The sequence below is a fragment of the Aegilops tauschii genome, chromosome 7, assembly GCF_002575655.3.
Source record: "Aegilops tauschii subsp. strangulata cultivar AL8/78 chromosome 7, Aet v6.0, whole genome shotgun sequence".
Classification (NCBI taxonomy): Eukaryota; Viridiplantae; Streptophyta; class Magnoliopsida; order Poales; family Poaceae; genus Aegilops; species Aegilops tauschii.
The window spans coordinates 449,293,172-449,365,260 of NC_053041.3; the positions used below are offsets into that span (position 1 = coordinate 449,293,172).

At 45.6% G+C, this 72,089-nt stretch overlaps 1 protein-coding gene and 1 long non-coding RNA gene across 2 annotated transcripts; both read right to left on the reverse strand.

Annotated features, from left to right (window-relative positions):
* Window positions 1-3,141: 3,141 nt before the first annotated feature.
* Window positions 3,142-6,143, reverse strand: LOC109745240 (uncharacterized). The gene is made up of 4 exons (XR_012189182.1): window positions 5,438-6,143; window positions 5,292-5,366; window positions 3,854-3,926; window positions 3,142-3,614 (listed from the first exon to the last, which is right to left on the reverse strand). It is a non-coding gene; the product is annotated as an uncharacterized lncRNA (long non-coding RNA).
* A 17,435-nt stretch (window positions 6,144-23,578) lies between these two features.
* Window positions 23,579-25,270, reverse strand: LOC109738417 (uncharacterized). Its single transcript, XM_020304392.4, has 2 exons — window positions 25,117-25,270; window positions 23,579-25,006 (listed from the first exon to the last, which is right to left on the reverse strand). The coding sequence occupies exon 2, from the start codon at window positions 25,000-25,002 to the stop codon at window positions 23,767-23,769; it is 1,236 nt and encodes a 411-aa protein (XP_020159981.1). The 5' UTR covers window positions 25,003-25,006; window positions 25,117-25,270; the 3' UTR covers window positions 23,579-23,766.
* Window positions 25,271-72,089: the final 46,819 nt, after the last annotated feature.

A 72,089-nucleotide genomic window follows, 5' to 3' on the forward strand; every position in this document is an offset into this window, starting at 1 on the left:
ATTCTATTCCACCCACAGTGCTATGTCCATGGCTCACGCTCATGTATTGCGTGAAAGTTGAAAAAGTTTGAGAATACTAAAGTGTGAAACAATTGCTTGGCTAGTCATCGGGGTTGTGCATGATGGGAGCATTTTGTGTAACATCCCAAATTTTCAATTTGGAATGTTATACATTAGGTCATCATTGCATATTATATTTTATTGCATCTTGTCTTGATCCTAGAAATTCTACGCAACTCAAGGACACACGGAGAGAGTTGGGAATTTCGTTATTTTCATATTTGAGTTTTCTCGAATGTTGAAAAGAGGATCGTTTGATTTTAATTATTTTCTCTTCGAATATTTCTTTTATAAAAATAAAAGAGAGGATAAAATGACTTCCTCAAAATAAAGAAATATTGGAGATTTAATATTAAAATCAAATAAGAATTTTATTCGAAGTTTTATCGCTATTTTATTTGACTTAGGAAAAATATGCGTTTTTCAAAATTGCATTAGAGTCCCAAATAAATGTTCACCTTGTCCGCTATATTTTTAGAGGACGGGGAAATTTTATTTCAGGATTTTTGGAGCCAGTTTAGTATTTCTTCTATTTGTTTTTTCTGCCCGGAATAATTTTAAAAAAAGTTACCGATCTAACCTGGCCGTGTCCGCCTGGGACACTGTACCCGGCCGGCCCTTTAAAGGCCGAAGGCCCGAGCCGCCAGCCCCGCACCCGGAACCCTAGCCCCGCCGCCCGAGCCGCTGCAGCCGCCGCAGCCGCCCGCCGCCGCCACAACGACCCGCCGCCGCCGCTGCCACGCGTCGCCGCCGCCGCCCCGCCCGACGCCCGCCGGAGTGCGCCACCTCCGCCGGTGTTGCCGTCGCCCTCGCCGGATCTCGTCGAGGTAGCCGACGCCTGTTTTCTCGAAAAACCGATCGGTTTAAAAAAAACCTAGATCTGTTTTTTTTTAGATCTGGTTCGGTTTTTTCGGTTTAGTTATTTAGCGGACGTTCGTCCGTACGTTCATTTTAATGAACGGTTTTCGCTCGTTAATCGCGGACAGCGAACGTTCGTTCGTTAGCCTGTTCGTCAGTTTTTCTTTTTCTCGGATTTTTTTTGTGATTATTTTCGATCGCGATTTTTGATCCGATTTTTGTTTTAGTTTATCTTTTCGCTCGTTTATCGGAATCAGACGATTCAAGCGCCTAGAGTTTCGTCTCGAAGCCCTCTTTCTGTTTAATCAACTTAAACAAGTTTTTGCCACTATAAATTTGACTTTAGTCCAGATTAGTAATCAAAGCTTGTTTCTTTCGCACTTTGAGTTTCGTTGCTTCGTTTGATTTGATTCTTTTTGTAAACCGGAGTTCTTAAGTTAAAATTTATGGTTAAATCTTCTTACTTGAGTTTTACCCGTGCATCTTTGCTTGATTGCTTATTGTATGCTTGTTTGTTTGCGATAGAGTACCCGGATTGCGAAGCGTGCTACTACGAGTCTCTAGGTTTCACGGATCATCAGCAAGGCAAGTAACACTTTGATCATACCTCTTTACTACCCAGTTTTATTGCATTAGATCAATCCTCAAACAATTGCATGGTTAGGATCTGATTAAATTGTGGGTTTGGGAAGTAGATGAGGTAGTACCTATTCACCTGTTTATTATCAAACCTATGGGAGTTACTTCTACGTTGCTTATATTGCTATGCTATGCTCGTAGACGTGGTTTGGGTTTGAGTGTATTCATGACAGATGTGAGTATTGTTAATTAATGGTTAACTTAAGGTGGCAACTTTAATACACATCTGGGTGGATTGAGGCACGTGGGGAACCCAGTGTTGCCTATATTTTTGGAAATCCTGGGGTACCGTGTGATTCACCTATGGACTGCCACCCAGGCTCAAAGGGATCATAAGATTATTCATGCTAGAAACTTCCGTGTGCAGCCACATGCCATTATGGGCTCTGGCATAGTTGAGTAAGTTGTGGGAAGCCTTTCCATGATGGGCTAGCAGATGTAGGGGATTGTAGGTGTACCGGCCTATCTATCGGTTAAGGGGACCTCTTCGGAAAGACTGTGTCTCGGTCATCCGTTTCTCAAACATTATGTAGTGCGAGAAATCCAACGGAGGAGATCGAGTCTTGTGGGGAAAAGTGCGCAAACATCTGCAGAGTGTACAAACTAATCATGGTTAGCCGTGTCCCCGGTTATGGACATCTTGAGTATCTAGTTCTTGGATTATCATGTGGATCTCATCACTCTTAATATAATTTGATTGGGTTTAATGATGATGCTTAATTAGGATTGAGTTGGGTGAACCTTCTCAATGTTTAACAACCACCATGATAGTTAAATAAAATTTATTCCTTTGTTGTAGGGAAAAATTGGCTTTCCGCAAAACATATTAACCATACAGCCTCCACCAGCCATATATGCATGTTGTGATAGCTTTATTCTGTTCATTACCCTTTTGTGTTGCCTTGCCAGCATATTCCATGTGCTGACCCGTTTCGGGCTGCAATGTATCATGTTGCAGACTTTTCAGACGACGAGTAAGGAGCCATAGGTCGTTGTCTTTCACTCAGTGATGCCGTTGGAGTTGATGGACTCACTTTATCTTCCAAGCCTTCCGCTGTTATCGTATTAGTTGGCCTTAAGCCATATTTATTGTAATAAGTTCTCTTTTGAGACATTCGATGTAATAAGTGTGTGATTGATACTCTGTTATAAATCCTCAAGTACTGTGCGTGTCAGCATTACCTATCCAGGGATGACACTGATGCACAGAGATCAAACTGTTTGAGGTCTGGTCGCTACAAAATGAAACCAACCTTTAATAGTTCATCTTGTAGCTCCCTATTTTTGGCCAATTCAGTGTCATATTGTGTGCATCTGTGATAACCTCAAGATCTCTGCACAAACCTTCCCACTCTATTGCTATCTTCTACCTATGAATGAAAACAGACCTTACTTGTCAGAGAAGCAAATGTGAAAATTGATTACAACATGTATGCTAAGTCGCTGACCCATAGAGACAACTAGACCAAATGTGAAAGTTTCCATGTTGCCGAGCAAGTATATGAGCACCCCTCAAAACATCAATTAGCATACATATACATCTCAAATCATATGTAGTATGTGTCTAGTCATCCTACGATTGCCTGAGCTCAAAACTGCATTTCTTATAAAAGCTTTAGACATGTTCAGGAAACAAATGTAGGAGATGACAAGTGTACAGATCACCCATTTTTATAGGTTCAAAGACAGATAACAAAAATTAACTAGAAAGAGTTAGCATTTTTATAGGTTCAAAGACAGATAACAAAAATTAACTAGAAAGAGTTAGATGACAGCGAAGCTTAAAGCTGCAGTAAGAAACATGTATTAGACCCCACAAGGCTGCAACCCCTGTCACTGCACTGTCCACACCAGACAAAAGCTAAAGTCTGCAGGTTAAACTCAGATCAGGGAGAATGAAGTAATGAATTGGCAGAGATCCATCTCTTAGCATTACCTGATCATCAAGCATCTTTGAGAAATCCTTGAGAACACGGTGATGGTCTTTCTCTCCCTGTTGGAGTTGCTGCCCATATTGTTTTACTTTCTTCTTCATCAGCTTGTAGTTTATATAGTAACTGTAAACATTGAATCAACAATGCAATGTTAAAAAATTGGTAGCCAAGTGTGCAAATTTTTTACACCAATTAGATGGGCACTCAATTGCAATGTTCAATTATTGCAATGTTTCTTCATCTTCTTGTTCAGTAAACATGGTAAGAAATCAAGATAAGTTTCATCAAAAGCAGTTGACAGAATATTTAGAGAACTCAATGATACAGGTCAGTACAAGGTGGAAAAAAACCCTGAATCGTACCCTCTCCACTTTGGAACTTGGCCGGCCGTCAACTTTTTCCCAAACCTAACCATCTTGACTTGAATATGTTAATCTGCCAAGAAATATAAAGACATGTCAGTAGCGCAACCAGAGAAACCAGATTTTAGTGTAATTATTGAGATGCAAGTGCAACAAAATGCAAGAAGCTGTTAAGGCACCACTCTGCTTAGTATATCCCAGGTGCTTTCTGCAATCATATGGCGCAGACACATCAACAAGGAGGTGGTCTTTGAAAGTTCAGAGAAGTTGTGGACATTTTAAGTGGAACAAACAATAAACTCGTAAGGCGACTAAGGAATGGACGCGCAAATAAGAAATCCCCAACATGTACGCCCCTGCAAAATTATATAGCCTCTCAGTTCTTGCTATGGATTCATCAGTCCTTTTCCACAGGCCTAACATATATAATCCATATATAACCAATCACAGAAGGATGACCAACATGTCACAGTCCCAGAAACTGCTATAAAATACAAGTAGGCGCAAACGTCTATTTTCACTTACTAATTGACGTTTCTGGAAGCGATCAACAACTGTTTATCTTTCTACATCAATTTGGACAGTTAACAGTAAGCAAAGATAGCATTATAATCCCAGCCAACTACGTATATAACTAGAAAAAAAATGATGAAAACAAGAAGATTGTCCAACCAATTGACTACAATTATTGAGGAGCTGCATGGAGAGTGCTAGATTAAAATCGGCCTTGCAATCTAGGCTCGATCGAAACTGAAACTGAAATCGGCCTTGCAATCTAGGCTCCTCCACCTTTCACAGCGGTGGAGCAAACTGAAACTGAAATCGGCCTTGTAATATACTACAAACCCTCTACAAAATTCGTATTGAAACTTTTTTTTAAAACAACCTCTACAAGGCCATAAACTGGCATATGAAAACAATGCGCTCAGGATACTAACTTTCGGGACAACAAACTAAAACGATGGCTGCTCTCAAACCATACATCCAAACGACGCAAATAAATACTCTACGGAAAGCTTGGAACTTGCTTTACAGATTTCATATAGGGGCAACTCGAAATTCTGAGAATAACTAACTCGTTTTTCACCTAGAAGCTGGCTGTCCAGATTTGTCAGTGCAGTTTTTAACTAAACCAGATTCAGTTTACAGCCAGAGATACCCAACGCTCCAGATTTTTGCTAGAAGGCAATCAACACCTCGCAACATCATGGATGTGCTATATCCCTAACTGATTTGGCTAAGCAAAGGAACTAACATAGAGAAGGTTTGACCAGGCACCAAAACCAAATAAGTATAAGCACTGAAATCACCAATGAATTTGCAAATTGGTTCAGGAATCCATCTCCAATTATCAAATCTAATTCTAATCTATGAGCTGCTGCCACAGATCCCTAGTTCTTACCTAGCCAGCACCATAGAGAAGAGGGCTGATACGTACCGCTGGTGCTCGCCTCAGACGAGAAGAAGCAGGAAAAGGTGCGGCGCGGCCAGCGCCATGGATTCTCACAATGAACTGCAAAAATATATTCAGTGAGCTGCAAAAGAATTGAAAGGAGCTGCAAACAGGGGGAGGCGGAGCCAAACATTGAACTACACCAGGGAACCGTAGTGCAGGCATGCGAAGGGGATGCGGACTGCACGCACCACCAATGATGCACGCACTGCTACTTGCTGAACGACCGTGGCAGCTCCTGGAAGCCGGATCTGAGGGCAACGCGGCACGCTGGTCCAGCGGCGGTGCAGAGGAGGTGGGGAGGGGGAGGCTGGTGAAGCTGCAGTGTGCTAGGAGGCAGCTAGGGTCGGAGCTGTGGGAGGTCACCGGCGATGGGTGGACGTGGTGCGCCATACCAGGTGTTGCGGTGGTACTCCGTGGCTGGGCGGCGACAGCGTCGGAGACTGGAGGGAGGATGGAGGAACCGGGGGTGGATTTGTGGTCATGGGGGGAGTGGGTGCTCGCTCAGGCTCACCGGAGAGGAGGAAGGGAGCCGACTGCTCTCCTTCCTCGGGCCTGCCTGGATCGAGCATCGCTATGGGACAGATCTCGCGCGTGAACGTGGGACGCAACGGGTGGGTCGCGGCGGCCTGAGCTAGGGCTTCGGGCGCCGAGAGAGGCAGCGGCTCTGTCCATGGCAGTGGCTGCTGGTGAGGTGGGGGGCGCCGGCGGTGGGGTTGGGGGAGAGGAGGTCGGCGGCGGCGGCGGCGATGGGGTTGGTTGGGGGAATCGTGGGGAGTGGAGGAGAAACACAGAGACAAAGGCGGAGGAGGGGTGAGAGGCGGAGGTGGCGGCGGCAAGGAGATCACTTAGCAGCAGCGTTGGGTTTATTCCCCCCCACTAACCCAACGCTACTACTATGGCATGTCCCGGGTGCATGGTGGAGACCACTTAATAGTAGCGTGGGGTATATAACCCGCGCTACTACTATCAACTTAGTAGCAGCGTGGGTTTATAACCCGCGCTACTACTATGGCTGGTCTCGAGAGGCACGGTGGAAATCACTTAGTAGTAGCGAGGGTTATAAACCCGCACTACTACTATCAACTTAGTAGTAGCAGGGGTTATAAACCCGCGCTACTAGTAAGTAGCAGTAGCGAGGGGTGTAAACCTACGCTACTAGTAAGCGTCTACCTATAAGTTTTTCCCTAGTAGTGGCTGCTTCAGCATCCATGTCTTGAGACACCGTCAACTGCCCACTTCACAACACACCAACCAGAGTAGGAAGAGTAGAGACACCTCCATCCACTCCTGGTCCGACTCAGCCACTGAGTATGGGTTAACGCACCCACGGTAGGAGTCACCCACACCTATATCCCTAGCCAGTCCCAGTGGACCGGAGGGACACGACCCAGTGACAACCAAGGGGCGCCGCCGAGCATAGCCCTCTAGTTTTGGCCCAGTGAGCTCATACGTCACCAAGTCCATAACCTTAGGCGCCAATCCGTCTGTCGACATAGCAATGCCACGACCACCACCATCGCCCATTGTGCCAAGGAGGAGAGTATCCTCACCGCTCGCGGGCACCACCTGGACCGAGCCCGGTCTTACATACCCAAAGCGACAACCCCGACCCGCCTCGGGGCCAGATCTGGTCCACCCAAGCATGAGCCCTGGGTCATAGTCACCTCTGTCGCGCGTACAGCCGGCCACCGCCGGCACATACCCAAAGGAAGGTCGCACCTCCGTTCGCAGCTCGCCGTTGAACGCCAACCGCCATCACCAAAGTTGCCGCAACCGCACTGACGACCCCTACAACCGCCGAGCTCCCACCATGGTGCCAACAGACCCATAAAAGAGCAGATCCCCGACCAGGGGCAGCAACCGCTGCCCGATGAGGATCCCCGCACAACCTGCAGCACGCACACGACCCTCCCGGCGATGCGCTGCGCCCCCTGCGCCCTGCCACAAGGCGACAGCCGCCACCAGCAGATCCACCCATTGCAGGACCCACCTCGCACTAGCCGCGCACAGCCCTCGCCGCCGTTTTGAGGAGTTAGAGCATCTCCAACCGCCCCCAGGCACCTTTTTTCCGTCGGGCAAACGAAAATCTCCTAGTTGGGCCCCCAGATCCTTGTTTCTCACCGGTTTGGGCCGAAATTACATCCGGCGAACCCAAGCCGAACCCAGCGCACCGGGGGCACCTGGGGGCACCGGCTGAAGCGAAAAGGCGTGTGGACCTGCACTGTCGGTGACACGGCCGATTTTCTCGCTGTTTTTCGCTTCCCCCCTTTTCCTCCCCACCAACCCCCATCTCGCCCGTAGCTCCCGCCATTCTCCCTAGATCCGCCCGCCATGTCGCGGAAGAAGTACGTGGCCTCTCGTATAACCACCGATCCTGCCCAGCCAAAGTTGAGGAAGCCAAGGGCGCCAATGCCAAGGCTCCCGGGCTTGATGAACGCCTAGTGGAAGGCCGACGTGGATCGCCGGGCGGCGGTCACCAACGATCGGTGAAACTGGGTCAACATCAAGAAGGCCAGGGACGTAGCGAGGAGGAGGTGTCTCGGCGCGGCCATGGCGAACGAGCGCCAGCTCCTTCGCCTCAACAGGCAGGCCAGTAGCCAGCAAAGCGTCGCGTCGCTGGCCAACTTCTCGCCACCAGTGTGGGGGTACTCGTCCTCGCCTGACTACGCCGGCGGTGACGCGCTCGACGGCTTCAACCCCAACATCACGTTCCTGCATTGCTCTGCGCCGCCCCCCCCTCCGTCTTCATCAACCCCAACTTGCGCACGCCCTTCATGTTCACCGCCGGCCTCAACACCCAGTACGGCTACTCGCCGACATACTCAAGCTCGCCCGCGCCGACTCTGCACCGTGGACCCCTACCCTTTGCCCCAAGCTTGGCGCCATAGTTCAGCAGCACCGACGCCGAGATGAACGATATCATAACGAACGGCTTAGCCGCCGCCGCTTTGTGCTTCGGGTTCTGCACGCAAGACGAAACACTGGACACTGCCGGCGAGATGGAGGACGTCGAGCACGACCATGTCGAGGGGGAGGTGGAAGAGGAGAATCGGTGGAGCCAACAACCAAACTGAGAAGGAAGAGGCGGTCGTCCAATGCCAGGCCCGGCGAGCCTCACGTCAAGTGGACGCCAAAGGAAGACGAGTGCCTCGCTGAAGCATGGAAGACCGTCGGCATCGATCCGATTACTGGCGCGAATCAGAATGCCGAGACCTACTGGAGAAGGGTCAAGACGGCCTTCGACGAGCCCAAGATGGTCGACCCCGAGTTCGCCAACATCCACATGGATCGCGACGAGAAGGCCATGGCCAACCATTGGGCGACCATCCAGTAGGTCTGCAACTAGTGTCATGGGATTTAGGACGAGGTCATTGCTCGCCTGGAGAGCGGCGCCAACGTCGAGCGTCAGGTATGTCCATGGCTCGCCGGCCCAGCTCTTTGCCGTGTACTTTGCCGACACTTGTTCTTCGTCTGTGTAGATGGTCCGAATGTTCGACATGTTTTGCCAGGACAACAATGACCTCGAGTTCAAGTTCCTTCACGTCTTCACCAGGTTTGAGTCGTGCGAGAAATGGACATAGTGTTGTCTCACTCTCGCCAAGACCAAGGACGGTGTCTGTGAAGGAAATATGCCCTAGAGCAATAATAAAGTTGTTATTTATATTTCCTTATATCATGATAAATGTTTATTATTCATGCTAGAATTGTATAAACCGGAAACTTAGTACATGTGTGAATACATAGACAAACAGAGTGTCACTAGCATGCCTCTACTTGACTAGCTCGTTAATCAAAGATGGTTAAGTTTCCTAGCCATGGGCAAAGAGTTGTCATTTGATGAATGGGATCACATCATTAGAGAATGATGTGATTGACTTGACCCATCCGTTAGCTTAGCACTATGATCGTTTAGTTTATTGCTATTGCTTTCTTCATAACTTATACATGTTCCTATGACTATGAGATTATGCAACTCACGAATACCGGAGGAACACTTAGTGTGCTATCAAACGTCACAACGTAACTGGGTGACTATAAAGATGCTCTACAGGTGTTTCCGATGGTGTCTGTTGAGTTGGCATAGATCAAGATTAGGATTTGTCACTCCGATTGTCGGAGAGGTATCTCTGGGCCCTCTCGGTAATGCACATCACTATAAGCCTTGCAAGCAATGTGACTAATGAGTTAGTTACGGGATGATGCATTACGGAACGAGTAAAGAGACTTACCGGTAACGAGATTGAACTAGGTATTGAGATACCGACGAGCGAATCTCGGACAAGTAACATACCGATGACAAAGGGAACAACGTATGTTGTTATGCGATTTGACCGATAAAGATCTTCGTAGAATATGTAGGAACCAATATGAGCATCCAGGTTCCGCTATTGGTTATTTACCGGAGATGAGTCTCGGTCATGTCTACATAGTTCTCGAACCCGTAGGGTCCGCACGCTTAACGTTCGATGATGATCGGTATTATGAGTTTATGTGTTTTGATGTACCGAAGGTTGTTCGGAGCCCCGGATGTGATCACGGACATGACAAGGAGTCTCGAAATGGTCGAGACATAAAGATCGATATATTGGAATGCTATGTTTGGACATTGGAATGGTTCCGGGTGAGTTCGGGCATTTACTGGAGTACCGGGGGGTTACCGGAACCCCCCGGGGAGTCAATGGGCCTTATTGGGCCTTAGTGGGAGAGAGGACGAGGCGGCCAGGTGGAGGGCGCGCCCCCCCAAGCCCAATACGAATTGGGTGGGGGCCGGCCCCCTTTTCCTTCCCTCTCTCTCCCTCTTCCTTCTTCTCCTACTCCAACTAGGGAAGGGAGAGAATCCTACTCCCACCGGGAGTAGGACTTCCCCCTTGGGCGCGCCATGAGAGGGCCGGCCCTCCCCTCCTTTATATACGGGGGAGGGGGCACCCCATAGACACACAAGTTGATTGTTTAGCCGTGTGCGGTGCCCCCCTCCACAGATTTCCACCTCGGTCATATCGTTGTAGTGCTTAGGCGAAGCCCTGCGACGGTAACTTCATCATCACCGTCATCACGCCGCCGTGCTGACGAAACTCTCCCTTGACCTCAGCTGGATCTAGAGTTCGTGGGACGTCACCGAGCAGAACGTGTGCAGATCGCGGAGGTGCCGTACCTTCGGTGTTAGGATTGGTCGGTGAAATGAACGATATAATTGACTAGAGGGGGGGGTGAATAGGAAACTAACAATTTTTAGCTTTTCTTTACTGATTTAAACTTTGCATCAAAGTAGGTTGTCTAGATATGCAACTAGGTGGACAACCTATATGATGCAACAACAACAAGCACACAAGCAAGCAAGGGAGAAAATACAAATAAGCTTGCACAAGTAAAGGGACAAGATAACCAAGAGTGGAGCCGGTGAAGACGAGGATGTGTTACCGAAGTTCCTTCCTTTTAACGGGAAGTACGTCTCTGTTGGAGCGGTGTGGAGGCACAATGCTCCCCAAGAAGCCACTAGGGCCACCGTATTCTCCTCACGCCCTCACACAATGCGAGATGCCGTGATTCCACTATTGGTTCCCTTGAAGGCGGCAACCGGACCTTTACAAACAAGGTTGAGGCTCTCTCCACAACTTAATTGGAGGCTCCCAACGAAACCCCGGAGCTTCACCACAATGGAATGTGGCTCCGAAGTGACCTCTTCCGTCTAGGTCTCCCAAGCACCCAAGAGTAACAAAATCCACACAAGAAAGTATGGGGGAATCAAATATCCTTTGGTGGAAGTGTATATCTAGGTCTCCTCCTTCAATCCCTAGCAAATCAACGAGTTTGAGTGGCTAGAGAGAGAGATCGGGCAAGAGAGCTTTAATGGCAGTAATGGAGGAGAGAGAGAGGCAAGAGGTAGGTGGGAGGTAGGAGAATCACCTCCTTAAATAGGCCCCCCAAGATCCAACCGTTATGTGCAGAAACGCATAGGAGCGGTACAACCGGTGGCGCACCCAGTAGTACCGGTTTATCGAAACAAACCGGAACTAACGCACAACCACCGCTCAACTACCGGGCCACATACAGAAAGTAAACCCCTCAGGCCGGTAGTTGGAGCAGAGGTTGGACCGGAACTACCGCTGGGCCAGCAGTTCCTGGGCGGTGGGGTCCGAGGCGGTACTACCACCCTGAACACCGGTAGTACCGGTTTATCAAGAAAAACCGGAACTACCGTTCCACCACCGGTCTACCACCGCACCTGGAGAAGGGAGTCACCCCTGAGCGGTACTAGGGGTGGTGGTAAGACAGAACTACCGGCCAGCGGTACAACCGCTCAATGAAGCGGTACAACCGCCAAGAGCAGGACTGCACAGAACAGAGGATGGGGAACCTCTCTCTCCTCGAACGGAGGGTATATGGTGGGTGCAGAGAATGTGTACGTGAAGGATTCACGCAATACCTTCCGATGTGGATTCCCTCTTAATAGTATGGATATCCTATGACCAAAGGAAACAAAAACGTCGGAAACTCCGTCTTCGATCTTTTCCGCATAGAGGGAAAACCTAACCGTCTTGCGCCACACAAAGTGTACCTGAGAAAACTATGGCGCACGATTAGTCCACGTGTGTTGTCATCATCACCAAAACCCTAGGGCAAAAGATGCCCTTACAATCTCCCCCTTTTTGGTGGATGATGACAACCACATGATTAGTCCGGTAGTTCTAAAAAATAACGGAGGGCCCCCCCTGAGTGTGAGCACTATTTAGAGTTTGCTTTTGGAATGCAAAGTGCGCACACTAGGGAATGCTCCCCCTGGATTTTATAGACCAACCGGAGACAGCAAAACAACCGCAATAACCATAGAGCAGTAGAAGAGTGCATAGATAAATAGAACGACACATGTCTTACACCATACACGAGATCAACAATATAGAATAAGTCCATAGAGCACTAGAAACATAGGACACTAGAAAGAGCAAGAAAATAAACTAGAAAGACCAATTGCAAATAGCAAATAACCACCCATGCAACTCCCGTGACCTAATGGAGCTCTCTCCCCCTTTGGCATCAAGACACCAAAAAGAAAAAGAGCGAAGCTAGCGTCCCGGGGCTCAGTAGATCTCCTCGCCAGTAGCCGTAGAGCTGTCAGACGCATCATCATCAACATCATCGTCATGATCCTGAGCCTCATCGTACTCCTCAGACTCCTCAGACCTCGCAGTAGCTGCCTCAGGAACACGGACAGAGGAAGAAGCAAGTGCTTCATCAGACCACTGGCAGTTCTCCAAGCACCATGTATCTTCAGGAGTGGTGGTCTTCTCGGAGCCACTCTTCACATCTGGCACATTGAGGTGCCTCATCAACTAAATCTGCCGGCGACGCGCCATCTTCTCAGCAACATGGGCCTTGTAGAGCTTCTTTTGAATGTGAGTCTGTAGGCAAAAGGTCTTCTTGATCTTTGAAGTCAGCTTCTCAACCCACGAGGGCTGGACCCCAGGCTCTAGCTCAAAGTCCTCGTCGTCCGAGGTAGCAAACACATCCTCCTGATTGCCTGAAGCAAAGCGAGGGGTCTTATGCTTCTTTTCCTTAGCTCCTTGACCTCATGCTCCGTGAGGTTGGCAAGGGTGGTGAGAGGCTCTCCTGGCCTACGGATTGCCCAAACGATGCTCAGAAACTACATCACAAAAGGAGCATATATTGGTACCTTGCGGTACAACACCATATTGTACATCTCCTCCCATAGCCACTTGGAGACATCAAATGTGGCACCGGATCCCCTCTTGGTCTTCATGGCCACAAGCAAATCCACCAGATAACCATAGATATCATCTTGATTCCCAACCTTGGGAAGCAGCACACAACGGAACACACGATGCATAATGTCATAGACTGGTAGAAGATCATTGGACTTGCCCACAATGCCATGTCCAGGGATGTATAGAGGGGCAAGCTTCACCTTGTCGATGGGGTGAGCACGGTCGTGAGGACGGATGCCACCTTGACCCTCAATCCCGGTATCCTCATAACCAATAGCATTGCAGAAAGCTCTCCATGGGACATGAAAGAACTCATCACGGCACATAAAGGAGAGGTGGCGTTCCTCATCAGAGCCGAAGTGGACTGTAGCATAGAACTGATGGACGAGCTGCACATCAAAATCACAATTCACGGTCATGAGCTTGATCAAATCAAACTCTTCACAGGTCGCCAGAGCTTCTCCAAAGTAATCAGGGTGGTTCCTCCAATGATCGATGTCAATGGACCACATCAGGGTGAACTTGTTCTTGTGATGCTCGAACACTTCTGACACAATCCTCATCTGTAACTCATTTCAGAACTGAGGGTTGTTCCAACGGGGATTCGGTGCAATAGTGTAGGGATCCTGGAAATGAAACTTTTGCTAGTCCGACATCTTCCATTTGTGCATGGGCACCGCAACATGTTGCTTGGCAGCAGCAGACTTCTCCCGACGAGTGGCCTTGGTAGGAATCACCACCTCATAAGAGTCCTCGTTGTCATCCGAAGGTTTGCCCCTACGGGCCCTCTTCTTGGAGTTTTGAGGCTTCCGAGCAGCACAGGAACTAGAACCACCTGCAGACGCACACAGAGAGCACACAGAAACCCGAGCAAAGATGAGAGGAATGTACACAAAATCAGAGTAATATGTCTCATGTAAGTGGGTAGAAGAGAAACAGTGTACATAGGTTCAGAGAAACCGGTTGTTCCGGTTGGACCACCGGTAGTACCGCTCGAGCGGTAGTACCGCTCGCAAGGAGCGGTAGTACCGCTGAGAGCGAAACCACCGACTGGAAGAACGGGAACCGCCCGTTCTCGAATCTATATGCCATATTCCTATCTCTACATACGCACAGGAAACATAAGGAGGCTATACGGATCTCTCAACCATTTGGCCAAAAATGTGGGAATGCAAGCAATGCCCTAGAGTTGGATTCAAAATGAGGAACCCTAAGAAGGAGAAGAATAGGGCATTACCGGTATCCATGGAAGAGATCGAAGAGGAGGCGGCCTCCACGGAGCGGATCCGATGAAGGGCCGACCGATCCGGAGGGCCTGAGGGCGCTCCGGGGCGAAGGACGAAGCAACCGGCGGCTAGGGATAAGAGGAGGGACAAGCACGAAGGGGAAAAGAAAAAACCCCTTCTGCCCGCTCCCCTTATATAAGCCCCAGATGTCAGCCGGTAGTACCGCTCCTAGGAGCGGTAGTACCGGTCCTGTAGCTACCTGGTGGTTGAGAGCGGTACTTCCACTCCAGAAACAGCGGTAGTACCGCGTCTAAGCACCGGCAGTACCGGTCAGAGATACAGGTACAGGCAGGAGCGGTAGAACCGCTCATGCAGGACCGAAAGTACCGCTGAGACTGTACAACAGAAGGGAAGACCGGAAGAACCGGTCTGACCACCGGTTGTACCGCAGGTTGCAACAGCCCAAGCACAAAAGGATATCAAACTTGTGTACATTTGGAAAAGATGGCTAGGGATGAGGAGGCTTAGGATGGAATGAAGACACTGAAGTATGATGAAGAAGACTCTCAAGGGTGCAAGAAGCAAACAAGAAAAACCACTCTTTAGAGAATTCAAACATCTAGGAGACCGAAAAGAGCCAGGCAAAAAGAAACACACAACAAGGAAAAACACCTAAGCTCAAGGGCGGTGGCCAGAGACACCTATGTTTGAGTTAAAAGGGTATGGCACCGCGAAGAATTATCCTTGGGCCCATGACCAAAAACTTGTCTTTGAATCACAAGTACCATCAACAATGGCTAATGTGAAAGAATTGATCAATTTATGCATAATGGGGGGAGGAAGAGTTCATTGAGAGAACAATGCACCCCTATTTCCATGCCTACACCAAGAGCAAGACATCATGTTGAGTATGGTGGGGTGTGCAAAGGTTCAAGCAACATTGCTCGAATCAATGATATTTAGCTCATGCCTTAACTCGCAAAATCTTGCTTCATCCAAGGGCTTCGTGAAAATATCTGCAAGGTTATCATGAGTGTTAACGTAGTTGAGCTCGATCTCCCCTCGCCTAATGTGATCCCGGATGAAGTGATACCGAATCTCAATATGCTTCGTCTTGAAGTGTTGCACCGGGTTGAGAGAAATCTTGATGGCACTTTCATTATCACACCAAAGAGGCACTTTGTCACAAGTGACACCGTAATCCTTTAAAGTTTGCCTCATCCAAAGAAGTTGTGCACAACAACTCCCAGCGGCCACATACTCCGCTTCGGTGGACGAGAGAGACACACAACTTTGCTTCTTGGAAGACCAACTTACCAAAGAGCAACCAAGAAATTGGCACCCTCCGGAAGTGGACTTCCTATCCACTTTGTCTCCCGCCCAATCGGAGTCCGAATAGCCCATAAGCTTGAAGTTGGATCCTCTTGGGTACCATAAGCCAAAGTTTAGGGTATGAGCCAAATACCGAAAGATTCGCTTGACCGCCACAAAGTGGCTTTCCTTAGGTGCGGCTTGAAATCGTGCACAAATTCCCACACTCAACATGATATCCGGTCTAGATGCACAAAGGTAAAGCAAGGAGCCAATCATGGAGCGATATACCTTTTGATCCACCGCTTTACCATTAGGATCTATGTCAAGTTGGCATTTGAGGGGCATTGGAGTGGAAGCCGGCTTGACATAACTTAGCTTGAATCTCTTGAGCATGTCTTGAGTATATTTGGCTTGGTTGATGAAGGTTCCTTCTCTTCTTTGCTTGATTTCGAACCCAAGAAAGAACTTCAACTCTCCCATCAAAGACATCTTGAACTTTGAGGTCATGAGAGTGGCAAATTCCTCATTGAAAGATTTGTTAGGGGAACCAAAGATAATATCATCAACATATAGTTGGCACACAAACAACTCCCCTTTGACCTTCTTAGTAAAAATAGTGGGGTCAATTTTCCTAACTTCAAATCCACGATCTTGCAACAACTCGGTAAGGTGGTCATACCACGCACGTTGGGCTTGTTTAAGGCCATAGAGTGCCTTATCGATTTGATACACATGATCGGGGAAGTAGGGATCCTCGAACCCGGGGGGTTGCTTGACAAATACCAACTCATTAATAGGACCATTAAGAAAAGCACTCTTCACATCCATTTGTTGTAACTTAAAGTTATGATGGGAAGCATAAGCAATCAACAAACGAATGGATTCAAGGCGAGCAACGGGAGCAAAGGTTTCACCGTAGTCGATGCCCTCGACTTGGGAGTAGCCTTGTACTACCAATCTTGCCTTGTTGCGAACGATGGTCCCATGAGAATCTTGCTTGTTCTTGAATATCCACTTGGTTCCAATGACATTGTGGTTCCCCGTTGGCCTTGGCACCAATCTCCACACATTGTTGTACTCGAAGTTGTTGAGTTCTTCATGCATGGCATTGAGCCAATCCGGATCTTCGAGCGCCTCATAGACCTTTTGAGGTTCAACACAAGAGACAAACGCGTGATGTTCACAATAGTTTGCCAATTGTCTACGAGTGCTTACCCCCTTTTGAATGCTTCCAAGCACATTCTTCATGAGATGACCCTTGGTGGAGAGCTTGGATGCAATCTTGGCGGCACGACGCTCCAATTCCTCCTCGGGGGTGAGTCGAGGAGCGGTCACTTGATCATCTTGAGCGCCATCTTGAGCTTGTTCTTGATCTTGAGGAAGCTCTTGATCTTGAACTTGCTCGGAGGAGAGAACTTGACCTTGGGCATCACTTGGTGTTTCAACACCGTCTTGAAATTGATCTTGCCTTTGGTCTTGTTCATGAGGTTGAGGGCCTTCACTTTGTTCTTCGGAAGCGTGTGGGCCTTGGGTTGGTGATGCCTCCACTTGAGTGGAGCATTGTCCTTCTCCTTCGGCCACAAGGGGTTCCTCAATGGGTAGGATAAAACCAACTCCCATTCTTCTTATGGCTTGAGGAGGAATTTCATCACCTACATCACAAGTCCCACTTTGCTCCACTTGGGAGCCATTATTCTCATCAAACTCCACGTTACACGTCTCCTCAATAAGTCCCGTGGACTTATTGAGGACATGGTAAGCATGAGAGTTTGTAGCATAACCAACAAATATGCCCTCATAAGCTCTAGCCTCAAATTTAGACAAACGAACACCTTTCTTGAGAATGAAACACTTACACCCGAACACCCGAAAGTACTTGAGGTTGGGCTTGTTACCGGTGAGTATCTCATATGGAGTCTTGTTCAAGCCTTTGCGGAGATAGAGTCGATTTGATGCATGACACGCGGTGTTGATGGCTTCGGCCCAAAAGTTGTATGGAGACTTGAACTCCGCCATCATGGTCCTTGCCGCATCCATCAACGTCCGGTTCTTCCTTTCCGCAACACCATTTTGTTGAGGGGTGTATGGTGCGGAGTATTGATGCTTGATCCCCTCATCACTAAGAAACTCATCCAAGGTGTAGTTCTTGAACTCGGTGCCGTTGTCACTTCTTATCGTCAAGATCTTTGCATTGTGTTGACGTTGAGCTTTATTTGCAAAGTCAATGACGGTTTGTTGGGTCTCGCTCTTCCTCTTGAAGAAGTATACCCAAGTGTATCTTGAATAATCATCCACAATCACCAAGCAATACTTTCTACCCCCAAGACTATCAAAGGATGGAGGCCCAAAGAGACCCAAGTGAAGGAGCTCCAAAGGCCTCTTCGAGTAGATGATAGTCGTGGGAGGGTGAGCCTTTTCATGTAGCTTTCCTTCGATACAAGCACTGCAAGCACGATCTTTAGCAAAACTAACATTTGTTAGTCCACGGACATGGCCCCCCTTGAGAATACTTTGCAAAGATCTCATATTGGCATGGGCTAAACGGCGATGCCAAAGCCATCCCACGTCAACTTTAGCCATTAGGCATGTCGCGGTCTTAGTGGGTTGCTCTGAAAAGTTAATCACATAGAGACCGTTCTTAACATGCCCAACAAAGGCTACTTTAAGAGTCTTGCTCCACAAGAGGGCCACGGTATCAACATCAAAGAAAGTGGCAAAGCCCATGAGTGCAAGTTGTCGAACTGAAAGTAAATTGTATGCAAGGGACTCAACAAGCATGACCTTCTCGATCATGAGATCATGAGAAATGACAACCTTGCCAAGTCCCAATACCTTAGAGGACGAGGCATCACCCCACTCGACATTGGTGGGCATAGATGGAATCTTGTGAACGTCCACCACCAAGTCCTTGCTTCCAGTCATATGGTTAGTGGCTCCACTATCGAGCAACCATGATCCCCCACCAGAAGCAAACACCTACAAGAAATCAATGCTTGGTTTTAGGTACCCATTTTGTAATGGGTCCTTTGATGTTAGTAACAAGGGTCTTAGGAACCCAAATAGACCATTCAATGTACTCATAAGAAGAACCAACAAATTTGGCATAAACATGTCCATCACTAGCACGGCATAACACATAGGAAGGGTTAAAGTCGCCGGCTTTGTTAGGAGGGGCAACATTGCTCTTCTTAGCATCACTACCCTTCACATTGTTGTTCTTCTTCTTCTTAGAAGCACCCTCTCCCTCCTTCACAAAAGTTTGCTTGAGAGGGGGAGGTCGTTTGGCCTTGTCATCCTTCTTCTTGTTCTTGGACTTGGGTGTGAACCCAATTCCTTCCTTGGCCACAACTTCCTTTTGATTGCTCAAAAGGTCATTGAGGTTCTTCTCTCCTTTTATGCACGACACAAGGCCTTTCTCAAGTTTCTCCTTCAACTTAGCATTCTCCTCAACAAGATGCACATGCTCACAACACGGGTTAGTAGCATTTGCATTATCAATTAAGACCATATGAGGAAATCTGGCTTTCTCCTTGGTTAGCTTTACTTGAAGTTGATCATGAGACTCTTTGAGGCTAGCATGAGCACCCTTCAAGACCTTGTGAGCCTTGTCAAGTAAGTCAAACTCCTCTTTGAGTCTAGCAAGATCAACCCCAAGCTTGGCCTTCTCGGAGGTTAGCACACGAGAGACAACAAGAGCATGATCAAGATCTTTCTTTAATTTAGCGTGATCATCGTTGTGTGGCTCCTCAAGAGCCAAACGAAGACCTCGCTCTTCCTCAAGAGCATTGGAAAGATCCGAAATCTCATCGGCATAGTCACGACTATGTCCCTCCATCTTAGAGGTGGTATCTTCGTGAGCCTCGATCATGTCATTGGCTTCACCAAGTTGTTCCAAGAGAGCAACGAAGTGCTTCTTGGATTTACCCTTGAGTTTACTCGTAAAAGACTCAAACTTATTCTCCTCCACATTAGATCCCTCATGTTCATCAATGCAATCCGTGAAAGAAGGATTATTAATGATGGTGGTTTTGATGTTGGGGGTTACCTTGTTGGTGGCTTTAGCCATGAGGCACTTGGCGGTGATGCTCTCATTGGGTGAGTCGCAGAGAGACACCCGTGGAGTTGACGCAATGGCAACGGAGGCCATGGCAACCGACTCACCATCATCATCATCATCCTCATTGTACTTTTCTTGTACCACCAACCCCTTGGGAGGAGTCTTCTTGGTGAAGTTGCTCTTTTTGGGGAAAGACTTGGCCTTGTCTTTTCGGATGAGCTTGCCACCATTGTCTTCCCTCTTCTCACAAGGACATTCCGCAACAAAGTGGCTCACATTTTATAGCAAGTCCTCACACGTTGCTTGACCTTCGCGCCACTTGAGTTGTTCTTGTTGAAGTTGGGCCTTGTGTTCTTCTTGCTCCAAAATTGCCTTGAAGCGAGAGCCATGTGTTCATGATAAGCATACTTTGTATCTTCGGGTTTGCTCTCTTCTTCTTCCTCTTCGTCCTCTTCTTCCACACTAACCTTGGCCTTCAAAGCAAGGTTGGGCTTCTTTGCTCTTTGAGAACGTAGCACCGCATTGTCGGCGGTCTTGTCCAAGATGCTCATAGCCACAAACTCATCCAACACTTCACTAGAGGACAAGGTGTGGAAGTCCGGCCTTTGATGAATGACGGAGGACATGGCCTTGTGGTAAGGCATCATTGCCTTGAGGAATTTGTGCTTGATCCAATTTTCATCCGTGTCCTTGCTCCCATGATCTCGGACTGAGACCGCGAGTTTGGTTATTCTCCAATAAAGCTCATGAGGTTCTTCATCTTCTTTCATTGCAAACTCATCGGCTTCATCTTGCACCACTTCATAGTTGGAGCGTTGAATGCTAGCGCTTCCCCTGTAGAGGGAAACGACATGGTGCCATGCATCCTTGGCCATGGCGAAGGGCCAAAGATGAGGAAGATCTTCGGGTGGAATTGCATCTTGGATGATGAAGAGAGCATTCTCATTGACTTGATTATCCGCGGCTTCTCTAGGAGTGAAGTTGCTTCCGTCATGCGGATAGAAACCTTCTTCAATGATTCTCCAAAGATTAGTATTCACATGATTTAAATGACGCTTAAAGAGATAAACCCAAGAATCAAAGTCCTCATTTTTCACAATCTTAGGGGGAGGACCGGCATGATTTAAATGAGTGGAGGGAATCGGTCCACCATAAACAAGTGGAGGTTCCACATGGGCAAAGATGTCGGTGCCATTTTTGCCACTAGAAGAAGGAGCCTTTTCACTAGTAGCTTCCCCCTTGTCGGAGTTAGCATCCGTCACCTTGTTGGTGGGATCACCCACTTTCAACGGTGCGGTGGATAATTTAAGCCCTACTATGAATTTATTAAACAATGCTTTCAACCTCGGTCGTCATGGAGGTTTTCAATGTGTCCAAAGCCACATTGAATTCCTCACGAGAGACCGTGGTTCCCCCATCGGCCGTAGACGAGACCGGATTTCACACCGGAGTGCTCCTCCACACCGTCTACGATGTCAACCATACTCTTCGGACGGCAAAGTCCTTAAAAAAGAGACAAGGCTCTGATACCAATTGAAAGGATCGATGTAGTTGACTAGAGGGGGGTGAATAGGCAACTAACAATTTTTAGCTTTTCTTTACCAATTTAAACTTTGCATCAAAGTAGGTTGTCTAGATATGCAACTAGGTGGACAACCTATATGATCCAACAACAACAAGCACAAAAGCAAGCAAGGGAGAAAACACAAATAAGCTTGCACAAGTAAAGGGACAAGATAACCAAGAGTGGAGCCGGTGAAGACGAGGATGTGTTACCGAAGTTACTTCCTTTTAACGGGAAGAACGTCTCCGTTGGAGCGGTGTGGAGGCACAATGCTCCCCAAGAAGCCACTAGGGCCACCGTATTCTCCTCACGCCCTCACACAATGCGAGATGCCATGATTCCACTATTGGTGCCCTTGAAGGCGGCAACCAGACCTTTACTAACAAGGTTGAGGCTCTCTCCACAACTTAATTGGAGGCTCCCAACAAAACCCCGGAGCTTCACCACAATGAAATGTGGCTCTGAAGTGACCTCTTCCGTCTAGGGCGCCCAAGGACCCAAGAGTAACAAAATCCACACAAGAAAGTATGGGGGAATCAAATATCCTTTGGTGGAAGTGTAGATCTAGGTCTCCTCCTTCAATCCCTAGCAAATCAACGAGTTTGAGTAGCTAGAGAGAGAGATCGGGCAAGAGAGCTTTAATGGCAGTAATGGAGGAGAGAGAGAGGCAAGAGGTAGGTGGGAGGTAGGAGAAGCACCTCCTTAAATAGGCCCCCCAAGATCCAACCGTTATGTGCAGAAACGCATAGGAGCGGTACAACCGGTGGCGCACCCGGTAGTACCGGTTTATCGGAACAAACCGGAACTACCACACAACCACCGCTCAACTACCGGGCGACATACAGAAAGTAAACCCCTCAGACCGGTAGTTGGAGCGGAGGTTGGACCGGAACTACCGCTGGGCCAGCAGTTCCTGGGCGGTGGGGTCCGAGGCGGTACTACCGCCCTGAACACCGGTAGTACCGGTTTATCAAAAAAAACCGGAACTACCGTTCCACCACCGGTCTACCACCGCACCTGGTACAGAAGGGAGTCACCCCTGAGCGGTACTAGGGGCGGTGGTAAGACCGGAACTACCGGCCAACGGTACAACCGCTCAATGAAGCGGTACAACCGCCAAGAGTAGGACTGCACAGAATAGAGGATGGGGAACCTCTCTCTCCTCGAACGGAGGGTATATGGTGGGTGCAGAGAATGTGTACGTGAAGGATTCACCCAATACCTTCCGATGTGGATTCCCTCTTAATAGTACGGGTATCCTACGACCAAAGGAAATAAAAACGTCGGGAACTCCGTCTTCGATCTTTTCTGCATAGAGGGAAAACCTAACCGTCTTGCGCCACACAAAGTGTACCTGAGAAAACTATGGTGCACGATTAGTCCACGTGTGTTGTCATCATCATCAAAACCCTAGGGCAAAAGATGCCCTTACTGTCGGATCGTGAAGACGTATGACTACATCAACCGTGTTGTCATAACGCTTCCGCTTTCGGTCTACGAGGGTACGTGGACAACACTCTCCCCTCTCGTTGCTATGCATCACCTAGATGGATCTTGCGTGTGCGTAGGATTTTTTTTTGAAATTACTGCGTTACCCAACAGTCTGCAACCCGGACACGCCTGTCTCGGCGGCGACAGAAGGGCATCCTGATGGCAACAAGAAAGCCAAGGTGGCGAGGGACTCGACACCCGTTGTCGAGCGACTGCAGTCGTCGATAGAACAGTGCATCGCCGACGCCAGGAGCCACACCGCCAAGAGGGAGGAGAAGTCTGAGGCGAGGTGGTCGGCATTGATGACGAAGCAGGACGTCAAGCTCGACCTTCTCAAGACCAACGTCGTCGCGAAGAAGAGGAACACCGACCTGGCGTTCCTGATGGGAGCAGACATGGCGACGATGAACCAGCAGGTGAAGACGTGGTACCTGGCCGAGCGCGACCTCATCTTGAACTAGATGCCGGGACCGGCTGCAACTGCGCCCATGCCTACGCCAACACCGAGCACAGCAACTGCGCCCACGCCTACGCCGAGCACTGCAACTGCGCCCACAACGCCTACGCCGAGCTCTCCCACCCCTATGGTAGAGTAGCCTGCCATTTGAATTCCATGTCTATGGTTCCTGCCCTTTTGATCGTCGGACTTTGGCTATGTTGGATCGCCGATCTTTGGCATGATCGCCGACATGTGGCATGATGATCGCCGAACATATGTCTTTTTTGATAGCGAAAAAGAGAATTTTAAATTTTTGTGCGTTTGGGGCCGAAACCTGGGAGCGCGGCTGGAAACGTGTGCCTCCCAAGCCGAATAAAACGCCGGCGCAAACGCACAAAGGCCTTCGCTGGGTACGATGGGGGCCAAACTGCCGGAGATACTCGAGTGTTTTGAGGAGTACACACAATCACGGCTATATATTGCAATAGTATAAATTCAGGGCGAACTATGCAGTCCATGTCACACGCACGAACACAAACTTATTCCCAAATTTATTAACCGATATAGCGGCTAGCATAGAGTAGCAGGTCGAGAGACGATAGATGAATCAACCGATGCTGCGTCCCGCTCTGATCTTCTTTCGGTTCAGTCGCTGCTTGCGCTGCTGCTCGGGTTGGCGAAGACGTCGTCGAGAACATCTTGGTCGACGATGAAATCCTCTGGACCAGGTGCAGCGCCCACCAACGGAAAAAGCTCGGCGTCGGGAAACATCAGGTCTTCATCCATGAGGATCTCCTCCAGAAACATCCCATCTGCACCATCTTCCTGCACATCATTGCTTTGCGGCACCACCACACTCTCACCATTACCACCAAGGTTTTCGCTCTGCTGCTGCTGCTGTCCGCCGTCGCCGTTGCCATCGGCGACGTTTCCCTCTATAATATCCGGTGGGATGGCGACGTCTCCCACTACAATCTCCGGTGGGATGACATCAGGATCTGTGTTGCCGACGGCAAAGGCCTCAACGTCGTTGGTCACCGGGTAAGCGCACAAGTAGTAAGCGGCAGGATGGACAGTGGGCAGCGCCACTGCTCCTGCAGGCCCTGCCGGACGAGGCGGAGATGCCATAGTTTCAGCAGCAGAGTTTTCACCTGCGAAGTCAGTGCCGCTGTTCCTGTCCAGGAAGAACACGCGCTCGGTAGTCGCGTGGTTGATGGGTGGGAGAATCATCAGCCCCTCCGCCGTCGCCGTGGCTCCGATCGGCGCCGAGGGGAACGGAAACGGAACCGGCACGTAGCGAACGTCCGACGGCGGCGGGATAGGAAGCGCACGAGGACGAATTCTCCGCACCCCATGCACCGGCCGTGGAGGATTCGGGTCCGGCATGTGGCGCTTCCTGGTGATGAGCCTAGCCCTCGCCGCCGATACCGGAACCGTTGTCGGTGTAGCACGGCCGGCCAGCCGCGCCTCCCGTTGGTGCTCGAGGAGCACGGTGGCGAGGAAGTCGTAGGACTCGGTGTAGGCGGCGGCCTCGGCGATGTCCGATTCCAGTATGATGCGGCGGCGGTGGGACTGGGCGCAGGCCCAGGCGCGCACGGCGAGCTCCTGCACGAAGAGCTCGCAGAGCTTGGCCAGGTACGCCGGCGTGTCAGCGGCGATCATCATGCCGTCCTCCTCGGCGCGGATGAGCCTCTTGAGGCGGGCCATGGGCAGTATGCGGTCGTTGAAGTCCACCGTCGCCTCCATCTCCTCCTGCCGCTCCCTCCAGAACCCGTCCACCGCCCGCTGCTGCGGCGCCGGCAGCGCTGGCCTCGGCCCCGTGCGCACCTCCACGCGCCCCTCCCCCGCTCCCGTTCCTTCCTTCCCTTGCTCGGTCCCCATCACCCTGCGTTTGTGTTTGCATGCACGCACGCACGTACCATCGAATCGATCAGTTAATGCTCAATCCTAGGAGTATCTGTAAGAAGAACCAAACTAAGCAGATAGATGTGTTACCTTAGCAAAACTGCAAGCTCGGAGTAGAGTTGGAAGCTAGAGGTGGGTTGCGATGAGTGGGAAGATGGACACGAGGAGGGTGGCCTCTATATAGGACCCAGGGGATGCCATGCCAGTATGAACTCACGTGCTGCTTTAGCCTTAGCATCACGTATCTGTCCATTGCTTTGCTGAAACAGCTTTTGTCTCCACGCGCGGTTGAGCCAAGCAGACAAACGGCCCTCGTGTTAAAATCTTAAAAAGGTCCGGATGCGTGCCACCCTAATTCACGCAAGACTGGTTGCACGTACACCTGGTCCTGGTGCTCACCGTCTCTGCAGCGCTCTTCCGTTGCATCTCCGGCCATGCATGCATGCTTATCTATGGACCGTAGAGTGCCTCTCAACGTGTACTGCACAGCATGTAGCCTTCAGGGTGCGAGGGGCGTGTGAGCCGTCTGGGCCAGAAACGACGCCGCGAAGAGATATATAGCTGCGTACATACAGCTTTCCATTTTGGATGCTTTCCACTGCACACATCCGTTCACTCGTGCTTTCTGTTGTGTATTTTTCCGTCATGCTCAAGGATGTGTGTTTTATTCTAAGATAAACTCAAGGATGGACCGTGGAGTGTCCGTGGTTTGCTAGCCACTGTTTTGAGGATGTACGCATGCAAGGGGTTTGATCCATGTGTTCTGTGATCAGTTTCTATCTCATAAGCACCACCTGGCTTTCTGTTTAGCCCTTTATATGTGGAGACAAATCCAACTTTGGCGCCCTCTCAAAAGTGACAAACCTATCATTTAGAGTTTGCTATATCGTGAATGTTCACAAGTTAACTAAAAAGCGAGTAATGCCCTTTGCTAGTATTTTTGAGTTAAAATGTTGCAATCCCGGGGATGGCAGTCTGTATTAAAGTGAAAAATTGAGCAGTGCCGATACCTACCGGCACCTGCCTAGCGAGTCAGCTAGTGACACCTCGCACCGTATATTTACATATGCATTGTATAAAAGAGTTTTCTCTCTTTATAAAATGTTGGTATTTCAGCAGCTTCCCCACCACTGCACTTTACATGCAGAACTAAGAGCAATGTGCCAGACCCAATCTCTCTCTTCTCTGCAATAAATTCAGCATTTTATTTCACTTCAGCTAGTTTAAAACATCCACATCTTTTAGGTCATATATCCGTTTTTGAAACATTTTTTATATTTGAACTCCTTGTTCCATAACCTTTAAAATGGGACCAGTTTTGGATGTTTCTTAACAACATTTAAATTTGAACGTACATTTCACATTTCGAAATAATCAGTTTCACAATGCTAAATTACAATTTCACTTTATGTAGTTACTATTTCACAATTCAGAACCTACATATTACTTTTCACTGGCTTGTTTTTACAAAAATAACATCTATTTCAAATGCACTCAAATAACCTATTTCACTTTTTATAATAAAACTATTTCACATTTCCAAATAATCAGTTTCACATTGACACACTATAATTTCGCTTATGTGGTTACTATTTTACTTAGAACCTGCATTTCACAATTCAAAACATATATTTCATTTTTCACCGTCTTGTTTCACATAAATCACATCTACTTCAATTTCACATTTTTGAAGTAACATATTTCACTATTCTGAAAAAGACTGTTACACATTTCCAAATAATCAGTTTCACAAGTTTACATTCTACATTTCACTTTTCACTAGGTTGTTTCACAAAATACATCTATTTCAATGCACATTTCTTAAATAAACTATTTCACTCTTTTGAAATAAATTGTTTCACATTTTCAAATAAACAATTTCACAAAGATGCATTATAATTTCATTTTCTCCGACTGCTATTTCAGAATTGAGAACCTACATTTCACTTTTCACTGGGTTATTTCACAAAAAATACATCTATTTCAATTGCACATTTTCCAAATAACATGTTTCACTGTTTTGAAATAAACTATTTCACATTTCTAAATAATATGTTTCACAATTTCTCATTTTAGTTTCATATTTGGGTTAATATATATAGGTTTCTAATGAAATAAGTTGGTATCACATATTTCTATTGAAAAAGGTTTTCGCACATTTTTCTAGTGAAATGGGTTTGTTTCACATATAAAATGTGAAATGTTGAAATTTAAAAGTGTTCGAAATGTATCAAAGATTGGTCTAGTTCTAAAGGCCTTGGAGCCAGGATTTCAAATATATAAATTATTTCGAAAACAAACTTTTAGTTGAACTGATAAAATCGATTTAATATAGCCTATGTGAAATAAAAGGGCGGGTTTATGCGTGAGAGAAGAGAGAGAGAGCGAACTGTCACATGCTGCCATCGCTGCTTTTCCTGCCATATCAAGGACATGGTAGGGGCCAATAGTTGTATTAGGTATGATATTCAATTTGTATAGCAAAAAAGGGGGAAATATTAGATGTCTGCAACCCAAATCTTAAAGCAACTAATGGATGGTGAGATTGTTATCGATAGGTAATGTTAACGTTCAAAGTGACTTTATGTAGTATGTAAATGTCCATTGTTTTGCTGAAACAACTTTTGTCTCTAGGCGCGCTCAAGCCAAGCGGGCAAGCAGTCCTCGTGTTAAAAACTTAAAAAGGGCTCGATGCATGCCACTCCAATCCACGCAAAGACTGGATGCACGTACACCTGGTACTCGCCGTCTCTGCAACATTTCCCTTGCTAAACCTCTTCGGCCATGCACGGCAGCCTTGGGGGTGTGAGGGGCGCGTGAACAGTTTGGTGTCTGGACCAGAAACGACGCCAGGAAGAGATAGCTGCATCTGCATCCGCATGCAGCTTTCCATTTTGGATGTTTTCCCCTGCTGCATGCCGCTCACTCGTGCTTTCTGTTGTGTGCTTCTCTCGTGATGCAAAGTGTTTCAAGGATGGCTGCTTTATTCTCAAGATAAACTCAAGGATGGATGTAATTGTATGTGTACGTGGTTTGCTAGCCACTGTTTTCAGAATGGACGCATGCGTGGGGTTTGATTGATGTGTTCAGTGTTATCAATTTCTATCTCATGAGCACCAGCTGGCTTTCTGTTTAGCCATTTATCCATGGAGACAAATCCAGCTTTGGCGCCTTCTCAAAAGTGACACCAGTACAGTACAAACCTATCATTTCAAGTTTGCTATATAGTGAATGTTCACAAGTTAACTAAAAAGTGAATAATGCCCTTTGCTAGTATTTTTTAGTTCACTTTAGCTACTTGTAAGTTGCCTGGATTTTGAATTTGGCTCAATCGATTAAATGGCCATTGATTTTGCTCTGATATTTGTGCTGCATTTTTTCTTGGCTTGTGCTGTCTGTTGGGCCGGACTTTTTTTTGGCTGACCCCATATTTGGGCCAGTCGATTTTCTAATGGGCCGAAGCCCACTAACCGGGTCAAAAACATAAGTTGATTTCTTGTGTCGTTTGTTGTGTGATTGTGTTGTCTCAAAAAAAGTTGTGGCCTTGTGATCTCAATTTTTTCTTTGTGGTGGGTTATTTTTCCTGATTTGTGTTGTTCATTTTTTTCTTTTGTTTTTGCTTATTTTTTGTTTTCCTTTATTAGTTGTTTTTCTTTTCTTCTGTGCCTATTTTTTTACGTTGGGTGAGCGTAAATGTATACACATAAATACTATGCAATATTTGCAAAAATTACACTACGATTATTTGCATACTACAAAAAGTGCAATTTTAGAGCAAAATTGTGTGCAGGTTTTTAAAACTTTTTTCGTTATCTTTCTAGTTCAAGGGCAATAGTACTGCTACTAATTAATTGTTTCTTATTTTAAATTTTTTAATTGTTGTTTCCTTACCTTTATTCTTCAAGGGTAAAACCAGTGCCACTAATTCATTCCTTCTTAGGAATTATTTTTGCAAAAATTCCACTATTATATGTTTATTCTTGCATATTTTTACAAAGCACATTTTTTTAATATTATGTGCATTTTTTTGTTTATATTTATTATTTTCTCCCTTTTTGAAGTGTAATACTAATGCCACTAATTATTCTTTCTTGAAAAACTTCATTATTTTGATTTCGCCTTAGTTTTTGTTTTATATTTATTTCTTTTTAAAGGTTAAGACCAATTTCACTAATTCATTCTTCCTTAGAAGATGTTATTATTTTGATTTTGTTTTAATTGTGTGTTTTTTCTTAAAGAGTAATAGCGAAACCACTAATTCATGCTTTATTGAAAATTTTAGTATTTTGACTTCTTTTATTTCCTTTCTTTTTTAATGATTATACCCATGCCAAAATTTTATTTCTTCTTAGGAAACTTCCGTTTTATTTTGAAAATCCACTATTATATTCTTGTTGCACATTATAAAAATGTGCAATTTCTGTGTAAACGGTTTACAAACTTTGTTATATTATTTTTCATTTTATTATTTAATAATGGGTAAAGCAATGACACTAAATCATTTTTTGTAGGAAAACTTTGATTTTGTTTAAGTTTTATTTCGTTTCCTTCTTCTTTAATGGTAATACCAATGCCACTAATTCTTCCCTTCTTAGGAATACATCTTTAGAGAAATCTCACTATTATATGCCCTAGAGGCAATAATAGAGTTGTTTTTATATTATAAAACAATTTTAGGAATAAATCAAATTGCGTAGATGAAGGAAATATGCCCTAGAGGCAATAATAAAGTTGTTTTTTATATTTCCTTATATCATGATAAATGTTTATTATTCATGCTAGAATTGTATTAACCGGAAACTTGATACAGGTGTGGATACATAAACAAAACACAGTGTCCCTAGTATGCCTCTACTAGACTAGCTCGTTAATCAAAGATGGTTAAGTTTCCTGACCATAGACATGTGTTGTCATTTGATGATCGGGATCACATCATTATGAGAATGATGTGATGGACAAGACCCATCCGTTAGCTTAGCATAATGATCGTTGAGTTTTATTGCTATTGCTTTCTTCATGACTTATACATATTTCTTTGACTATGAGATTATGCAACTCCCGAATACCGGAGGAATACCTTCTGTGCTATCAAACGTCACAACGTAACTGGGTGATCATAAAGATGCTCTACAAGTATCTCCGAAGGTGTTTGTTGGGTTGGCATAGATCGAGATTAGGATATGTCACTCCGAGTATCGGAGAGGTATCTCTGGGCCCTCTCGGTAATACACATCATGATAAGCCTTGCAAGAAATGTGACAAATGAGTTAGTTGTGGGATGATGTATTACGGAACGAGTAAAGAGACTTGCCGGTAACGAGATTGAACTAGGTATGAAGATACTGACGATCGAATCTCGGGCAAGTAACATACCGATGACAAAGGGAATGATGTATAGTGTCATTGCGGTTTGACCGATAAAGATCTTCGTAGAATATGTAGGAACCAATATGAGCATCCAGGTTCCACTGTTGGTTATTGACCGGAGATGTGTCTCGGTCATGTCTACATGGTTCTCGAACCCGTAGGGTCCGCACGGTTAACGTTCGATGACAATTTGTATTATGAGTTATGTGTTTTGGTGACGAAGATTGTTCGGAGTCCCAGATGAGATCACGGACATGACGAGGAGTCTCGAAATGGTCGTGAATGGACGATAGTATTCGGACACAGGAAGTGTTTCGGAATGTATCGGGTACATATCAGAGTACCGGGGGGATTACCGGAACCCCCCAGGGGAAGATATGGGTCATATGGGCCATAGGAGGGAGGCAAGGCAGCCCACAAGGGGGTGGCGCGTGCACCCCCCATGGGGAGTCCGAATTGGACTAGGGAAGGGGGCGCGGCCCCCCTTTCCTTCTCCTTCTCCCTCTCCTTCCCCCTTCCCCTCCCTCCTTTATATACGGGGGCTGGGGGCACCTTTAAGACACATCAATTGTTCTTAGCCGTGTGCGGTGCCCCCCCTCCACCGTTTACTCCTCCGGTCATATTGTCGTAGTGCTTAGGTGAAGCCCTGTGCGGATCACATCACCATCACCGTCACCACGCCGTCGTGCTGATGAAACTCTCCCTTGACACTTTGCTGGATCAAGAGTTCGAGGGACTTCATCGAGCTGAACGTGTGCAGAACTCAGAGGTGCCGTACGTTCGGTGCTTGATCGGTTGAATCGAGAAGACGTTCGACTACATCAACCGCGTTAAGCTAACGCTTCCGCTTTCGGTCTACGAGGGTACGTGGACACACTCTCCCCCTCCTGTTGCTATGTATCTCCTAGATAGATCTTGTGTGATCGTAGGAATTTTTTTGAAATTGCATGCTACGTTCCCCAACTGTGGTATCAGAGCCAGGTATATGCGTAGATAATATGCACGAGTAGAACACAAAGAGTTGTGGGCGATCATAGTCATACTGCTTACCACCAACGTCTTATTTTGATTCGGCGGTATTGTTGGATGAAGCGGCCTGGACCAACCTTACATGACCAGGTTCATGAGACCGGTTCCACCGACAGACATGCAACTTGTTTTGCATAAAGGTGGCTGGCGGGTGTCTGTTTCTCCAACTTTAGTTGAATCAAATTTGACTATGACCGGTCTTTGTTGAAGGTTAAAACATCAAACTTGATGAAACATCATTGTGGTTTTGATGCGTAGGTAAGAACGGTTCTTAATAGAAGCCCGTAGCAGCCACGTAAAACTTGCAACAACAAAGTAGAGGACGTCTAACTTGTTTTTGCAGGGCATGTTGTGATGTGATATGGTCAAGACATGATGTGATATACGTTATTGTATGAGATGATCATGTTTTGTAAAAGTTATCGGCAACTGGCAGGAGCCTTATGGTTGTCGCTTTATTGTATGAAATGCAATCGCCATGTACTTGCTTTACTTTATCACTATGCGTTAGCGATAGTTGTAGAAGCAATAGTTGGCGAGACGACAACGACGCTACGATGGAGATCAAGGTGTCAAGCCGGTGACGATGGAGATCATGACGGTGCTTTGGAGATGGAGATCAAAGGCACAAGATGATGATGGCCATATCATGTCACATATTTTGACGGCATGTGATGTTTATCTTTTATGCATCTTATTTTTCTTAGTACGGCAGTAGCATTATAAGATGATCCCTCACTAAAATTTCAAGGTATAAGTGTTCTCCCTGAGTATGCACTGTTGCGACAGTTCGTCGTGTCGAGACACCACGTGATGATCGGGTGTGATAAGCTCTACGTTCACATACAACGGGTGCAAGACAGTTTTTCACGTGCAGAATACTTAGGTTAAACTTGACGAGCCTAGCATGTACAAACATGGCCTCGGAATACTGAGACCGAAAGGTCGAATGTGAATCATATAGTAGATATGATCAACATAGAGATGTTCACCATTGAAAACTACTCCATCTCACGTGATGATCGGACATGGTTTAGTTGATATGGATCACGTGATCATTTAGATGACTTGAGGGATGTCTATATAAGTGGGAGTTCTTAAGTAATATGATTAATTGAACTTAATTTATCATGAACTTAGTCCTGATAGTTTTTGCATATCTATGTTATAGATCAATGGCCCGTGCTACCGTTCCTTTGAATTTTAATGCATTCCTAGAGAAAGCTAAGTTGAAATATGATGGTAGCAACTACATGGACTGGGTCCGTAACTTGAGGATTATCCTCATTGCTGCATAGAAGAATTATGTCCTTGATGCACCGCTAGGTGAAGGCCTGCTACAGGAGCAGATGCTGATGTTATGAATGTCTGGCAAGCTCGATCTGATGACTACTCGATAGTTCAGTGTGCCATGCTTTACAACTTAGAATCGGGACTTCAAAGACGTTTTGAACATCATGGACCATATGAGATGTTCCAGGAGTTGAAGTTAATATTTCAAGCAAATGCCTGAGTTGAGAGATATGAAGTCTCCAACAAGTTCTATAGCTGCAAGATGGAGGAGAACAGTTCTGTCAGTGAACACATACTCAGAATGTCTGGGTACCATAACCACTTGACTCAGCTGGGTGTTAATCTTCCAGATGATAGTGTTACTGACAGAGTTCTTCAACCACTGCCACCACGCTACAAAGGCTTCGTGATGAACTATAATATGCAAGGGATGGATAAGACAATTCCCGAGCTCTTCGCTATCACTGGTGCGCGTCGGTCCTAAACAAACGGTTTTAACCCTTTTCCACGATGGCATTTGGAACCATCGCCAAGTGAGTGTGTGCGATAGGGTGTCCTTCCCACACGACCTAGAAATCGTCGGGTATAGGCCCTCCTGGGACCCAGGCTGGGGCCGTGTGCGATCGGGCGAGGCATCGAAACCCAATCATTTCCGTAGGTATGTACATCCCACACGGTAATCCAAGAAAATCATTTCCGTAGGTATGTACATCCCACACGGTGAATCCCAGAAAAACATTTCCGTTCGTATGCATATCACACACAATCAATCCAAGGAATACGTTTCTGTTCTTATGTACATCCCACACAGTCAATCCAGGGAAAATGTTTCTGTTCGGATGTACATCCCACATGGTTTTATGTATACGCTCGTGTGTGAAAGGTGTAACTATCACACACGGCCTGCCTTGGTTAACTGTTTGCTTTCATTAACTACATCACACACGATTTGATGTAGAAAACTGTGTGGCATTGGGCTATCCATCACAAGCGCTTTTACTGCCAGAACCATTTGCAAAGTTCCATGACCGTCTGTTCTCTTTTTATTTTTGCCTGTAATTTATTATTCTAATTGGAAATTTTGAAATACGAAACTTGCAATTCAAATTCTCAGCACAATGGTTTGATGTCTACTACACAACCTTCTTCTTGTAGACGTTGTTGGGCCTCCAAGTGCAGAGGTTTGTAGGACAGTAGCAAATTTCCCTCAAGTGGATGACCTAAGGTTTATCAATCGTGGGAGGCGTAGGATGAAGATGGTCTCTCTCAAGCATCCCTGCAACCAAATAACAAAGAGTCTCTTGTGTCCCCAACACACCCAATACAATGGTAAATTGTATAGGTGCACTAGTTTGGTGAAGAGATGGTGATACAAGTGCAATATGGATGGTAGATATAGGTTTTTGTAATCTGAAAGTATAAAAACAGCAAGGTAACTAATGATAAAAGTGAGCGAAAATGGTATTGCAATGCTAGGAAACAAGGCCTAGGGTTCATACTTTAACTAGTGCAAGTTCTCTCAACAATAATAACATAATTGGATCATATAACTATCCCTCAACATGCAACAAAGAGTCACTCCGAAGTCACTAATAGCGGAGAACAAATGAAGAGATTATGGTAGGGTACGAAACCACCTCAAAGTTATTCTTTCTGATCGATCTATTCAAGAGTTCGTACTAGAATAACACCTTAAGACACAAATCAACCAAAACCCTAATGTTACCTAGATACTGTTGGAAATATGCCCTAGAGGCAATAATAAATGGTTATTATTATATTTCTTTGTTCATGATAATAGTCTATTATTCATGCTATAATTGTATTGTCCGGAAATCGTAATACATGTGTGAATACATAGACCACAACGTGTCCCTAGTAAGCCTCTAGTTGACTAGCTCGTTGATCAACAGATAGTCATGGTTTCCTGACTATGGACATTGGATGTCATTGATAACGGGATCACATCATTAGGAGAATGATGTGATGGACAAGACCCAATCCTAAGCATAGCATAAAAGATCGTGTAGTTTCGTTTGCTAGAGCTTTTCCAATGTCAAGTATCTTTTCCTTAGACCATGAGATCGTGCAACTCCCGGATACCGTAGGAGTGCTTTGGGTGTGCCAAACGTCACAACGTAACTGGGTGACTATAAAGGTGCACTACGGGTATCTCCGAAAGTGTCTGTTGGGTTGGCACGGATCGAGACTGGGATTTGTCACTCCGTGTGACGGAGAGGTATCTCTGGGCCCATTCGGTAATGCATCATCATAATGAGCTCAATGTGACTAAGGCGTTAGTCACGGGATCATGCATTGCGGTACGAGTAAAGAGACTTGCCGGTAACGAGATTGAACAAGGTATTGGGATACTGACGATCGAATCTCGGGCAAGTAACATACCGATTGACAAAGGGAATTGCATACGGATTGATTGAATCCTAGACACCGTGGTTCATCCGATGAGATCATCGTGGAACATGTGGGAGCCAACATGGGTATCCAGATCCCGCTGTTGGTTAGTGACCGGAGAGGCGTCTCAGTCATGTCTGCATGTCTCCCGAACCCGTAGGGTCTACACACTTAAGGTCCGGTGACGCTAGGGTTGTAGAGATATATGTATGCGGAAACCCGAAAGTTGTTCGGAGTCCCGGATGAGATCCCGGACGTCACGAGAGGTTCCGGAATGGTCCGGAGGTGAAGAATTATATATAGGAAGTCCAGTTTCGGCCACCGGGAAAGTTTCGGGGGTTACCGGTATTGTACCGGGACCACCGGAAGGGTCCCGGGGGTCCACCGGGTGGGGCCACCTATCCCGAAGGGCCCCGTGGGCTGAAAGTGGAAGGGAACCAGCCCTTAGTGGGCTGGGGCGCCCCCCATGGGCCTCCCCCATGCGCCTAGGGTTGGGAACCCTAGGGGGGGGGGAGTTCCCCCTTGCCTTGGGGGGCAAGGCACCCCTTCCCCCCACTTGGCCGCCGCCCCCCCTTTGGATCTGATCTCTAGGGCTGGCGCACCCCCCAGGGGCCTATATAAAGGGGGGGGGGAGGGAGGGCAGCACACAACAGCCTTGGGCGCCTCCCTCCTCCCCTGCAACACCTCTCTCTCTCTCTCGCAGAAGCTTAGCGAAGCCCTGCCGAGACCCGCTACATCCACCACCACGCCGTCGTGCTGCTGGATCTCCATCAACCTCTCCTTCCCCCTTGCTGGATCAAGAAGGAGGAGACGTCGCTGCACCGTACGTGTGTTGAACGCGGAGGTGCCGTCCGTTCGGCACTCGGTCATCGGTGATTTGGATCACGGCGAGTACGACTCCGTCATCCACGTTCATTGGAACGCTTCTGCTCGCGATCTACAAGGGTATGTAGATGCACTCCTTTCCCCTCGTTGCTAGTATACTCCATAGATGCATCTTGGTGAGCGTAGGAAAATTTTAAAATTATGCTACGATTCCCAACAGTGGTATCAGAGCCAGGTTTATGCGTAGTTACTATGCACGAGTAGAACACAAAGCAGTTGTGGGCGTTGAGTTTGCCAATTCTTCTTGCCGCTACTAGTCGTTTCTTGTTTCGGCGGCATTGTAGGATGAAGCGGCCTGGACCGACCTTACACGTACGCTTACGTGAGACTGGTTCCACCGACTGACATGCACTAGTTGCATAAGGTGGCTAGCGGGTGTCTGTCTCTCCTACTTTAGTCGGAACGGATTCGATGAAAAGGGTCCTTATGAAGGGTAAATAGAAATTGGCAAATCACGTTGTGGTCATACGTAGGTAAGAAAACGTTCTTGCTAGAAACCTACAAACCACGTAAAAAAAAACTTGCAACAACAATTAGAGGACGTCTAACTTGTTTTTGCAGCAAGTGCTATGTGATGTGATATGGCCAGAGGATGTGATGAATGATATATGTGATGTATGAGATTGATCATATTCTTGTAATAGGAATCACGACTTGCATGTCGATGAGTATGAAAACCGGCAGGAGCCATAGGAGTTGTCTTTATTATTTTGCATGACCTGCGTGTCATTGAATAACGCCATGTAATTTACTTTACTTTGTTGCTAAACGCGTTAGCCATACAAGTAGAAGTAATCGTTGGCGTGACGACTTCATGAAGACACAATGATGGAGATCATGATGATGGAGATCATGGTGTCATGCCGGTGACGAAGATGATCATGGTGCCCCGAAGATGGAGATCAAAGGATCATGATGATATTGGCCATATCATGTCACTATTTGATTGCATGTGATGTTTATCATGTTTTTGCATCTTATTTGCTTAGAACGACGGTAGTAAGTAAGATGATCCCTTATAATAATTTCAAGAAAGTGTTCACCCTAACTGTGCACCGTTGCGAAGGTTCGTTGTTTCGAAGCACCACGTGATGATCGGGTGTGATAGATTCTAACGTTCGAATACAACGGGTGTTGACGAGCCTAGCATGTACAGACATGGCCTCGGAACACACGCAATACACTTAGGTTGACTTGACGAGCCTAGCATGTACATACATGGCCTCGGAACACGGAGGACCGAAAGGTCGAGCATGAGTCGTATAGAAGATACGATCAACATGGAGATGTTCACCGATCTTGACTAGTCCGTCTCACGTGATGATCGGACACGGCCTAGTTGAATTCGGATCATGTTTCACTTAGATGACTAGAGGGATGTCTATCTGAGTGGGAGTTCATTAAATAATTTGATTAGATGAACTTAATTATCATGAACTTAGTCTAATATCTTTACACTATGTATTGTAGATCAAATGGCCAACGTTGTCCTCAATTTCAACGCGTTCCTAGAGAAAACCAAGCTGAAAGATGATGGCAGCAACTATACGGACTGGGTCCGGAACCTGAGGCTCATCCTCATAGTAGCCAAGAAAGATTATGTCTTAGAAGCACCGCTAGGTGAAGCACCAATCCCAGAGAACCAAGACGTTATGAACGCTTGGCAGCAGCGTGCTGATGATTACTCCCTCGTTCAATGCGGCATGCTTTACAGCTTAGAACCGGGTCTCCAAAAGCGTTTTGAGAAACATGGAGCATATGAGATGTTCGAGGAGCTGAAACTGGTTTTTCAAGCTCATGCCTGGGTCGAGAGATATGAAGTCTCCGACAAGTTCTTCAGCTGTAAAATGGAGGAGAACAGTTCTGTTAGTGAGCACATACTCAGAATGTATGGGTTGCACAACCGTTTATCTCAGCTGGGAGTTAATCTCCCGGATGAAGTGGTCATTGACAGAATCCTCCAGTCGCTTCCACCAAGCTACAAGAGCTTTGTGATGAACTACAATATGCAGGGGATGGAAAAGACCATTCTCGAGGTATATTCAATGCTGAAATCAGCGGAAGGGGAGATCAGAAAAGAACATCAAGTGTTGATGGTGAATAAAACCACTAAGTTCAAGAAGGGCAAGGGTAAGAAGAACTTCAAGAAGGACGACAAGGGAGTTGCCGCGCCCGGTAAACCAGTTACTGGGAAGAAGTCAAAGAATGGACCCAAGCCCGAGACTGAGTGCTTTTATTGCAAGGGAAGTGGTCACTGGAAGCGGAACTGCCCCAAATACTTAGCGGACAAGAAAAAGGCCGGCAACACCCAAGGTATATGTGATATACAAGTAATTGATGTGTACCTTACCAGTACTCGTAGTAGCTCCTGGGTATTTGATACCGGTGCGGTTGCTCATATTTGTAACTCAAAACAGGAACTACGGAATAAACGGAGACTGGCGAAGGACGAGGTGACGATGCGCGTCGAGAATGGTTCCAAGGTCGATGTGATCGCCGTCGGCACGCTACCTCTGCATCTACCCACGGGATTAGTTTTAAACCTCAATAATTGTTATTTAGTGCCAGCTTTGAGCATGAACATTGTATCTGGATCTCGTCTAATTCGAGATGGCTACTCATTTAAATCCGAGAATAATGGTTGTTCTATTTATTTGAGAGATATGTTTTATGGTCATGCCCCGCTGGTCAATGGTTTATTTTTGATGAATCTCGAACGTGATGTTACACATGTTCATAGTGTGAATACCAAAAGATGTAAAGTTGATAACGATAGTCCCACATACTTGTGGCACTGCCGCCTTGGTCACAATGGTGTCAAGCGCATGAAGAAGCTCCATGCAGATGGACTTTTGGAGTCTCTTGATTACGAATCATTTGACACGTGCGAACTATGCCTCATGGGTAAGATGACCAAGACTCCATTCTCCGGAACAATGGAGCAAGCAACCAACTTATTGGAAATCATACATACCGATGTGTGCGGTCCAATGAGTGTTGAGGCTTGCGGAGGATATCGTTATGTTCTCACTCTCACTGATGATTTAAGTAGATATGGGTATGTCTACCTAATGAAACACAAGTCTGAAACCTTTGAAAAGTTCAAGGAATTTCAGAGTGAAGTCGAGAAACAATGTGACAGGAAAATAAAATTCTTACGATCAGATCGTGGTGGAGAATATTTAAGTCACGAATTTGGTACACACTTAAGGAAATGTGGAATAGTTTCACAACTCACGCCGCCTGGAACACCTCAGAAAAATGGTGTGTCCGAACGTCGTAATCGCACTCTATTGGATATGGTGCGATCTATGATGTTTCTTACCGATTTACCGCTCTCATTTTGGGGTTATGCTTTAGAGACTGCCGCATTCACTTTAAATAGGGCACCGTCTAAATCCGTTGAGACGACACCGTATGAATTATGGTTTGGGAAGAAACCTAAGCTGTCGTTTCTAAAAGTTTGGGGATGCGATGCTTATGTCAAGAAACTTCAACCTGAAAAGCTCGAACCCAAATCGGAAAAATGCATCTTCATAGGATACCCTAAGGAAACTATTGGGTATACCTTCTACCTCAGATCCGAAGGCAAGATCTTCGTTGCCAAGAACGGGTCCTTTCTAGAGAAGGAGTTTCTCTCGAAAGAATTGAGTGGGAGGAAAGTGGAACTTGATGAGGTGATAGTCACCCCTTCCGAACCGGAAAGTAGCGCAGCGCGGGAAAATGTTCCTGTGGTGCCTACACCGACTGGGGAGGAAGTTAATGATGATGATCATGAAACTTTAGATCAAGTTACTGAACTTCGTAGGTCCACAAGGACACGTTCCGCACCAGAGTGGTACGGCAACCCTGTCCTGGAAATCATGTTGTTAGACAACGGTGAACCTTCGAACTATGAAGAAGCGATGGCAGGCCCAGATTCCGACAAATGGCTAGAAGCCATGAAATCCGAGATAGAATCCATGTATGAAAACAAAGTATGGACTTTGACTGACTTGCCCGATGAGCGGCGAGCCATAGAAAACAAATGGATCTTTAAGAAGAAGACGGACACAGATGGTAATGTGACCATCTACAAAGCTCGACTTGTCGCTAAGGGTTATCGACAAGTTCAAGGGGTTGACTACGATGAGACTTTCTCACCCGTAGCGAAGCTGAAGTCCGTCCGAATCATGTTAGCAATTGCCGCATACTATGATTATGAGATATGGCAGATGGACGTCAAAACGGCATTCCTTAACGGCTTCCTTAAGGAAGAGTTGTATATGATGCAGCCGGAAGGTTTTGTCGATCCTAAGAATGCTAACAAAGTATGCAAGCTCCAATGCTCAATCTATGGGCTGGTGCAAGCATCTCGGAGTTGGAACATTCGCTTTGATGAGATGATCAAAGCGTTTGGGTTCACACAGACTTATGGAGAAGCCTGTGTTTACAAGAAAGTGAGTGGGAGCTCTGTAGCATTTCTCATATTATATGTGGATGACATACTGTTGATGGGAAATGATATAGAATTCTTGGAAAGTATAAAGGCCTATTTGAATAAGTGTTTTTCAATGAAGGACCTTGGAGAAGCTGCTTATATATTAGGCATCAAGATCTATAGAGATAGATCAAGACGCCTCATTGGTCTTTCACAGAGTACATACCTTGACAAGATATTGAAGAAGTTCAATATGGATCAGTCCAAGAAGGGGTTCTTGCCTGTATTGCAAGGTGTGCAATTGAGCATGGCTCAATGCCCGACCACGGCAGAAGATATAGAAGAGATGAGTGTCATCCCCTATGCCTCGGCCATAGGGTCTATTATGTATGCCATGCTGTGTACCAGACCTGATGTAAACCTTGCCGTAAGTTTGGTAGGAAGGCACCAAAGTAATCCCGGCAAGGAACACTGGACAGCGGTCAAGAATATCCTGAAGTACCTGAAGAGGACTAAGGATATGTTTCTCGTTTATGGAGGTGACGAAGAGCTCGTCGTAAAGGGTTACGTCGACGCTAGCTTCGACACAGATCTGGATGACTCAAAGTCACAGACCGGATACGTGTATATTTTGAATAGAGGAGCAGTAAGCTGGTGCAGTTGCAAGCAAAGCGTCGTGGCGGGATCTACATGTGAAGCGGAGTACATGGCAGCCTCGGAGGCAGCACAGGAAGCAGTCTGGATGAAGGAGTTCATTACCGACCTAGGGGTGATTCCCAATGCGTCGGGCCCGATGACTCTCTTCTGTGACAACACTGGAGCCATTGCCCTTGCGAAGGAGCCCAGGTTTCACAGGAAGACCAGGCATATCAAGCGTCGCTTCAACTCCATTCGTGAAAGTGTTTAAAATGGAGACACAAATATTTGTAAAGTACATACGGACCTGAATGTAGCAGATCCGTTGACTAAACCTCTCCCTAGGGCAAAACATGATCAACACCAGGATGCAATGGGTGTTCGATTCATCACAATGTAACTAGATTATTGACTCTAGTGCAAGTGGGAGACTGTTGGAAATATGCCCTAGAGGCAATAATAAATGGTTATTATTATATTTCTTTGTTCATGATAATAGTCTAATATTCATACTATAATTGTATTTTCCGGAAATCGTAATACATGTGTGAATACATAGACCACAACGTGTCCCTAGTAAGCCTCTAGTTGACTAGCTCGTTGATCAACAGATAGTCATGGTTTCCTGACTATGGACATTGGATGTCATTGATAACGGGATCACATCATTAGGAGAATGATGTGATGGACAAGACCCAATCCTAAGCATAGCATAAAAGATCGTGTAGTTTCGTTTGCTAGAGCTTTTCCAATGTCAAGTATCTTTTCCTTAGACCATGAGATCGTGCAACTCCCGGATACCGTAGGAGTGCTTTGGGTGTGCCAAACGTCACAACGTAACTGGGTGACTATAAAGGTGCACTACGGGTATCTCCGAAAGTGTCTGTTGGGTTGGCACGGATCGAGACTGGGATTTGTCACTCCGTGTGACGGAGAGGTATCTCTGGGCCCATTCGGTAATGCATCATCATAATGAGCTCAATGTGACTAAGGCGTTAATCACGGGATCATGCATTGCGGTACGAGTAAAGAGACTTGCCGGTAACGAGATTGAACAAGGTATTGGGATACCGACGATCGAATCTCGGGCAAGTAACATACCGATTGACAAAGGGAATTGCATACGAATTGATTGAATCCTAGACACCGTGGTTCATCCGATGAGATCATCGTGGAACATGTGGGAGCCAACATGGGTATCCAGATCCCGCTGTTGGTTAGTGACCGGAGAGGCGTCTCGGTCATGTCTGCATGTCTCCCGAACCCGTAGGGTCTACACACTTAAGGTCCGGTGACGCTAGGGTTGTAGAGATATATGTATGCGGAAACCCGAAAGTTGTTCGGAGTCCCGGATGAGATCCCGGACGTCACGAGAGGTTCCGGAATGGCCCGGAGGTGAAGAATTATATATAGGAAGTCCAGTTTCGGCCACCGGGAAAGTTTCGGGGGTTACCGGTATTGTACCGGGACCACCAGAAGGGTCCCGGGGGTCCACCGGGTGGGGCCACCTATCCCGAGGGCCCCGTGGGCTGAAAGTGGAAGGGAACCAGCCCTTAGTGGGCTGGGGCGCCCCCCTTGGGCCTCCCCCCATGCGCCTAGGGTTGGGAACCCTAGGGGGGGAGTTCCCCCTTGCCTTGGGGGGCAAGGCACCCCTTCCCCCCCACTTGGCCGCCCCCCCTTTGGATCTGATCTCCAGGGCTGGCGCACCCCCCCAGGGGCCTATATAAAGGGGGGGGAGGGAGGGCAGCACACAACAGCCTTGGGCGCCTCCCTCCTCCCCTGCAACACCTCTCTCTCTCTCTCTCTCTCTCTCTCTCTCTCTCTCGCAGAAGCTTAGCGAAGCCCTGCCGAGACCCGCTACATCCACCACCACGCCGTCGTGCTGCTGGATCTCCATCAACCTCTCCTTCCCCCTTGCTGGATCAAGAAGGAGGAGACGTCGCTGCATCGTACGTGTGTTGAACGCGGAGGTGCCGTCCGTTCGGCACTCGGTCATCGGTGATTTGGATCACGGCGAGTACGACTCCGTCATCCACGTTCATTGGAACGCTTCCGCTCGCGATCTACAAGGGTATGTAGATGCACTCCTTTCCCCTCGTTGCTAGTATACTCCATAGATGCATCTTGGTGAGCGTAGGAAAATTTTAAAATTATGCTACGATTCCCAACAGATACTCCAATGTCACCTCAAGTATCCATGGGTATGATTATACGATATGCATCACACAATCTCAGATTCATCTATTCAAACCAACACAAAGTACTTCAAAGAGTGCCCCAAAGTTTCTACCGGAGAGTCAAGACGAAAATGTGTGCCAACCCCTATGCATAAGTTCACAAGGTACGGAACCCGCAAGTTGATCACCAAACATACATCAAGTAATCACGTGATATCCCATTGTCACCACAGATAAGCACATGCAAGACATACATCAAGTGTTCTCAAATCCTTAAAGACTCAATCCGATAAGATAACTTCAAAGGGAAAACTCAATCTATTACAAGAGAGTAGAGGGGGAGAAACATCATAAGATCCAACTATAATAGCAAAGCTCGCGATACATCAAGATCGTGCCAAATCAAGAACACGAGGGAGTGAGATCAAACACATAGCTACTGGTACATACCCTCAGCCCCGAGGGTGAACTACTCCCTCCTTGTCATGGAGAGCGCCGGGATGATGAAGATGGCCACCGGTGAGGGATTCCCCCCTCCGGCAGGGTGCCGGAATGGGTCTAGATTGGTTTTCGGTGGCTATAGAGGCTTGCGGCCGCGGAACTCCCAATCTAGGTTATGTTCTGGGGGTTTCTGTATATATAAGAGCTTTTGGCGTCGGGAACAAGTCAGGGGGATCTCCAGGCTGTCCATGAGGTAGGGGGCGCGCCCAGGGGGGTGGGCGCGCCTCCCACCCTCATGGGCAGCCCGGGACTCTTCTGGCCCAACTCTTTTACTCCATGGCCTTCTTCTGGTCCAAAAATAATCTCCGTCAAGTTTCAGGTCAATTGGACTCTGTTTGGTTTTCCTTTTCTGCGATACTCAAAAACAAGGAAAAAAACAGAAACTGGCACTGGGCTCTAGGTTAATAGGTTAGTCCCAAAAATCATATAAAATAGCATATAAATGCATATAAAACATCCTAGAAGGATAATATAATAGCATGAATACTTCATAAATTATAGATATGTTGGAGACGTATCATGGTTCAACAACGAATCCATAAATAAAGTTGCCAGTACAACATGTTCAGTAATTACAGGATTAGGCAGCAATTAACTATGATGAACCAAAATATTTAAAGGCGGTAAAGGTGAAGAGATAAGTGTAAATCATTTTGACTGCCGACGGTGTTGAAGAAGCGGAATGCCCATAATGTGCCTTCCTGCATGCCATAGGCACGAACCACTTTTGTCCAACCCCTTGTGACGATCGCCCGCCCATCCTTCACCGCCTTCAGGAAGACTTCTAGAGCATTATCATGGTAGCATGAATTATATACTTTAACCTTAGTTGCCTCCACTCCGGTCATATAGTTTGCAAGGTAATCATTAGTAAATAGCTTTGGAAACCACTAAAAAGAGAAAAATATCAGATACTGAGGTCTAATAGAGTAACTTGTTGTGGGCAGGGGGAAAAGGCAACACATTACTTACCATCCTAAAGTTCACTGTTGTCTTCGACAAAGTGTAAATAAAGAGCTTAATTCCAATCATCCGTTTCTTTCGCCTAACAATCTTTCTTAGTTTCCTCACTTGACGCTTGTTCACGAATATCTCATTGCCCCATATGCAAAAGGGATCAAAGCGTGGATCAGTACCGCTCATATATGTACCTACAAGCAACCAGTAAATGTTAGATGCTAAACTGAGATTGCACAAATGATGTAAAATACAACTACCTATGTTCCTAAGTACAAGTATTTTTTTTGATATTTCAATATGAACTACATACGGATGTATATAGAACTATAGATATAGTTTAGATTAGAATCTAGATTCACTCATTTTGCTCCTTATGTAGTCTATATTGGAATCTCTGAAAATACTTTTATTTAGGAATAGATGGTGTATGAGACATGGGATGCAGCTAACCTCGACAGCAAACAACATCATCGCCCATTGTAGCCCTGTGTAAGTACATGGAAAGCCAATGTTAACTACAACAGGGTTAACATCCACCAAAAATAGCAAATGGTAATAAAACGGCAACATCTTTAGTGATATCTTCATTTCGAAAGAGTAGCACGGTAGCAAAGGGACGGATTAAAAAATGGATACAACTGCTAATTGCAACAGGCTTAACAACATCCTAATTCATGTTCTGTAAGTTTGTAGCCATTGAAATACAACTCTTTAAAAATGGATACAACTGTTAATTGCAACGGGCTTAATGGCCATTGAAACCGATACTGATAAAAATGCAATTGGCAGAGTTAAACATCACAGGGCAGGTGTTGCCAGAGCAGATAATGGCCCAGTTGTCTATAAAAAGGTAGGGAAAATAGCTCAAACGTGTTAGGCATGTTTACTACACCATGCTTAATGCATCAACAGTACAAAACATAGCCATTAATTGCAACTGGTATTGGTAAGATTGAACTGGTGGGTACATACTTGGTAAGTCCTGAGAGGTAGTTGCTGGGGCACTTCATCTTGGCCAGAGCCCGCCCAAAGTCAGCGGCGGCGAAGGCGAGCTATTCCTCTGGGTCGAAGTGTGGATCAGTGCCACTGACATGTGTACCTACAGGCAACTAGTAAATGGTAGAAGTTAAACTGCAATTGCACAAATGATGTGAAATACTGTAAGACATGGGATGCAGCTAACCTTGACGGCAAACAACAGCATCGACCATTATGACCCTACCGCGTAAGTACATGGACAAGCATGTTAAGTAAAACAGGGTTAGCATCCACCAAAAATAGCAAATGAAGCAGCATCTCTAGTATATCTTCATTGCGGAGAGTAGCATGGTAGCAAATGGACAGATTAAAAAATGGATACAACTGTTAATTGCAACAGGCTTAACAGCATCCTAAGTCATGTTTTGTAAGTTTGTAGCCATTGAAATACAACTGTTTAAAAATGGATTCAACTGTTAATTGCAACAAGCTTAATAGACATCGAAACCGGTACTGATAAAAATGCAATTGGCATAGTTAAACATCACAAGGCAGGTGCTGCCAGAGCAGAGAATGGCCCAGATGTCTATAAAAAGGTAGGGAAAGTAGCAAAAACATGTTAGGCATGTTTACTAGAACATGCTTAATACATCGACCGTACAGAACATAGCCATTAATTGCAAATGGTATTGGTAAGATTGAACTGGTGAGTACATACTTGGTAAGTCCTGAGAGGTAGTTGCTGGGGCACTTCATCTTGGCCAGAGCTCGCCCAAAGTTAGCGACGGCAGAGGCGAGCTGTTCCTCCGGGTCGAAGCGTGGATCAGTGCCACTGACATGTGTACCTATAGGCAACCAGTAAATGGTAGAAGTTAAACTGCAATTGCACAAATTATGTGAAATACTGTAAGACATGGGATGCAGCTCACCTCAACGGCAAACAAAAGCATCGGCCGTTATGACCCCGCGTAAGTACATGGACATGCATGTTAAGTACAACAGGGTTAGCATCCACTAAAAATAGCAAATGGGCAACATCTCTAGTGATATCCTGAGTCATGTATTGTAAGTTTGTTGCTGGTATTGGTGAAATTGAGCTGGACACGGTAATATTTAAACATCACACAGTGTGTAGTACTGAAATAAACAAGGCACGAACATGCTTAATACATCAACCGTACAAATCATAGCCGTTGCAAGTGGTATTGGTAAGATTTAGCTGGTCAGGTCTTACCTGTTAAGTCCTGGGGGGTAGTCGCTGGGGACTTCATCTGGGTCAGAGCCTGCACCATGTCGGCGGCGGCGGTGGAGGCGAGGTGTTCCTCCGGGTCAACACGCACAGCGGCCATCGCGCCATGGACCGCCATCAGCTCCTAGCGAGGGGGATTTGGAGGCATGAGGATGTTTCGCAGGCGCCATTTAAGCAATCAGGCCAGGGGCGTGATAGAGATCGGTGTGTTTCCTGACTGGATCCGAGCAGAACATAGATGTGGTTGAAGCTGTGGTTGCGGCGGCAGCGGTTTGAGATGCCGGTAGGGGGAGGCGCGAGGGAGGGGGGTACTGAGGGGAAGGGGATGTGGTTGGAGGAATAAATTCTGAAATCGCGCGCCTAATGAAAATTTCGGTGCGAAACTTGAAACTTGGGCGGGGGAAACACACAACACAGACGAAGCGCGTAAAATACTCGTGTGCGAGAAAAAAGAAAGTTGGCAGATCCCGTCTCCAATAAAATGTACACGTGTACTTGATTTTTTTCGGTCAATGGTACACCTGGTTTATTAGGAAATATCGCACAGGTAACTGACTTATGGGTCATTAACGCAAAAAAAAAACGCAGACGGGTACGACATAGAAACCGTGTGATTTGTGATCTTCTAATGATTAACGCAAAAAAATGCACACGGGCACACATGCTAATCAACGCTCAAAGCCCTCAAAGGATACTCTTACCGGCATTGTACGTTAATACTACAAACTTAAAGTACTACTGGTAATTTGCTCTAATACTACAAACTTAAACTACTTCTCGCATGCTGCCATCAGAGCATGCTGGCCAGACGCTGGCGTTCTCCTTCCCGGCCTTGTAGGCGGCAGCCCACCGTGCTTCGATCTCCGCCAAGCTCTCCTCACCACGGCGTGCGGCCTATTTTTTCTTGCGGCAGCGGGACTCTCTTTTCTTGACTGCTTTCTGCCTTTTCCGCTCCTTCTGTGCGGCTTTGGCCGCCTCTAGATCCACCACCCATTCGGCCATGGCAGCCTCAAAGTCCGCCCATGTAACTGTCCGGCCGCCGGCGGCGATGAACTCGGCGCGGCGAGATGCCATCGCTTCCTTACCATGTGTGCGGTCGCGAGCGGCAAGGAACGCGACGCGGCGGGATGCCGTCGCTTCCTTACCAGTTACTGTGCGCCGCGGTGCCATGGACGACGCCTGGAGAGAGCTCTGGGATGGAGGGGCCGGGCAGACGTACAGTGCGGTGGTATTCAAGAGCTCAACGACAAACGACAACAGAAATTTGGCTTCCCTTACAATTTTGCTCGTTCATTATCGCACACGGTTCATCTCCGTCGCTTCCGAAAACAGTGTGCGCTGAGCCTATTGTGTGTTGCGTTATGATTGGCCGGAACCCCAGCCATGCGGATCGCGCATGTGCACCGTTGGATGCGCCGCGATCGAACGGTAATCCACGTCCCTCACATCACACTCGTGCACCTGTAGCTGGATTGGATTTATATGCGCTAAATGCCTAGAAAATGCACATAATCCCCTAAATATGGTAAATGAGCCCGGAAAAATGCCAAATTTGAACACGGTGATTTGCAGGGTGTATGTTCGTCGTAGAAAAAAACTCTAGGGCAAAGAACGAAGAAAATTTGGATTCCCTTTCAATCTTGAGGATTTCCCTCTCGAAAGCATAGAACTTCCTCGGTGATGGTTCGATTTATGAAGGTCGTGCATGACGACATAAGCTAAACCTTCTCAAATTTTTACCAGGGCATGGTGAGGTCATACCATAGCACCATGCCAGGCATCATGTTTTTTAAGCATTTATTTCATTTTTTCTACAGTTGAAAACCCAACAAACAAACATTTGTGGTTGACCATTGCCACACATTTCAACTAAATATCTATCCATTATTCCTTATAAAAGGCATGAGAATTTACTAAATGGCACGAGCATGGTTTTCCAGGCCGTTCTTGTGGACCCTTTCATGCACCGATTGTTTGAACTTGAATTATGTGCATTACTGCCTAGGAAATGCACATAATCCCCTAAATATGGCAAATGAACCCGGAAAAGTGCCAAATTTGAACACAGTGATTTGCAGGTTCAATGTTCATCATTAAAAAACTCGTGGACAAAGGACGAAGGAAATTTGGATCCCCCTTCAATCTTGGTGATTTCCACCTCGAAACCATGAAACTTCCTCGGTGATGGTTCGTTTTATGAAAGACGTGCATGACGACATTTTTACCAGGGCACGGTGAGGTCATACCATGGCACCACACCAGGCGTCATGTTTTTCCAAGCATGTATTTCATTTTTGTATAGTTGTTAACCCAGTAAACGACGCGTTTATGGTTGACTATTGCCACACATTTCCTTGAAATATCTGCCCATTCCTTGTAAAAGGCATGAGAATGTACTAAATAGCACGAGCATGGTATTCCAAACCGTTCTTGTGCACCTTTTCATGCACCGATTGTTCGAATTTGAATTATGTGCATAATTAATGCCTAGAAAATGCACATAATCCCCTAAATATGGTAAATGAGTTCGAAAAAATGTCAAATTTGAACATGTTGCATTTGAGGCGGTATGTTGATCATTGGAAAAAAACTGAATGACAAACTAGGACGGAAATTTGGATTCCCCTTCAATCTTGGTGATTTCCCTCTCGAAAGCATTGAACTTCCTCGGTGATGGTTCGATTTATGAAGGGCGTGCATGGCGACATAAATCAAACCTTCTCAGCTTTTAACCAGTGCATGCTGAGGCCATACCATGGCACCATGCCAGTCGTCATGTTTTTCAAGAACATATTTCATTGTTCTATAGTTGATAACCCAGTAAATAACGCGTTTGTGGTTGAATATTGCGACGCATTCCATTGAAATCTATGCCCATTCCTTGTAAAAGGCTTGAGAAATTACTAAATACCACGAGTATGGTTTTTCCAGACCGTTCTTGTGCACCCTTTCATGCACCGATTGTTTGAATTTGAATTACGTGCATTAATGCCTACAAAATGCACACAATCCCCTAAATATTGTAAATGAACCCGGAAAAGTGTCAAATTTGAGCATGGTGATTAGCAGGGTTTATGTTCATCGTAGAAAAAAAACTCATGGATGAAGGACAAAGGAAATTTGGATTCCCATTCAATCTCGGTGATTTACTATCGCACACGATTCATCTCCGTCGCCTTTGCGAACCGTGTGTGTTCACTCACACATGCAAAAGCAAAAGAAAACCCTCGCCCGCTTCGTCCCCACTCACTCGCCGCAGACTCCTCCACAACTCTGCACCCTAAGCTCGACAGCTGTTGGCGGCGGGCGTAGGTCGCGCTCCAAACGACACTTGATTTCGCCTCCACCGCTTTCCGCCGCCTATCTGCACCGACATTCTAGACTCTGGTCGACTGGGGTTTTCTGCGGGATTGGGCCGGGGATTTTTCTCATGGAGAAGGTAATCAACTTAATTAGCAAAATATTCACTAATCTCTTACCGCAGTCCGTCCGTCGCTGTTAATCAACCGGCAGAAATCGCCGTGGAATCATTTTTGTTCTAGCTGATTCATGGGTGTTCATTCATGTGTCCATAATGCAAGCACAAATCGGGCAACTGTGGTCGTGGCCAGTCGGAAACGAAGTTCTATCTCACCATTCCGGACGACTTCAGGGACCGCTCGGTATGTTCAATCTCAACCTACCACGGTCGGCGTGGCCTAAATTTGTGAACATATACCGTCTGTTGCTACATTATCTATATATTTGCATCAAATCTTTGTTACATTATCTATTTTTAATTCTATATTTTGTACTTTGCTTTCATCTATATATATATATGGATCTGTTCTATCAGTTACTCCCATATTTGCATCTTGCTCTGTTATTTTAATATATCTAATTTATGATCTTAATTTTCATTTCAAGCAGTACATCCCTTGCTTTGCAAGAACAGGAGTAGAAGGATGTCATATTGACAACGCAGCATGGATTTACAATGACGGTTAGCGTAAAACTTGATAAAGATGGTCACTCCTATTTTAATGCGGACCTTTGGAGAAAAATGTCTAAGTGTTATGAACTGAAAGCTGGCAATAAAATTCTAGTGCGTGCACCACAGCCTGGTCTAATTAACATGGATGTTTACTTCCCCAACGTCATTAGCCGATCAAAGTCTGATCGAGGTTATTGTCCTTTCAACTTTCTCCTTGCTGTCATATTACTATTTAAGCAACCAATTGATCACTATTTAAGCAACCAATTGTGATATCATATTCTGACTCCGTTCCTAGGCAGTAACAAATTCTATTTACTAATTTATGAGAACTATATATTCTTCTGCCATGTTTTGAATAAATAATACCTTTCCACCTTTTAAGCAGGATATGTTGGATGCATAGTGAACGATCTGTATGTTACTAAGCGTACCAAATTTCACTGGAAGGACTTGAAGCATGTCATAAACTTTGTTGATAATCTGACAGAGATAGCACAATGTATGAATGCTGGATTTTGGATGGGATTAATTAGACCTATGGTGCATACACTGAACAAGACCAATTGTGTGCACAAAACGCTGGTAAAAAGTCTTATTTTAATGTTGATGCTCATAAACTATATATATCTTCAACGATATGTTACAAATTTTTTTATTTACATGTCAACAGAAATTGCCCCCTTGTAGTAGTTCCTCGATCGATTTCCCGGCGTGGTCGAATTACAATTGTGCCTGCTAATAACGCCAAAGTGATTGCAAGGTACTCCATTTCCCGCAGAAATGGAACCATTCAAATTAACAAGTTCTCGCTTCTCGTGGCAATGCATCCATATTGGAAAATTGGATACATTGTTCTACTGATGATGTACCAAGGCACGGGAAGGCTCTTCCTTTTCATTGACGAGATGCCGAGTCGCCGTGATCTAGCTACTTCTAGTGGATAGTTGTGGTTGTTGGCCCCCAACCTCTTAAAATGTTCTAGCTGTTACTATATATGTTAAGTATGTAGATATGGACCATATGGTTGTTGGCCCTTAGCCTCTTAAAATGTGATAGTTGTTACTATGTTAAGTATGTAGATATGGACCATATGGTTGTCAAAACCGTGTTACGAAGATCCTCCTTTTGTCGAATAGTGTAACCACTATATATATGTTACTCAAATGCTGTTACCCAAGTTCATAAATTTTCATGGAAAGTATTAGTATCGTACACAGTTCATTGAGTTTAAGCGTTTGCCCGCTGACCAGAAGGCATTTGCAGATTAACTGTCCATATTGCAAATTCACACACATGTTAACATAAGGAAACGTATGTGTAACATACTAATCATCGCATCGTGTGTGATACTCCGCCACCGCAAGCAACTAGTTTGCATTTTTCAAAGTTTTTTGTACACACAGAATCGCACACGAAGTAACTGCATTGACCATCTGTGTTGTAATTTCTCATCGCAAACAGTTCATCCGAGTCGGGTGTTTGCCACGTATCACACACATCTTGTTTACACGACTTGTTTGTGTTCTTTTGGCTCATCGCAAACAGTTCATCCACGTGAACTGTATGCCGCATATCACACACATCTTGATAAGTTGGCCGTTTCTGTTGTGTTCCCTAATCGAAAACAGTTCGTCCGAGTTAACCGTATGCCGTATATCGCACACACATTGATATGGATGCCCATTTCTGTTGTTCTACCTCATCGCAAACAGTTCGAATGGATTAACTGTGTGTCCTGCATCGCACACACATTGTTATGGCTGCCCGTTTCTGTTGTTCTGCCTCATCGCAGACAGTTTGAATGGATTAACCATGTGTCCTGCATCGCACACGCAACAAAAACTGAACCGTGTTTGATGGCTCCGCCATTGCAAACGTTTTGCACCTTTTTTGACGGGTTTTTACACCACCGTTTGCGATTATTGCATTGCACACAGTTTCGGCAAAGAGTCTCTAATCGTAGTGTCGCGTTAGCAGTATCCTGCAGTAGTGTATGCTCAAAACTGCGGAGGTAGAAATCAAGAAGGAGCATCAAGTGTTGTTGGTTAACAAGACCACTAGTTTCAAGAAAAAGGGCAAAGGGAAGAAGGGGAACTTCAAGAAGAATGGCAAGCAAGTTGTGACTCCCGGGAAGAAGCCCAAGTCTGGACCTAAGCCTGAAACTGAGTGCTTCTACTGCAAAGGGACTGTACACTGGAAGCGGAACTGCCCCAAGTATTTGGCGGATAAGAAGGATGGCAAAGTGAACAAAGGTATATTTGATATACATGTTATTGATGTGTACATTACTAATGCTCATAGTAGCGCTTGGATATCTGATACTGGCTCTATTGCTCATATTTGCAACTCAAAAGAGGGGCTACGGATTAAACAAAGATTGGCTAAGGACGAGTCAACGATGCGTGTCGGGAATGGTTCCAAGGTCGATGTGCTCGCCGTTGGGACGCTACCTCTACATCTACCTTCGGGATTAGTTTTAGACCTGAATAATTGTTATTTGGTTCCAGCGTTGAGCATGAACATTATATCTGGATCTTGTTTGATGCGAGACGGTTATTCATTTAAATAAGAGAATAATGGTTGTTCTATTTATATGAGTAATATCTTTTATGGTCATGCACCCTTGAAGAGTGGTCTATTTTTGTTGAATCTCGATCGTGGTGATACACATATTCATAATATTGATGCCAAAAGATGCAAAGTTGATAATGACAGTGCAACATATTTGTGGCACTGCCGTTTAGGTCATATTGGTGTAAAGCGCATGAAGAAACTCCATGCAGATGGGCTTTTGGAATCACTTGATTATGAATCATTTGATGCTTGCGAACCATGCCTCATGGGCAAGATGACTAAGACTCCATTCTCCGGAACAATAGAGCGAGCCACTGACTTATTAGAAATAATACATACTGATGTATGCGGTCCGCTGAGTGTTGAGGATCGTGGCGGGTATCATTATTTTCCGACCTTCACAGATGATTTGAGCAGATATATGGGTATATCTACTTAATGAAACACAAGTCTGAAACATTTGAAAAGTTCAAAATTTTTAGAGTGAAGTGGAAAACCATCGTAACAAGAAAATAAAGTTTCTACGATCTGATCGTGGAGGCGAATATTTGAGTTACAAGTTTCATCTTCATTTAAAACAATGTGGAATAGTTTCGCAACTCACGCCACCTGGAACACCACAGCGTAATGGTGTGTCCGAACGTCGTAACCGTACTTTATTAGATATGGTGCGATCTATGATGTCTCTACCGATATAGCACTATCGTTTTGGGGTTATGCTTTAAAGACAGCTGCATTCACGTTAAATAGGGCACATCTAAATCCGTTGAGATGACACCGTATGAACTGTGGTTTGGCAAGAAACCCAAGTTGTCGTTTCTTAAAGTTTGGGGTTGCGATGCTTATGTGAAAAAGCTTCAGCCTGATAAGCTCGAACCCAAATCGGAGAAATGTGTCTTCATAGGATACCCAAAGGAGACTGTTGGGTACACCTTCTATCACAGATCCGAAGGCAAAATATTCGTTGCTAAGAATGGATCCTTTCTAGAGAAGGAGTTTCTCTCGAAAGAAGTGAGTGGGAGGAAAATAGAACTTGATGAGGTAATTGTACCTTCTCTTGAATTGGAAAGTAGTGAAGGAAATATGCGTTCCTAGAGAAATCTAAGTTGAAAGATGATGGTAGCAATTACACGGACTGGGTCCGTAACATGAGGATTATCCTCATTGCTGCACAGAAGAATTACGTCTTGGAAGCACCGCTGGGTGCCAAACCCACTGCAGGAGCAATGCCAGATGTTGTGAACACCTGGCAGAGCAAAGCTGATGACTACTTGATAGTTTAGTGTGCCATGCTTTATGGCTTAGAACCGGGACTTCCATGATGTTTTGAACGTCATGGAGCATATGAGATGTTCCAGGAGTTGAAGTTAATAATTCAAGCAAATGCCCGGATTGAGAGATATGAAGTCTCCAATAAGTTCTACAGCTGCAAAATGGAGGAGAATAGTTCTGTTAGTGAGCATATACTCAGAATGTCTGGGTACCACAATCACTTGACTCAGCTGGGAGTTAATATTCCAGTTGATAGTGTCATTGACAGAGTTCTTCAATCACTGCCACCAAGCTACAAGAGCTTCGCGATGAACTATAATATGCAAGGGATGGATAAGACGATTCCCGAGCTCTTCGCAATGCTGAAAGCTGCGGAGGTAGAAATCAAGAAGGAGCATCAAGTGTTGATGGTCAACAAGACCACCAGTTTCAAGAAAAAGGGTAAAGGGAAGAAGGGGAACTTCAAGAAGAACGGCAAGCAAGTTGTTGCTCAAGTGAAGAAGCCCAAGTCTGGACCTAAGCCTGAGACTGAGTGCTTCTACTGCAAAGGGACTGTACACTGGAAGCGGAACTGCCCCAAGTATTTGGCAGACAAGAAGGATGGAAAAGTGAAAGGTATATGTGATATACATGTTACTGATGTGTACCTTACTAATGCTCGCAGTAGCGCCTGGGTATTTGATACTGGTTCTGTTGCTAATATTTGCAACTCGAAACAGGGGCTACGGATTAAGCGGAGATTGGCTAAGGACGAGGTGACGATGCGCGTGGGAAATGGTTCCAAAGTCGATGTGATCGCCGTCGGCACGCTACCTCTACATCTACCTTCGGGATTAGTTTTAGACCTAAATAATTCTTATTTGGTGCCAGCGTTGAGCATGAACATTATATCTGGATCTTGTTTGATGCGAGACGATTATTCATTTAAATAAGAGAATAATGGTTGTTCTATTTATATGAGTAATATCTTTTATGGTCATGCACCCTTGATGAGTGGTCTATTTTTACTAAATCTTGATAGTAGTGATACACATGTTCATAGTATTGAAGCCAAAAGATATAAGTTTAATAATGATAATGCAACTTATTTTGGCACTGCCGTTTAGGTCATATTGGTGTAAAGCGCATGAAGAAACTCCATGCTGATGGGCTTTTGGAATCACTTGATGCTTGCGAACCATGCCTCATGGGCAAGATGACTAAGACTCCGTTCTCCGGAACAATGGAGCGAGCAACAGACTTGTTGGAAATAATACGTACTGATGTATGCGGTCCGATGAGTGTTGATGCTCGCGGTGGGTATCGTTATTTTCTTACCTTCACAGATGATTTGAGAAAATATGGGTATATCTACTTGATGAAACATAAGTCTGAAACATTTGAAAAGTTCAAAGAATTTCAGAGTGAAGTGGAAAATCATCATAAAAAGAAAATAAAGTTTATACGATCTGATTGTGGAGGAGAATATTCGAGTTACGAGTTTGGTCTTCATTTGAAACAATGCGGAATAGTTTCGCAACTCACGCCACCCGAAACACCACAGCGTAATGGTGTGTCCGAACGTCGTAATCGTAGTTTATTAGATATGGTGCGATCTATGATGTCTCTCACTGATTTACCGCTATTGTTTTGGGGTTATGCTTTAGAGACGGCTGCATTCACATTAAATAGGGCATCATCTAAATCCGTTGAGACGACACCATACGAACTGTGGTTTGGCAAGAAACCCAAGTTGTCATTTCTTAAAGTTTGGGGCTGCGATGCTTATGTAAAAAAGCTTCAACCTGATAAGCTCGAACCCAAATTGGAGAAATGTGTCTTCATAGGATACCCAAAGGAGACTGTTGGGTACACCTTCTATCACAGATCCGAAGGCAAAATATTCGTTGCTAAGAATGGATCCTTTCTAGAGAAGGAGTTTCTCTCGAAAGAAGTGAGTGGGAGGAAAGTAGAACTTGACGAGGTAATTGTACCTACTCCCTTATTCGAAAGTAGTTCGTCACATAAATCAGTTCAAGTGATTCCTACACCAGTAAGTGAGGAAGCTAATGATGATGATCATGAAACTTCTAATCAAATTACTACCGAACCTCGTAGGTCAACCAGAGTAAGATCCGCACCAGAGTGGTACGGTAATCCTGTTCTGGAAGTCATGTTACTTGACCATGACGAACCTATGAACTGTGAGGAAGCGGTGATGAGCCCAGATTCTGCAAAATGGCTTGAGGCCATGAAATCTGAGATGGGATCCATGTATGAGAACAAAGTGTGGACTTTGGTTGACTTGCCCGATGATCGACAAGCCATAGAGAATAAATGGATCTTCAAGAAGAAGACTGACGCTGACGGTAATGTGTCACGACCGATTTTTCAATAAAATAATTATTGAGAAACCAATCCCTGTTACGGACCAGCGAGGAAGAATTCCTTCTCACTATAGACAATACATTGGTCACAGAAGAAAAATACCAGGAGTACTAAATATAATACAAGGTTGAGCAGAGACTGCCCAACAATTTATTACATGCACGCCGATAAAACAATACGGCGGTTAGGGTGGCAAACTACTAGCTCACGATAAAAACGGTGGTGGAAATGTCATCGCGAGGCGAGTGACATGATTCCAGAATACTACAACTCTTCGAGCGTCGGAGTGAGGCTCGAGAAGACTTATTGCGGGTGGCGGAAGCGTAAACGATACAAGTGACCAATATCCGGGATCGCGTAGGACTGACTGGGACTCCTCTAGGCGTCGGACGCGCTATCAAACTCTTCATCCAAGAGATCGCCTTCGTCAACATCTGGCCAAATCAACAAGCCAGGTGAGTACTATGAAAGTACTCGCAAGACAGTTCGGACATAAGGTATAACAAATGCAAACATGAAGCACATGAATAAATTAACCAGTGCGATCAGACACAGAGATAATAAATACTGGGTGCCAAGCGAGGGTCTGAATGACGCCTCGAGCGGAAACTGCAGAATAGTAATGCTGGTGCCAAACGAGTGTCTGAAAGACTCCTCGAGAGGAAAATGCGGAATAATAATACAGGTGCCAAACGAGTGTCTGAAAGACTCCTCGAGAGGAAAATGCGGAATAATAATACAGGTGCCAAACGAGTGTCTGACAGACTCCTCGAGAGGAAAATGCGGGATAATAATACAGGTGCCAAACGAGTGTCTGAAAGACTCCTCGAGAGGAAAATGCGGAATAATAATACAGGTGCCAAACGAGGGTCTGAAAGACTCCTCGAGAGGAAAATGCGGAATAATAATACAGGTGCCAAACGAGTGTCTAAAAGACTCCTCGAGAGGAAAATGCGGAATAATAATACAGGTGCCAAACGAGTGTCTGAAAGACTCCTCGAGCGGAAAATGCAGAATAATAATGCCACAGTCGAGCGTCGGGGCGACACCACATAAAGGGCTTATAACCGAAAGTAAAGACAGTGCATGCCGCAGTCGGACGTCTGAGCGACATCCCATAAAGGGCTTATATCGAAAAGTGAGAAACGAGTACACGCCACAGTCGGACGTCTGCGCGACGTCACATAAAGGGCTTATGTCACAACTCATTAATACAATAGCTCGGAGACATAAATTATCACAAGCATGAGACACAAAATAAAGTTAGTCCATCAACTGGAATAACAATAAATCTGAGATTTTACCGCTTGAGCTTGTTCACCGGGGGCAAGATTTTCACACGGATAGATTTGGACGTAAAGTCTACATTACTGATCATGGATACGATGATTTGGAAGGAATTGACTCTGCAGAGTTTGTACTTAACCACAGCCAACGGATTTCAGTAGTCACGGGGACTAGTTCCGTCTACGGTGTTCTGGAAGGAACACGTCTAACCAGTACACACCCAATTTAACCATCCGAAGCCAGGGATCACCCTCGGCAACATTCAGGAAAAACCCTGAGTCGGGGAGGCTACAACCTCGCGTAGCATGGGATCAAATTTCTATACGCGCGCTATAAGGGGGTGCCCCCCCTCTCGGTCCCAACCGGAAACACCCATGCCCCCTGACCGAATGACTGGCTTTAATCCTGGGCCAAGGTACCATCATCCCGGCCTCTCTGTTTGGTGTGTACATGGAAAGAGGTTACCAACTTACTAAACCGTATCCTGGCAATGAGACATGTGGTAGCACGGAAAGGGGAAGGGACGATAACACGGCTCCAACCATGTTAACGTCGGAAAGGTCGGATGACACAAGGCTGGCATGCTACAACAGTACCACCTTGCTGCCCTTCATGTCACCACATGATTAGGCCACCTCTCATCAGAGGTCATCGCAACTTTGGAACATGCGGGAAAAGATCGATAACGTGGCTCCAACCATGTTAACGTCGAAGAGAGTCGGATGACGCAAGGCTGGCATGCTACAACAGTACCACCTTGCTGCCCTTCATGTCACTACATGATTAGGCCACCTCTCATCAGAGGTCATCGCAACTTTGGAACAACCGGGTCGTTGCCTTACAAGCAACGAGATATTTATCGACACTCACATGCCACGCACAAACTTCACATGAACATGCAAAACATCTGCCATATCAAATGTTCAAACATGCTTGCCTGGTTCGGAGAAGTCGGAGTCTAGCTCGGCGAAGTTCGCGGCTCCGTCCCCTCTCCCGGAACCTACGGCAATCACGAAACGGGGTACTAACGTGAAAACCAACACATGCACAGAAACTTTGCCAAATATTTTTCAAATAAATCCCATAAAAAACTAGACAAAATTTGGAGATTGACAGAAAAAGAATCGCTCAAAAATACCTTTTCATTAAAAAGTTATAAAGGTTTCTGTCCAGGGACCTTTCTGTAATGAAACAAAAAAGTTCCAGGGTTTTAACTGAGAAAACAGAAAACGCTTCGGCTGGGAATGCGCAAGTGCAAGGAGAAAACGTATTTTGCCCGAAGGCGCCAACAGAAAACGGTTCGGGGAAATAAAACAGAGGCTGACACGCGGGGCCCGCATGTCAGGTTTGAAAGTTCGCCGGCGCCCGAAGACGGCGATGGACGCCGGCGTCGAACCACGGCGAGTTAGGAGAAACGGAGGGTACCAAGAGCTTCAGCGTCTTCTTCCGCGTCGGTGGGTGGTGGACTCGTCCAAAGGGGAGCACCACGTCGACGGCGACACTATCTCCGGCGGACGACGGTTCGGGTGAGGTTGGGGAACTCCGGTGGAGGGCTGCAAAGTACGAATTGGGGCGCGGGTCAGAACGGGTGATGCAAGGAGAAGCTACTGGCAAGAGAATGGGGGCTGCGGAGCACACACGGGGGCGAATCGGGCTGGATCCCGTGGCGGATCGCGGCGGCCGGAGTCGAAGAAGGAGACCCCCTCGCGGCTCTTCCAGTGGCTGGGCGTGCTCTAGGGGAAGTGTAGGGCTGGTGGGTGCTCGAGTTGAAGCTCGGGGCCCCTATTTATAGGCAGATCGACGGGGTGGCCGTGAACGGAGAATCTCCGGCGAGCGATTACGGCGGAGCAGTGGGTTGGCAGAGGGTTTGAGCGGTCGGGCAGCATCAGTGGGTGTTACGGGACTCGTTTTGCAGCTAAACGGAGCTGGCCCTGGCGTAATGGCGTCTGCCCACGGTGAGGTGACCGCACGGGCTCAACGGCGGCAGAGAGCGCGCTCCGCGCCCTGGGGTTCACGACGAGAGCGGCAGCGCATTCGGGGGAGTGGACGGCCACGCGGCGGGCTCCGGTGGTTTGGGCGGCGCTGGGTGGAGTCGGCGGCGCCGTGTCTCCCGCTGGCGCCCGCAAAGCCGCCGCCGGCGTCGGTCACGGGGCGGCGCACCTTCTGCTGCTCGTCGCCGACGCCCGCAAGATGCCAGGCACTCGTGCGGTGCAGGAACAAGTGGGCGAGGACGAGGAGCAAGGCGACGCGAGGGTACTGGCGAGATCGACGCCCGTTTCTGAAGAAAACGACAGTAGCCACTTGACTGAACTCTGAACTTACTGAATCTTGACAGTGACCAAGCATTGCAGGTGTTCGACAATAGGTTTTGGTAAAGAGGTAAATTTTTCTGGAGCTGTAACTTGGTGAGATGATCACTCAAAGCACCCAGGGGCTGCATGAATTTATTTGGAATTTTTGGAGAAAGTTTTGAATGAATTTCACCAAATTTGGCAAATCTGGTCCAAACTTGCAGCTGATGTAGTTTGAAATTTTTGAACTGGAGACCAGTGGATCTTCATGGTTCTAGGTTGAGGGTTCAAAGGACTAGGATGGGAAAGAAGTTTGGTGGCAAAAATCAAAACAGAAAAAGGAGTTCCTTTGTAAATCTCCAAGTGCTACAAGAGAAGACAGAAATTTGTTTGAATAGAATTTGAATGGAAATGATCACATGAGGAGGTTCAACTTGCTGGATTTGATGCAAATCATCATCCAAAGGTGAGGGAAGGGTTAGGAGAGAGGATTTGCACTAATGCCATGGCAAGAAGGAATAGTTGAAAGTGGCAAAGGACTTTCCAAAAGCCATAGTGCAAATTCAAGAAAAGGTTTTCAAAAGTTATTCTCTCAAATGAATTTTTTTTTGACTTGAGCCCAAATGAAGAGCAAGAACTCCCCAGGTCAAAGGCAGATCTTGGGTGAATTCAAATAAAATTTTTGCCATAAAGAAAAAAAAATATTTGAGAGTGAGAGTTCTCTTGAAGAAACTTTTTAAATCACTCCCTTCAAGTCAAATAAAAATCTTTTTTGAAAAATCGAAATAAAAACTTGGGTGTCACATAATGTTACTGTCTACAAAGCTCGACTTGTTGCGAAAGGTTTTCGACAAGTTCTAGGAGTTGACTACGATGAGACCTTCTCACCCGTAGTGATGCTTAAGTCTGTCTGAATCATGTTAGCAATTGCCGCATTTTATGATTATGAAATTTGGCAAATGGATGTCAAAACTTCATTCCTTAATGGATATCTTAAAGAAGAGTTGTATATGATGCAACAAGAAGGGTTTGTCGATCCAAAAGGTGCTAACAAAGTGTGCAAGCTCCAGCGATCCATTTATGGACTGGTGCAAGCCTCTCGGAGTTGGAATATACGCTTTGATAGTGTGATCAAATCATATGGTTTTATACAAACTTTTGGAGAAGCCTGTATTTACAAGAAAGTGAGTGGGAGCTCTATAACATTTTTGATATTATATGTGGATGACATATTGTTGATTGGAAATGATACTGAATTTCTGAATAACATAAAGGGATACTTGAATAAGATTTTTTCAATGGAAGACCTCGGTGAAGCTGCTTATATATTGGGCATCAAGATCTATAGAGATAGATCAAGATGCTTAATTGGAATTTCACAAAGCACATACCTTGATAAAGTTTTGAAGAAGTTCAAAATGGATCAAGCAAAGAAAGGGTTCTTGCCTGTGTTACAAGGTGTGAAGTTGAGTCAGACTCAATGTCCGACCACTGCAGAAGATAGAGAGAAAATGAAAGTCATTCCCTATGCTTCAGCCATATGTTCTATCATGTATGCAATGCTGTGTACTAGACCTGATGTGTGCCTTGCTATTAGTTTAGCACGGAGGTACAAAAGTAATCCAGGAGTGGATCACTGGACAGCAGTCAAGAACATCCTGAAAAACCTGAAAAGTACTAAGGATATGTTTCTCGTTTATGGAGGTGACAAAGAGCTCGTCGTAAACGGTTACATCGATGCAAGCTTTGACACTGATCCAGATGACTCTAAGTCACAGACCGGATACGTATTTTTATTGAATGGTGGAGCTGTCAGTTGGTGCAGTTCCAAGCAGAGCGTCGTGGCGGGATCTACGTGTGAAGTGGAGTACATAGATGCTTCAAAAGCAGCAAATGAGGGAGTCTGGATGAAGGAGTTCATATCCGATCTAGGTGTCATACCTAGTGCATCGGGTCCAATGAAAATCTTTTGTGATAATACTGGTGCAATTGCCTTGGCAAAGGAATCCAGATTTCACAAGAGAACCAAGCACATCAAGAGACGCTTAAACTCCATCCGTGACCAAGTCAAGGACGGAGACATAGAGATTTGCAAGATACATACGGATCTGAATGTTGTAGACCCGTTGACTAAGCCTCTCTCACGAGCAAAACATGATCAGCACCAAGACTCCATGGGTGTTAGAATCGTTACAATGTAATCTAGATTATTGACTCTAGTGCAAGTGGGAGACTGAAGGAAATATGCCCTGGAGGCAATAATAAAGTTGTTATTTATATTTCCTTATATCATGATAAATGTTTATTATTCATGCTAGAATTGTATTAACCGGAAACTTAGTACATGTGTGAATATATGGACAAACAGAGTGTCACTACTATGCCTCTACTTGACTAGCTCGTTAATCAAAGATGGTTAAGTTTCCTAGCCATGGACAAAGAGTTGTCATTTGATGAACGAGATCACATCATTAGAGAATGATGTGATTGACTTGACCCATCCGTTAGCTTAGCACTATGATCATTTAGTTTATTGCTATTGCTTTCTTCATAACTTATACATGTTCCTATGACTATGAGATTATGCGACTACCGAATACCGGAGGAACACTTAGTGTGCTATCAAACGTCACAACGTGACTATAAAGATGCTCTACATGTGTCTCCGATGGTGTTTGTTGAGTTGGCATAAATCGAGATTAGGACTTGTCACTCCGATTGTCGGAGAGGTATCTCTGGGCCCTCTCGGTAATGCACATCAATATACGCCTTGCAAACAATGTGACTAATGAGTTAGTTACGGGATGTTGCATTACGGAACGAGTAAAGAGGCTTGTCGGTAACGAGATTGAACTAGATATGATGATACCGACGATCGAATCTCGGGCAAGTAACATACCGATGACAAAGGGAACAACGTATGTTGTTATGCAGTTTGACCGATAAAGATCTTTGTAGAATATGTAGGAACCAACATGAGCATCCAGGTTCGGCTATTGGTTATTGACCGGAGACGAGTTCTCGAACCCGTAGGGTCCACACGCTTAATGTTCGGTGACGATCGATATTATGAGTTTATGTGTTTTGATGAACCGAAGGTTGTTCGGAGTCCCGGATGTGATCACGGATGAAAGGACATGCGGTGCCCCCATGTGTGGTTTTGGTAATTGATGACATTCTCTATGGAATAATGGTTGCATTGAGTTATATTTGAAGGATTTTTCCATAGGCATTTCTTGAAGTTCATGTGTTGGTTTCAAGGAGTTTATGTGTTGACCAAGGTGCTATTAAGGAATTATCCAAAGATTGGTCATGTGAGTGTTGAGCTTATTGCAAGCATGTCTTGAAGAAGAAGATTGTGTGATCATTCATGTTTACCTTCAAGACATCATCCAAACGAAGAGAGTTGGAAAGATTAAAGGTTGATCAAGACTAAGTCAAGTGTGAATCAAGTTGATCAACTCACAAAGCGTAGAAGATGTACCGAGAGGGATCAAGTGATCCCATGGTATGGTAAGCATTGTCCATTGCACTTTGTGTACTAACCCATGGTCTATGTGAGAGTTCTATGTGGGGTTAGGTACGTGTCCATGGGCTTGCGTCAAGAGGAAGATATCATACAACCCATGGAAAGGATGACATCAAGTGGTGATCGTCATCAAGATTGCCGTGTGCAAGTTCAAGTGGAGCATCACGAAGAGATCAAGTGCTTGAAGCTTGCCATCCATTGTGGTGTCAATGGACTTGTGAAGATGTGCCAAAGAGTGGCTCACCCATAGTGGAGTATGGGGGAGCAATCATCTAGTCTCCATCGACCCAACGCAATCAAGAAAGGTGGTCCATTTTGAGGAGGACAAGATCATCATCATCTAGCTCAAGTGGATCATGGGCAAGGCAAAGGTTTGCCCTTGATAGGTTTTCTATTTTACCGGTCTCATGGTGGTAGTTGGGAGACCGGGTTATAGGATCATTTGTCGTACTATCAAGGGGGGCTCTCAAGTTGGTAGCTTGATCGTATCGTTAGTAGAGAGCTCAAACCATTGCATCCTTGCACCATGTTTCTTGGTTCTTGTTTGGTTCTCTTTGTGAGTCTTAGAGCTTATGGTCATCTTGATGACAAGCTCGAGTTCATCGAAAATGGAGTTCACATGCTTCTTCTATTGCATTTTCGGTGTTGGAGGTTTTACCGGTCTTATTCGAGGAAGGGTTCTCACCATTTTCTTATGGGCCTTTTCTAATTTGCTTGTTATTGTTATTTCTATCAAGATTGTGTTAGCCCTTGTCGCTAGCTTTCCAACAAACTTGGTTTCGTTGAATTCAGAGTCCGTTTGCAGAAGTTGTGTTAGTTTTGGTGTCCTTATAAAAGCTGTAGTGGTACTACCGCTCGTGGGAGCGGTACTACCGCGGCTACTTCCGTGGCTACTTCCGCTCCGGACCAAAAACTCGTCACAAGTCCAGCGGTCGTAGGCACGGATGTATTTTTTTAGGACCACTCGCAAGCAGTAGTTCCGCTACCCTTAGCAGTAGTACCGCTACCCCTAGCGGTAGTACCATGAGGACGAGCGGTAGTACCGCTCTGTGCGGGCTGTGAGCATAACGGTTGGATTTTTCCCCACCTATAAAAGGGGGTCTTCTTTCCCAATGAACCTAATCCTTTGAGCTCGTGTTCTTCCCCCATTGTTGACCTTCTTCGAGCTTGCTAACTCTCAATCCCTCCATGGATTCTTGCTAGTTTTCGAGGGAAAAGAGAGAGGAGATCTAGATCCACATTTCCACCAATCACTTTCTCCTCTATGTGAGGGGAACCCCGTGGATCTAGATCTTGGAGTTCTTGGTGTTCTCCTTCTTGTTCTTCCTCTCATTTTCGTCCCTAGCATTAGTTGCTTCGGTGGGATTTGAGAGAGAAGGACTTGGGCACTCCGTGTGACCTTGCCATTGCATTTGGTGCATCGTTTTGAGTTCTCCACGGTGATACGTGGAAGTTACAAGTTGAGAAGCTTATTACTCTTGGGTGCTTGGTACCATTGAGCTTGTTCCTCTTGGGTGCTTGGGCGCTCTAGACGGTTGGTGGCGTTCGGAGCTCAATCATTGTGGTGTAAAGCTCCGGGCAAGCGTCGGGGTCCCCGATTTGGTTGTGGAGATCGCCCCGAGCAATTTGACGAGTACCGGTGACCGCCCCCAAGGGTTGCCAAAGTGTACGGGTTCGGTGACCGCCCCAAGGGTTGCCATTTGTATGGGTTCGGTGACCGCCCTCAAGTGTCCCTTAGTGGAATCACGGCATCTCGCATTGTGCGAGGGCGTGAGGAGATTACGGTGGCCCTAGTGGCTTCTTCGGGAGCATTGTGCCTCCACACCGCTCCAAACGGAGATTAGCATCCGCAAGGGTGTGAACTTCGGGATACATCGTCGTCTCCGCGTGCCTCGGTTATCTCTTACCCGAGCTCTTTACTTATGCACTTTACTTTGTGATAGCCATATTGTTTCTTGTCATATATCTTGCTATCACTTAGTTGTTTATCTTGCTTAGCATAAGTTGTTGGTGCACATAGGTGAGCCTAGTTGTTGTAGGTTTTGTGCTTGACAAATTAACCGCTAGGTTTATTCCACATTTATTCAAGCCTAAACCGTAATTTTTTTAAAGCGCCTATTCCCCCCTCTAGGCGACATCCTCGATCTTTCAACGGACATGACGAGGAGTCTCTAAATGGTCGAGACATAAAGATTGATATATTGGACGACTATGTTTGGACTTCGGAATGGTTCCGGGTGAGTTCGAGCAATTACCGGAGTACCGGGGGGTTATCGGAACCCCCCGGGGAGTTTAATGGGCCATATGGGCCTTAGTGGAGAGAGAGAGGGGCGGCCAGGGTAGGCCGCGCGCCCCCTCCCCCTGGGTCCGAATTGGACTAGGGAAGGGGGGGCGCCCCCTTTCCTCTCCCTCTCTCCTCCTTCCTTCCTCTCCTACTCCAACTAGGGAAGGGGGGAATCCTACTACCGGTGGGAGTAGGACTCCCTTTGGGGCGCGCCATGAGAGGGCCAGCCCTCCCCCGCCTCCACTCCTTTATATACGGGGGAGGGGGGCACCCCATAGACACACAAGTTGATCTCTTAGCCGTGTGCGGTGCCCCCCTCCACAGATTTCCACCTCGGTCATATCATTGCAGTGCTTAGGCGAAGCCCTGCGTCGGTAACTTCATCATCACCGTCATCATGCCGTCGTGCTGACGAAGCTCTCCCTCGACACTCAGCTGGATCTAGAGTTCGTGGGACGTCACCGAGCTGAACGTGTGCAGATTGCGGAGGTGCCGTATCTTCGATACTAGGATCGGTCGGATCGTGAAGACGTACGACTACATCAACCGCATTGTCATAACGCTTCCGCTTTTGGTCTATGAGGGTACGTGGACAACACTCTCCCCTCTCGTTGCTATGCATCACCTAGATGGATCTTGCGTGTGCGTAGTATTTTTTTTGAAATTACTGCGTTCCCCAACAAGTAGTTCATCACAAAAAACCGTTCCCGTGATGCCTACACCAATTAATGAGGAAGCTAATGATGATGATCATGAAACTTCAGATCAAGTTACTACCGAACCTCGTAGGTCAACCAGAGTACGTTCCGCACCAGAGTGGTACGACAATCCTGTTCTGGAAGTCATGTTACTAGACCATGATGAACCTACGAATTATGAGGAAGCGATGATGATCCTAGATTCCGCGAAATGGCTTGAAGCCATGAAATCTGAGATGGGATCCATGTATGAGAACAAAGTATGGACTTTGGATTGACTTGCCCAATGATCGGCAAGCCATAGAGAATAAATGGATCTTCAAGAAGAAAACTGACGCTGATGGTAATGTTACCGTCTATAAAGCTCGACTTATTGCGAAAGGTTTTCGACAAGTTCAAGCAGTTGACTACGATGAGGCCATCTCACCCGTAGCGATGCTTAAGTCTGTCTGAATCATGTTAGCAATTGCCGCATTTTATGATTATGAAATCTGGCAAATGGACGTCGAAACTGCATTCCTTAATGGATTTTTTAAAGAACAGTTGCATATGATGCAACCAGAAGGTTTTGTTGATCCTAAAGGTGCTAACAAAGTGTGCGAGCTCCAACGATCCATTTATGGACTGGTGCAAGCATCTCGGAGTTGGACTATATGCTTTGATAGTGTGATCAAAGCATATGGTTTTATACAGACTTTCGGAGAAGCTTGTATTTACAAGAAAGTGAGTGGGAGCTCTGTAGCATTTCTAATATTATATGTGGATGACATATTGTTGATTGGAAATGATATAGAATTTCTGGATAGCATAAACGGATACTTGAATAAGAATTTTTAAATGAAAGACCTCGGTGAAGCTTCTTATATATTGGGCATCAAGATCTATAGAGATAGATCAAGACGCTTAATTGGACTTTCACAAAGCACATACCTTGATAAAGTTTTGAAGAAGTTCAAAATGGATCAGTCAAATAAAGGGTTCTTGCCTGTGTTACAAGGTGTGAAATTGAGTCAGACTCAATGCCTGACCACTGCAGAAGATAGAGAGAAAATGAAAGTCATTCCCTATGCCTCAGCCATAGGTTCTATCATGTATGCAATGCTGTGTACCAGACCTGATGTGTGCCTTGCTATAAGTTTAGCAGGGAGGTAACAAAGTAATCCAAGAGTGGATCACTGGACATCGGTCAAGAACATCCTGAAGTACCTGAAGAGGACTAAGAATATGTTTCTCGTTTATGGAGGTGACAAAGAGCTCGTCGTAAATGGTTACGTCGATGCTAGCTTTGACACTGATCCGGATGACTCTAAGTCGCAAACCGGATACGTATTTATATTGAATGGTGGAGCTGTCAGTTGGTGCAGTTCTAAGCAAAGCGTCGTGGCGGGATCTACGTGTGAAGTGGAGCACATAGCTGCTTCAGAAGCAACAAATGAAGGAGTTCATATCCGATCTAGGTGTAATATCTAGTGCATCGGGTCCAATGAAAATCTTTTGTGACAATACTGGAGCAATTGCCTTAGCGAAGGAATCCAGATTTCACAAGAGAACCAAACACATCAAGAGACGCTTCAACTCCATCGGTGATCAAGTCAAGGAGGGAGACATAGAGATTTGCAAAATACATACGGATTTGAATGTTGGAGACCCATTGACTAAGCCTCTTCCACGAGCAAAACATGATCAACACCAAGACTCCATGGGTGTTAGAATCATTACAATGTAATCTACATTATTGACTCTAGTGCAAGTGGGAGACTGAAGGAAATATGCCCTAAAGGCAATAATAAAATTGTTATTTATATTTCCTTATATCATGATAAATGTTTATTATTCATGCTAGAATTGTATTAACCGGAACCTTGATACATGTGTGAATACATAAACAAAACACAGTGTCCCTAGTATGCCTCTACTAGACTAGCTCGTTAATCAAAGATGGTTAAGTTTCCTAACCATAGACATTTGTTGTCATTTGATGAACGGGATCACATCATTAAGAGAATGATGTGATGGACAAGACCCATCTGTTAGCTTAGCATAATGATCGTTAAGTTTTATTGCTATTGCTTTCTTCATCACTTATACATATTCCTTTGACTATGAGATTATGCAACTCCCGAATACCGGAGGAATACCTTGTGTGCTATCAAACGTCACAACGCAACTAAGTGATCATAAAGATGCTCTTTAGGTATCTCCGAAGGTGTTTGTTGGGTTGGCATAGATCGAGATTAGGATTTGTCACTCCGAGTATCAGAGAGGCATCTCTGGGCCCTCTCGGTAATACACATCATGATAAGCCTTGCAAGAAATGTGACAAATGAGTTAGTTGTGGGACTATGTATTACGGAACGAGTAAAGAGACTTCTCGGTAACGAGATTGAACTAGGTATGAAGATACCGACGATCGAATCTCGGGCAAGTAACATACCGATGACAAAGGGAATGACATATATTGTCATTATGGGTTGACCGATAAAGATCTTCGTAGAATATGTAGGAACCAATATGAGCATCCAGGTTCCGCTATTGGTTATTGACCGGAGATGTGTCTCGTTCATGTCTACATAGTTCTCGAACCCGTAGGGTCCACACGCTTAACGTTCGATGACGATTCGTATTATGAGTTATGTGTTTTGGTGACCGAAGATTGTTCGGAGTCCCAGATGAGATCACGGACATGACGAGAAGTCTCAAAATGGTCGATAAGTAAAGATTGATATATTGGACGATAGTATTCGTACACCGGAAGTGTTTCGGGATGTATCGGGTACATATCGGAGTACCAGGGGGATTACCGGAACCCCCCGGGGGAAGATATGGGCCATATGGGCCATAGGAGGGAGGCAAGGCAGCCCACAAGGGGGTGGCGCGTGCATCCCCCCCATGGGGGAGTCCGAATTGGACTAGGGGAGGGGGGAGGCCCCCTTTCCTTCTCCTTCTCCCTCCCCTTCCCCCTTTCCCCCTCCGATAGAAGGAAGGGTGGCGAATTGGACTAGGAGTCCAAAGTGGGACTCCCCCCACTTGGCGCGCCCCTAGGCCGGCCTCCTCCCATCTTCCTCCTTTATATAACGGGGCGGGGGGGGGGCACCTCTAAGACACATCAATTGTTCTTAGCAGTGTGCGGTGCCCCCTCCACCGTTTACTCCTCCGGTCATATTGTCCTAGTGCTTAGGCGAAGCCCTGCGCGGATCACATCACCATCACCGTCACCACGCCGTCGTGCTGACAAAACTCTCCCTCGACACTTTGCTGGATCAATAGTTCAAGGGACGTCATCGAGATGAACGTGTGCAGAACTCGGAGGTGCCGTACGTTCGGTGCTTGATCGGTTCAATCGGGAAGACGTTCGACTACATCAACCACGTTAAGCTAACGCTTCCACTTTCGGTCTACGAGGGTACGTGGACACACTCTCCCCCTCTCGTTGCTATGTATCTCCTAGATAGATCTTGCGTGATCGTAGATTTTTTTTTTTTGAAATTGCATGCTACGTCAACAAATAATACCAATGCCAATAATTCATTCCTTCTTAGGAAACTTCTTTTTTGCAAAAAATCAACAATTATATGCTTATTCATTCATACTATAAAAAAGCGCAAATTCTGCATAAATTATCTATAAATTTTGTCATTATATTCTTTCGTCTTAAAGGGTAATTCCATTGCGAGTAATTTAGTCTTTTGTAGAAAACTTCATTATTTTGATTTGAATAGAGAAGCCATGGATCAAATACCAATGCCACTAATTCATTCTTTCCTTAGAAAGCTTCATTTCTTGCATAAAAAATACTATTATATGTTTATTCTTTCATACTAACTAAAGCGCAATTCAATTATAAATTGTGTGCAAATTTTGTCATTATTTTATTCTAGTTTTTATTTCATTTTCTTTTCTTCTTTAAGGGTAAGACGAATGCCACTAATTTATTCTCCCATAAAAAACTTGGTTATTTTAATTTTGTTTCTTCTAAAAGGGTAGTGCCAATTCCACTAATTTATTATTCCTTAAAAAACTAAATCATTTGATTTTGATTTTGATTTCGTCTTAGTGTTTTTAGTTTTTCTCTAAAAGGGTAATACCAATGCCACTAATTCATTCTTCTTTACAAAATTTTATTATTTTGATCTTGTTTCAGTTTTGATATCATTTTCTTTATTCTTAAAGGGTAATACAAATCCCACTAATTCATTTTTCCTTGGAAAATTCATTACTTTGGTCTTGTTTTAGCTTTTATTTCATTTTGTTTGCTTTTAAGGGTAATGGAAATGTCATTCATTCATTCCTATGACATTTTTTTTGCAGAAATTCCACTATTATATGCTTACACTTGCATATTATTAAAAATCATAATTTTACGTAACCGGTGTGCAAATTTTGTTATTAATTTTTATTTTATTTCATTCTATTTTTTCTTAAAGGATAACACCAATGTCACTAATTTATATTTTCTTAGAAAACTTCACTATGTTGATTTTGTTTTAGTTTTCATTTTTTCTACTTTTTTCTTTACCAATGTCATTAATTCATTTACCTTAGATTTTTTGCGATAATTCCACTATTGCTTCTTAGAAAACTTTTTTTAATTCCTATTTTAGCGGTTTGTGGCCATTGGTGTCGCCGGTGCTGCTCCCCTTCGAGGACTTGGCCTAGATACGTGGTTGCTGGTGGGAGAGCAAACTATTTGGGCTGCAGTGTTTTCATTGTGTACATGGATCCTCCCGTTCCAAACATGCATTGTATGTAAGTATATTTTATGCATGTCGTATACCAATAGGTATTCTACATGCATGCCATATTCAGCACGAATCGGAGTAATCTAGACCTGTTGCTATTACATACGTTCTCTCTACTAGCGTGAACCTACATGTGCAC

Coding starts and splice junctions, on each gene's coding strand:
- LOC109738417 (XM_020304392.4), bottom strand. CDS start 25,002: ATGGGGACCGAGCAAGGGAAGGAAGGAACGGGAGCGGGGGAGGGGCGC.